This window comes from Phascolarctos cinereus, unplaced genomic scaffold, assembly GCF_003287225.1.
Source record: "Phascolarctos cinereus isolate Bilbo 61053 unplaced genomic scaffold, phaCin_HiC Scaffold_4;HRSCAF=312, whole genome shotgun sequence".
NCBI classification, from domain to species: Eukaryota; Metazoa; Chordata; class Mammalia; order Diprotodontia; family Phascolarctidae; genus Phascolarctos; species Phascolarctos cinereus.
This window is the reverse complement of record NW_027555847.1, coordinates 682,311,309-682,383,397: the sequence shown is the minus strand read 5'-3', so window position 1 is coordinate 682,383,397 and position 72,089 is coordinate 682,311,309. Positions and strand designations below refer to the sequence as shown.

The window sequence follows — 72,089 nt, the reverse complement described above, 5'->3', positions numbered from 1 at the left end:
GTCAAATAAATTTTTTTTTTTTTGCCTAGGCAATGGGGTTAAGTGACTTGCCCAGGGTCACACAGCTAGTTAAGTATTATGTGTCTGAGGCCAGATTTGAACTCAGGTCCTCCTGAATTCAGGGCCAGTGCTCTATCCACTGTGCCACCTAGCTGCCCTCTAAAAGCGTTATGAAGATCTGGAGACCCTCATCATCAATGTGCCAAAAGAGCTTATAATTCTGGGTGACTTTAATGTAAGAGTAGGCACAGATTATGAGACATGCCAGGGAGTCTTTGGGAGGAATGGAATCAGAAAGAAAAACAGCAATGGTCACTTACTACTGAAGACTTGTGCATTTCATGACCTTCTCATCATCCCAACACTGTCTTCCATTTACCTAAATGCAATAAAACTTCATGGATTCACCCTTGCAGCAAACATTGGCATTGAATAGACTATGTCATTACAAGGGGAACAAACAGACAGGATGTAAGAGTGACAAAGGCAGTGTGTGGTGCAGAGTGCTGGACTGACCATAGACTTGTCCTCTCTAAGCTGTCAAGGTATTTGGAGACACTCTGCTTCCCAGAGCTAAGGCTCAGCAAGCATACTGTGCCCTGAACTTGGCACAACAACAACCCTCTGTGCTCTGGATGATCTCACCCTCTGTCAAAGTGTATTGCTTTGCCCAGCACCAGGTGTTCAGCGAGGATTTGTGATTTTCATATTAGTCAATAATTGTTTAAATTTGTTGGAGCTCACTGTATTTCCCAGGGACCTGAGAGCCAACATGCTGCCATCCATCACATCTCTTAACATGCTCACAATCTCTCTTGTAACTGTCAAGTGAACAGAACCAGATATTTCACTCCTATTGTTGCCATGCTAACTCTGATTTTGTACCTCACTGAATAATCACAAGGCTTAATGACCTGTAAGACAATCAACTTAAGAACTGTCCTCACAGAACCCAGGAATGCCTACATTGACCACACATGAACCTGCTGTGGGAATTGCTAAGAATGATTGTGTCATGGTCCAGTCCACTTGTGGTTTTTTATGTATTTAAGATCTACCTTTGTCCTAGCTTGTTAAGCCCTCCTTCTCAGGAGGGGACCTTCTGATTGCAAGTGTTTTCCTCACTTTGAAGTTAATTAAACATCTGTTTAATCCCTGACACATCTGCCTCTGGCCTACTCTGTTTGGCTCTGGCCATTTCCAGGTTAGAGGCTGGTTCTAGTCTGGTTGTCAAAGCTAAATAGGTAAGATAACTACCAGCTGACTTAATGTCAACAGATTAGAGTGTTTCTTCAAGTTCAAACCATTCATTGCAAACTGGGAGGGAAATCTGAGTCAACACACAGTTGGCAACAGTGAGGTAGAAAAGGAGTAGACAGCTTTCAGAGATTTGGTATACAGTACTGCATTTACTCATCTGGGGCAGAACACTTGCAAACATCAAAATTAGTTTGATGAAAATGATGGGGAAATTCAGAAGCTGCTAAATGAAAAATGAGAACTCCATAGGGTTTGCCAGCAAGATACTTCTGTCTCTAAAAAGGTAGTGTTTAACTTCATCAGAAGTGAAGTGCAAACAAAGCTTAGAGATATGCAGGATTCTTGGCTCAGTAAAAAGGTAGATGAAATTCGGTTTTATGTTGATAGTCACAATCCAAAACACTTTTATAATGCCATGAAGGTTATTTAAGGGACAAAAATCTGTGGTGCATCTCAACTACTCAATGCTGATAGAGCCACATTGATTAGTGATCAGGACATGATCTTGGAGAGACAGGCTGATTACTTCCACAGGGTTCTCAACAGACTGTTCTCAACCAAAGCTGAAGCCACTGAACATATACCTCAGTTAGAAATCAATCCCTCTGTAGCGGAATTTCCAACTGAAGGAGGGATTTTGAATGCCATTAGGTTCCTCTCGTGTGGCAAAGCCCCTGGCTCTGATTTCATTCCAGCTGAGATCTGCAAGGCTGGGGATCCACTGCTCATACAAAAGGTGACAGAAATTCTCTGGGTTATGTGGCAAGAGGAAGTTATCCCTCAGGAGTTTCAAGTATGCCTCCATTGTCCATCTCTATAAAGGTAAGGGAAATAGATTTTCTGGTGACATTCTAAGCTTGTATTGGTTTGATTGAGCACAGCCAGGCACACTGTAACTTGACCTTACATGGGCAATCACTAGTATTGTTGCCTGGATACATGTGTAACTTTTATTCAGGTTCACCTGTAATATCATAGTAGCTAGCATTTACATAATGTTTTAAAGTTTGTAAAGTGCTTTATAAATACTATTTCATTTCATCTTTTTAACAACTCTGGAAGGTAGGCATTATATTCCTATTTTACAGATGAGGAAATTGAGGCAGACAGTAATTAAGTGACTTTCCTAGGGTCACATAGCTAGTAAGTGTCTGAGGAGGTATTTGCTTTTTTACATTTAATTTAATTTTGCATTTACATTTAATTTCATTTTCTCAATTACATGTAAACAAAAATTTTTTAACATTCATCTTTTTAAAAAATTTTGAGTTCTACATTCTTTCCCTCCTCTCTACTATGCTCCCCCAACTCCTTCAGAAGACAAGAAATTTTATATAGATTATACATGTTCAGCCATGCAAAAAATTTTCACATTAGCCATGTTGCAAAGGAAAATGTTGACCAAAAACCCCAAGGATAATAAAGTAAAAAAAAAAGTATGCTTCTATCTGCATTCAGACTCCATCAGTTCTTTCCTGGAGGTGGATAGCATTTTTCATCATAAGTCCTTTGGAATTGTCTTGGATCACTATATTGTTGAAAATAGCTAATTCATTTCACAGTCGATCATTGTACAATGTTGCTGTTACTGCATGCAATGTTCTCTTGGTTCTGCTTACTTCATTTTACATCAGTTCACATAAGTCTTCTCAGGTTTTTCTGAAAGCATCCTGCTCATCATTTCTTATAGTACAATAGAATACCATACCACAACTTGTTCAGCCACTCCCCAGTTGATGGGCATCCCTTCAATATCCAATTCTTTGCCACCACAAAAAGAGCTGCTGTAAATATTTTTGTACGTAAAAGCCCTTTTCCTTTTCAAAAATTTCTTTGGGAATCTAGTAGTTTTGTTGCTGAATCAAAGGGTATGCATAGTTTTATAGACCTTTGGGAATAGTTTCAAATTGTTCTTCAGAATGATTGGATAAGTTCACAACTCCATAAATCATGCATTGGTGTCCCATTTTCCTACATCCTCTCCAACATTTATCATTTTCCTTTTCTGTCATTTTAGCCAATCTGACATGTATGAGGTGGTACCTTAGAGTTGTTTCAATTCACATTTCTCTAATCAATAGTGATTTAGAGCATTTTTTTTCATATGACTATAATTTTCATTTCTTCATCTGAAAACTGCCTGTTTATATCCTTTGAACATTTATCAAATGGAGAACGACTTGTACTCATAAATTTGACAGTTCTCTACATATTTGAGAAATAAGGCCTTTATCATAGACACTTGCCATAAAATTTGCCCCCTTACCCCAGTTTCCTGCTTTTTTTCCTAATCTTAGCTACATTGGTTTTGTTTGTGCAAAACCTTTTTAATTTGATGTAATCAAAATTAACCATTTTACATCTTGTAATGCGCTCGCTCTCTCTCTCTCTCTCTCTCTCTCTCTCTCTCTCTCTCTCTCTCTCTCTTTGGTCTTACATTTCCCCCTTATTCATAGATTAGACTGCTAAAATATTCTATGCACCCTTAATCTGCTTATGATTTCATCCTTTATCTCTAAATCATGTTCCCATTTTGACCTCATCTTGGTATGTGGTACGAGATGTTGGTCTATACTTGGTTCCTGTCAAAAAGCTTTTTAGTTTTCCCAGCAATTTTTGTCACACAGTAGTTTCTTATCCCTAAATCTTGAATCTTTGGGTTGGTAAAGCTTTATTGTGGTTATTTACACTGTATCTTGTATACCTAATCTATTTCACTCATTCACCACTCTATTTCTCTGCCAGTACCAGATCGTTTTGATGATTACTGCTTTGTAATACAGTTTGAGATCTGGTAAGCCACCTTCCTTCATATTTTTTTCATTGATTCCCTTGATATTCTTGACCTTTTCTTCTTCCAGATGAATTTTGTTATTTTTTTCTAGCTTTACAATATAGTTTTTGGTAGTTTGATTGATATTACACTGAATAAGTAAATTAATTTATATACAATTGTCATTTTTATGATATTGGCTTGGCATACACATTGGCAATTGATATTTTTTCAGTTGTTTAGATCTGACTTTGTGAGAAAAATGTCTTGTAGTTGTGTTCATGTAGTTCCTGGGCTTGTCTTCATGGGCAGACTCTACTTTTATATTGCCTGCAGTTGTGTTGAATGGATTTTCTCTTTCTATCCATTCCTGCTGGATTTTGTTGGTAATATATAAAAATGATGATGATTTATGTGGGTTTATTTTATATCCTACAACTTTCCTGAAGTTGTTAATTATTTCAACTAATTATTTTAGTTCTCTAGGATTCTCTAGATATACCATTGTATCATCCACAAAAAGTTGTACTTTCATTTCCTTGTTGCCTATTCTAATTCCTTTAATTTCTTTTTCTTGTCTTATTGCTATAGCTAGCATTTCTAGTGCAGTATTGAATAATAGTGATGATAATGGGCATCCTTGCTTCACCCTTGTTCTTACTGGAGAGTCTTCTAGCTTATTCACATTACAGATTAGTTGCTGGTGGTTTTAGATAGATATTACTTATCATTTTAAGGAAAGCTCCATTTATTCTTATGTTTTCTAATGACTTTAATAGGAATGGGTGTTGTATTTTGTCAAAAGCTTTTTCTACATCTCTTGAGATAATCATATTTTTTTAACCTTTTTGTTATAGATATAGTCAGTTATGCTGATGTTTTTCTAATATTGAACTAGCCCTGCATTCCTGATATAAATGCCACCACATCATAATGTGTTATCTTCATGATATAATGTTTTTATCTCCTTGCTAGTATTTTATTTAAAATTTTAGCATCAATATTCATCAGGCAAATTGGTCTATAGTTTTTGTTCTTTGTTTTTGCTCTTCCTGGTTTAGGTATCAACAACATATTTGTGTCATAAAAGGAATTTGCTTAGACTTTCTTTGCTTATTTTCCCAAACAATTTGCATGGTATTGAAATTAATTATTCTTTAAATGTTTGGTAGAATTTACTTGTAAATCCATCTGGTCCTGGGAATTTTTTCTTAAGAAGCTCATTGATGGCTTATTCAATTTTTTTTCTAAGATAGGGTTATTTGAGTATTCTTTTTCCTTTTCTGTTAATATAGGCAGTAAATATTATTAAATATTCATCAATTTTACTTGGATTATCAGATTTATTGGCATACAGTTGGACAAAATAGCTCCCACTAAATGCTTTAAATTTCATGTTCATTGGTGGTGAATTCACTTTTTAAATTTTTGATACTGGTAATTTGGTATTCTTATTTAATTTTTTAAAAATCAAATTAACCAATGGCTTATTTCTTTTATTGTTGCCCTCCCCCAACCAGCTCCTAGTTTTATTTTATTTCAATGGTTTTTCTTACTTTCAATTTTGTTAATCTCCCCTTTGATTTTCTGGATTTCCAATCTGGTGTTTAATTGAGAATTTTTAATTTGTTCTTTTTATAGCTTTTTTTAAGCTGCATGCTCAATTTATTGATCTGCTCTTTCTCTATTCTATTGATGTAAGCATTTAAACATAAAAATTTTCTCCTAAGTACTGCTTTGGCTGTATCTCATAAATTTTGGCATGTTAGTCTAATTGTTGTTGTTCTCTTTAATGAAATTATTGATTGTTTCTGTGACTTTTTCTTTGACCTACTTATTCTTTTGGATTAGATTATTTAGTTTCCAACTAATTTTTGATGTATGTTTCCAAACTATTTTGTTGAATATAATCTTATTGCTTAATGGTTTGAAAAGGATGAATTTAATATTTCTGCTTTTCTTCATTTGGTTGTGAGGTTTTTATGTCCTAATACATAGTCAATTTTTGAGAAGGTTCTATGTACAGCTGAGAAAAAGGTATATTCTTTTCTATTCCTATTCAGTTTTCTCCAGAAAACTGTATATTCTATCTAACATTTGTAAAATTCTGTTCCTCTCCTTAGCTTCTTTCTTGTTTACTTTGTGGTTAGATTTATCTAGTTCTGAGAGGGGAAAGTTGAGGTCCCCCACTAGTATAGTTTTATTGTCTATTTCCTCCTGTAATTCATTTAAATTTTCCTTTAAGAATTTAGATGCTATGACATTTGATGCATATATATTTAGTATTGATGTTACTTTATTTTCTATGGTACCTTTTAGCGAAATGTAGATTCCCTGCTTATCATTTTTAATTAGGTCTGCTTTTGCTTTTGCTTTGTCTGAGATCATGATCTCAGATTGCTACCCCTACTTTTTCTTTTTAACTCAGCAGAAACATAATAGATTTTGCTACAGCCCCTTATTTTTACTCTGTGTGTGTCTCTCTGTTTCAAGTCTTTCTTGCAAACAACATGTTCTTGAATTCTAATTTTTAGTCTGTTATGATATCCATGTTTTATGGGTGTGTTCATCCCATTCATATTCACAGTTATGATCATTTAACTGTGTATTTCCTTCCATCCTATTTTCCCTGTTTATCCTCTCTCCTTTTTCACTCTGTCCTGAGGAGGGATTTGAACTCTCATTCTGACTGCAGGTTCAGGGATCCATCCATTGTATCACTTAGCTGCCCAAGTTAGTCTAATGCCTAATCTGGTGGGTATTGTTCTGCTGTCACTGGCCAATCTTTCAGCTTCTATAGTTATCTAGTAGATAGTGTGGATTGGCCATCAGCACCACTATAGACTGATTTCTCTACATCATGGCTAGGTCTATAAAATAGTTTTTTGGTAGTTTGATTGGTATAGTGCTGAATAAGTAAATTAATTTAGGTAGAATTGTCATTTTTATTGTGTTGGCTTGGCCTACCTATGAGCAATTGATATTTTTCCAGTTGTTTAGATCTGACTTCATTTGTGTGAAAAGTTTTCAGTAATTGTGTTCACATAATTCCTGGGTTTGTCTTGGCAGGTAGAATCCCAAGTATTTTAAATTGTCTACATTATTTTAAATGGAATTTCTCTTTCTATTTCTTGCTGCTGGGCTTTGTTGATAATATATAGTAATGCTTTATGTTGCTCTATCTTGCCATAAGGCAACAATTTCATGACATTATCCTTTCCTGGTTCTTCTCTTACCTCTCTGGCCATTCTTTTCACTCTCCTTTGTTTGATCTTCATTCAAAGAATACCCATTAACCATTGCTGTCCCCCAAGGCTCTCTTTTGGATCTTATCATTTTCCTCTCTATTCTATGTCAGTTAGTGATCTATCAGTTCCCAAGGATCCAATTTTCGCCTTTACGTAGATGATTTCTAGATCTATATATCCAACACTAATTTTTCTTGTGCTCTAGTCCCATATCTGTAACTGCCATTTGAACATCTCAAATCATGTGTCCTGTAGGCATCTCACACTCAACATACATAAAACAGAGCTTTATCTTTTCACTCAAACTTTCTTCTCTCTTCAACTTTCTTATTATTGTCAATGGTACCACTGTTTCCTAAAATACTTAGATTTACAACCTTGTTGTATTAGCATGTTGTCTCCCCCATTAGAATTCAAGCCTGAAGGCAAAGACCATAGGTTTGCCTTTGTTTTTTCCAGAAACTGGCACATAGTAAGCAATTTATTAGTGTTTGCTGACTGATTGGCCTAAACTTTATTTCTATTTCTTTGACTTTGTTTGGAGTGGAGGTCCAATGAGTAGTTTCAATATATTCTAACCAAATTTTCCTTCTGAAGAGATGATGAAATAGCCATTGTTCCAAACCATTTACAAAATGCAGGCAATGTAGTCTTTATTTAATCAGGCAAGCAGGCAAATACTTCACATCTCTCCAAATTGCCCACAGCATCTTGAAGAGCACTCTTGATTTTTTTTTTTTGTTTTCCCCCCTCCCATGCATTAGGCACAATTGGTCCCAAAAACCCCTTGTGGGGATCAAAATCCATCATTTGGCATCAACATTCCAACAACTATCTTGACATGCTCTTCATTTTGATTTGAGTGTTAATCACAATGTATACAGCAATGCAATAGATAATAGTACTTAAGCTCACAACCATAAAATTTTTTAGCTGAAAAACTCACCTGCCTGGAAAAGTCATGTTGGAAAATCCTCTTGTCTTAATATAACCTGAAAAAGACATACATAAAATGGAGCTGGCTCATCTGTCTTCCCACTTGAAGTTAGGAGCCAGAAGCATCTGAAGTCCAAAGAGACTTAGCAGTTCAAAGAAAGCTTGAAGAGAACTAAAGAATACTGAAGAACTCTCCTCTTTCCCACTCTCACTACTCCAATCCACCTAGGAATCTACAGTCCCATACCAATGGGCTTTGGGATTGGGGTTATATGCACACATATATGTACATACATATATAAGCACACACACTTATATACACATACATACAAATATACATAAAGATACATGCATACATGCGTGCATACATATACGTAAGTGATTTCTGCAATACTGAAATGTTCAAAAATAAATGTTCTGACAATCCACCAAAATATAACCTCTGGGGTACCCTTTCTCACATATGTGTATCCCAGAGGAGCTTTCTCATGTTTAGAGTTGTCTGTGGTCAGCATTCACTCAAAACCAAAACTCAAAAGCCTCCACTAAAATGCTTATTTTAAAAGCTAGACACTGTAAAGATGCATTAGTTCAAACAAAAAAAAATTAATCAAACAGTATGGAAATTGAAGTGACAAGAAAAATCCCTCCCCCATCCCCATGCACACATGTGGCATAGCCTGCTGCTATTTCCACAAGATCAGTATGGAGACACCTGTAGGGAGCATCTATTACCAGGGACCGGCATACAGAGTACACACATAAAGAGAATCAATAGCAAGGAAATGTGCACGAAGAAACACAAGTCAGGAGCTCATGTAGCCAGGGAACATGAATGGATGACATACATATGGGAGACATATGGTCAAAGAAAAAAATATGGCTGATGTAACTCTTCTGACACTGCAGAACTACTAATGCCCTCTGGTGATATTATACACTCCTTTCTGCTGCTGTCTAATGGACGTCACATCTCTGCTTTCTGCCAAGAATATTGTTCCACTCATCCTGTGGTCAATTCTGGGCATAGTTCTCCACTACTAATGTAGCTACCTAATGGCCACGTTAGTTCCTCCTGGTAAGGTGTAGTGATTCGAAAGCATTTCCTTCATAAGCTGTTCTCCCCCCCCCCCAACCTTTTCAACCTTTTGACATTTTACTCCCCCTATATACTCTGTCATGGAGTAACCCTGGCTTCCTCGCCGTTCCTCACACAGCACATTCTATTTCAGGACTGTCAGCATTTTTCACTGGCTATTCTTCATGACTAAAATTCCCTTCTTCCTCATCTTTATCTCCCATTTTCCCTGGCTTCTTTGAAGTCCCAGTAAAACTTTTCCCAATCTCACTTAATACTAGCTCCATCTCCCTCAGATTATCTCCAATTTAGCTTTCCCCCAATTTATCTTGTATATATCTTGTTTGTTCACACTTATTTGCATGTTATGTCACCTGTTAGGTTATGCACTTCTTGAGGACAGGGACTGTCTTTTGCCTTTCTTTATATTCATAGTGCTTAGCACAGTGACTGGCATACAGCAAGCATTGAATAAATGTTTACTGATTGATTGAAGACTAAAGTCTAAGTAACCCACCATCCACTCAACCCCCCCCACCAAACCTGAGGATTTACTGAGCTGATAAAGATACAAAGAGACACGATGCAAGATTGAACATAATGATAATTGATTTTACAAGATGAACTTCCCAAGCCATTCTCTTTTCTCTCAACCTGTTAGTTATTAAGCATTTATTAAGCAGGTACTATGTGCCAGGCAATGAGGTAATCCTTTGTCTCTATCTCAAAACAGCCAGTGTAAGATGAAGGTCTTATTTGGTCAGAAGAGCAATGGTTCCTCTTCTTTGGATTGCCTTTATCCCCAAATGTTAGGTGTTGTATCTACCTGAAGATTGCTTGGGAAACAGTTAAGGCAGTGTCTACAGGACTTGAAAAAAGTCTGTTACCTTTTACAACCTTGCCTTTTTTGCTCCCACCTACTTAAATACTTACTATACTCTCAGCCTTCAAAGTACATATCTCAATGGGGGTTGTGGCCACAGCTATTGTCATTCAGTGTCACCTAATGTTTGAGAGAGATGACAGCTCTCAGAAGGTCCTCTTGCTTTTCTGCCCTTTCTAGTTAGAGTAGGAAAAGGGGAATGAGGGAAGATAGGCTTTGAATTTGCTTTGCTTGAAAAGGAAGAGATTCAGTGATCTAATTACACAGTGCAAAATCCTAATCAAGGCAGATAAATCTGGCCAGCTCTTCACTTTCAGAAGGATCTGTTGCTCTCTGCTGCCATCTCTAGTTAGAGTGGGGAAAGCAGAAAGGGGCTAAAGACAGGTTTTTCATTGTATATGAAGAGATGCTGCCATCTAATTGTGCTCTGTAGAATCATGACAAGTGAAGAATTAGCCTGCAGTGCAGAATTTGAGTTATCTCCTGGAACCTGGATTTTCCTCACTCATCTGTTCCCCCGTGAGATTTCTGTAAGTGTGCCCATCCTCCCCTACCAGTACTGAATACACTGGTGGGAAGACGTGACTCAGGTTTATGTATAGATTGTGATGTATCTATTATTCCCGCGTTTGCTTTAATATATAAGTACTTGTGATATTATTATTATGATTTATTTGGCCTTATTGTTAAACACATAACATAGTTTTACATATATTTATAAATCTTTGTCAAATGGTGGTCTTTTCTAGGATGGAGTGGGGAGGGAGGGCAGGAGACAGTTCAGAACTTAAAATGTAAGAAAAAATTATAAAAAGAGAAAAAAGAAAAGAAATGGGTTGATAGGTAAGCATTCTCTCCCTGTCTCAGGAATAGAGCTAAAATAGTAGAGAAATATGAAAAGACAGTGATGAGCTTCTACTCTGTAATTCAGACTCATTAACTGACTGGGAAATCTCCAGCTCACCAGTACAACAGGATTCCCCATTCAACATAGCTGACAGTCTCAGCAACACTGCATCATTTCTTCTCAAAGCTACACTGGCTTTCTGTGTGGTTTCATCTGCTACCCAATGTTTCCTTTTTGGTGCCCAAGGTATATTGGCTCCTGGTTGCCTCACTATCATGGTGCCCCAACTTCTGCTGGAAGTGTCATTGCCTCTCTTACACTTCCTTGAGTCTATGACAGTATCAGCAGCAGTGGCAGGAGTCACAACAGCCACAGCTGCTTTTGTCATAGAGGCAGAGAGGCAAGGACACTTCTACCTGTCCTGGCCAGAAGTTGGGGCACCATGGTGTTTGTCTGTCTTTTCTAGGGGTCTGAATCACAAGAAAGCAGAACGTGGAGTGAAAAGGAGATACTGAGACACAAATTCAACTTGGTTACACTTTAGCCCATCTGGCGACTTTTGTTCTGTTTAAATAAGAGTTCACTAGTGGGTGGAGGGAAGGGATTTGCCAGAATCTTCAGAAACCTTTATCCCAGTTTCTTGATGATTCATTATCCCTGGAGGAAGTTGGAGGGAGATAGAACCAAGGTGATGAAGCTGCAAGCAACTGTGAATCTTGTTTTACTAGTGATTTGGGGAAGCTGATTGCTCTTTTAGTCCATGAGCCTATGATGGGGAGAAATCTGTCAGTCTTCCTTACATTCCCTTTTGGTCTATGATCCTCTATTGGAGTGAATGTCCCTCCCCTATTCCTTTCCCACAAGCTGCAGGTATGTGTGCTCTAGTTCCCCCTACCCAAACCAGAAGATCTAGGAGGTAAATGAGAGGATATCTAGGGAATGAGGCTGGAGAGGAAAATTTCCATATAGAATGTTCAATCTAATCTCTTTTTCACTTCATTCAAATACAACAAACTGTGATCACCACATGTTAAATCTTAGATTCTGCAAAAGTAATGGAATTTGCCTTGAAAGAGTAGAACTATGGAGTGGGGGGCTCTGGTCAAGGTAGAGAGCAGATTTCATATTTTAACATTTTGAGGAATGTTCCATTTTATCATGTAGATCAGCGGTTCTTAACTTAGCATCTAGGGATAGATTTCAGGAGCTCCATGAGCTTGGATATGAATAAAACTACAATAAATTGAGTTATTTTCATTAACCTCTAGCTGAAATTTGGAATGTCCTTCAATTATGAATGTAGGCAATAAATGTTTAGAGGAGTCCATAGGCTCCACCATAGGCTCCTGGATTTGCCCAGAAGGGCTGAGACACAAGAAAGGTAAAGAACCCTTGCCCTAGATTAAATTCAAATATGGCCAGTTGATCAAAGATATTTTTGCAGCTCAGCTTCCCTTTGACCTTGGTGGGGTGGCAAATAGGGAAGCCTGTATTTGCAGGCTGAATACCCTCTGGTGGCCTGAGTACCCTCTGGTAGGGATGTTGCAGGCTCTTTGGAAAGTGCTGTCATCCGGAGAAAGGAGCTTTCTTTCAAGGCCTGACTCAAGTAGAGTTCTACCTAATGAAGCAATTCGGATAAGGGTGGCTAACTAATTAAACTTCCTTGCTGAATAATTGATACAAAGACACATTGTCTTTCTATAACCATAAAGGTAGTTGCCCTAGAACCACACAAAAGGCTACATGGAGGTCAGTGTCACGCAAACATTTCCACACTATAATGGGGCAATGCTGATATGGGAGACAACTAATTAAACTCTTACTTCATAATTGAGAGAGACGCAATGTTTTTCTATAAGCTTAAGGTTGGCTGCCCTGAAACCACACATCCAAAAGGTCCCATATAGAACCTGTGTCACGCAAACATCCCCATCCTGTAACCTCAGTACACTATGACTTTTGACCATGTGTGAGGTCAAATGAAGATCCCTAGATAACTTTTATGTAGCACTTTAAGATTTGCAAAGAACTGTACATATATTATCTCATTGGATATTCACAAGGCTCTTTAAATTAGCTGCTATTATCCCCATTTTATTTTATTTTTTATATTTTGGTGAGGCAATCTGGGTTAAGTGATTTGCCCAGGATCACACAGCTGGTAAGTGTCAAGTATCTGAGGCCAGATTTAAACTCAGGTCCTCCTGACTTCAAGGCTGGAGCTCTATCCAACTATTATCCCAATTTTATAGATGAGGAAACAGTGTCTGAGAGAGGTTAAGTGCCCTGCCCAGGGTCATAGAGCTATTAAAGTTTGAGACCAGATATGAACCCAGGTCTTTCTTATTCCAAGTTTAGTGATCTAACTTTAGGTGCCTAGCAGCCTTATTAGCACCCTCTGCACCTCCAGTTTAGCTTCCTGTCATTGTGCTAGTGTTTCAGTAACCTGCCCATACCCAAGATGTCCTTCCTGGCAGGGGTAGCAATCATGATCTCAGACAAAGCAATTGCAAAATTGACCTGAATAAAAGAAATAAATGAGGAAATGACATTTTGCTGAAGGGTATCATAGACAATAAATTAATGTAAATACTAAATATATATGCACCAAAATGACAAAGTGCCTACATTCTTAAAAGAAATGTTCAATGAGTTACAAGGAGAAATAGTCAGTAAAACCATAATGGTGGATAACTTCAATTTATCTCTCTCTGAGTTAGATAAATCTACCCCTAACTTAGTCTTAAAAGAACGACTAATTTTTACCTGTCAGATCTATGGAGAACAGAAGAATTCATGACCAAACAGGAGATAGAGAACATTATGAAAGCAAAATTTGATAATTTTGATTACATTAAATTGAAAAGTTTTTGCACAAACAAAGCCAATGCAACTAAGATTAGAAGGAAGGTAGAAAATTGGGAAAGAATTTTTACATCCAGTCTTTCTGATAAAGGCCTCATTTCTAAAATATATAGAGAATTAAGACAAATTTATAAGAACACAAGCCATTCCCCAATTGATAAATGGTCAAAGGATATGAACAGACAGTTCTCAGGTGAAGAAATTAAAGCCATCTACAGTCATATGAAAAAAAAGCTCTAAATCATTATTGATTAGAGAAATGCAAATCAAAACAACTCTGAGGTACCACATCACACCTATCAGATTGGCCAACATGACAAAACAGGAAAATGATAAATGTTGGAGAGGATGTGGGAAAATTGGAACGCTAATACATTGTTGGTGGAGTTGTGAAATGATCCAACCATTTTGGAGAACAGTTTGGAACTATGCCCAAAGGGCTACAAAAATGTGCATACCCTTTGATCCAGCAATAGCACTTCTAGGGCTACATCCCAAAGAGATCAAACAAATGGGAAAAGGACCCACATGTACAAAAATATACATAGCAGCTCTTTTTGTGGTGGCAAAGAATTTTAAATTGAGAGGATGCCCATCAATTGGAGAATGGCTGAGCAAGTTGTGGTATATAAATGTAATGGAATACTATTGTGCTATAAGAAATGATGAACAGGCTGACTTCAGAAAAACCTGGGAAGACTTATATGGTCTGATGCTGAGTGAAGTGAGCAGAACCAAGAGGACTTTGTACACAATAGCAGCCACGTTATGCAACGACTAAGAATGTTAAACCGAACCCTTCTCAGCATTACGGGGATCTAAGACATCTCCAGATGCCTCGGGATAGAAAATGCTGTCCACATCCAAAGAAAGAACTATGGAAGTCGAATCGCTCTCACTTATTTTTACCTTCTGTTGAGTTTTGTTTCATCTTTCTGATGGTTCCTCCTATTGGTTTTAATTTTTACTTACAACTTCACTAATGTGAAAATATGTTTAATGGGTATATAAATGTAAAGCCTATGTCATATTGTGCACCGTCTTGAGGAGGGTGGGGGGGAGAAAAAGGGAGAAAAATTTTCAACTCAAAAGCATATGGAAAAAAAATTAAAAAAAAAGAATGACTAATTAAAAGGACAAATAATAGAATAAATAATTTAATTAAAGTTAGTAATAACTACAAGACAACACACCAACATTTTGAGGATGTAACCAAAGCAGTACTTAGAGGAAAATTCAAATCTCTAAATATTTTCATTAATAAAAAGAAAAAGAACAGATCAATAAAATGGACATAAAACTAAAAAAACCCCAGAAAATAAACAAATTAAAGCTACTCAATTAAACACCAAAATAGAACTCTCTACAATAAAAAAGAGAAAATTGAAAGCAAAAAACCCCAACAACTTCATAATAATAATTAGAACAAGTAGTTGAGCCTTGAAAAAACACCCACAATAAAATAGGAAAAACAATTAGCTAATAAGTTTAAAAAGAAGAAAACCAAATTACTAGCATAAAACATGAAAAAATGTTTTTCACAACTAATAAAGAAGAAATAAAGAATTGTTAACTTCTATTTCACCCAATTATATGCCAATAAATATTAATTATTCATGAATAGGTCAAGACAATATAATAAAAATAACAATACTACCTACATTAATTCACTTATTCATGCTATACCAAATTACCAAAGAAATACTTCATAGATCTAGGAAAAAATGACAAAATTCATTTGGAGGAGGAAAAAAGGTCAAGAATATCAATGACATTAATGAAAAAAAAGTAGGAAGGAAGAGAGCCTAACAATACCATATCTTAAACTATATTGCAAAGCCATAATCATCAAAATAATTTGGTACTGGATAAGAAATAAAGAGATTGATGGATGAAAAAGATGAGGTGCAGTGCACAGAAGCCAGTGATCCCTGTAGCTTAAAATTTGATAAATCCAAAGATCCCACCTATTCAGGCAAGAACTCACTAATTCAATAAAAATTATTGGGAAAATGGGAAAGCAGTTTGGTAGAAATTGAGTATAGACCAACATCTCAGGCTGTATACCAAGACAGACTCCCAATGGGTATATAATTTGGATTTAAAGGGTGACATAAATTAGGGAAGTATGGGAGACATCACCTATCAGAAGTATGTGTAAGTGAAGAGTTCATGGCCAAACAAGAGACTGAGGGGTTCCCAGGAGGTCAAATGGAAAATTTTGATTACATTGAATTAAAAAATTTGGGCATAAGCAAAACCAATACAGCTAAGATTAAAAGAGAAGAAAGAAGTTGTGGGAGGGGAGGAGACAGAAGAAATCTCTGCATTTTCTTTTTCAGTACTATAGATAGTTCAGATTAATTCTTCTGAAAACTTCCTGTTCATAGCCTTTGACCATTTATCAATTGAGAAATGGCTCTTATTTCTATAAATTTGACTCAGTTCTCTATATATTTGAGAAAGGAGGCCTTTCTCAGGGAAACTTGATGTCAATTTTTTTTCTCAGTTATAATTACGTCTTCCCTCTATCCTATTTCTCCCACATTTCTCCTACTCTCTCCTTTCACTCTGCCCATTCTCAAAGATGTTTTTCTTCTGACTTACCTCCATCCACTCTCCCTTCTATCAGCTCCCCCTATTCCCTTCCCCTCCTCTTTTACTGTAAGATAAATTTCTTTAAGTAAAGATAAGGTGAGATAGATTTCTATACCCAACTGAGTGTATATGTTATTCCCTCTTTGAGCCACTCTTGATGAGAGTAAAGTTCACTGTCTCCTTTCCCAACCTTCCCCATCTTCCCCTGCATTGTAAAAGCTCTTTTGTGCCTCTTTTATGTCAGATAATTTATCCCATTCTACTTGTTCATTCCCCCAGTGCTTTCCTCTTTCTCACCCTTTACTTTTTTTGTTCATATTTATTTATTTAGCTTTCAACATTCACTTTTATAAGATCTTGAGTTCCAAATTTTTTGCTTCCTCCATCCCCCCCCCCCCAAGAGGGCAAGCAATCTGATATAGGCTATACATGTACAATCATGTTAAGCATATTTCCACATTAACCGTGTTGTGAAAGAAGAATCAGAACAAAAGGCAAAAACCACAAGAAAGAAAAAAAAGGAGAAAATAGTATGCTTAGATCTGCATTCAGACTCCATGGTTCCTTCTCTGGATATAAATAGCATTTTCCATCATAAGTCTTTTGGAATTGTCTTAGATTTTTGTATTGCTGAGAAGAACTAAGTCTATCAAAGTTGATCATTGCACAATGTTGCTGTTACTGTGTACAATATTAATTTTGTTTTTTAAAGATAATCAATCCATCATATTTAAGTCACACCCATGCCCTCTGTCTATGTACACTTTTTATATCTGTCCTAATATATACGAAAGTATTTAGGAGTTATAAGCATCATTTTCTCACATATGAATGTAAACAATTTAATCTTATTAAATACCTTATGATTTATCTTTCCTGTTTACATTTTTATGCTTCTCTTGAGTCCTGTATTTGAAAGTTAAATTTTCTATTCAACCCCAAAACCTCTCTAAACAACTTTAAATAATGCCTCCAAAATTTTTTTGAAATGGCAGAACCCCTCCAGAAGATGGGGGAAAACAATTTTCAGCCCAAACCAACTAAGAATGTCAGCAGGAAAAGAGAGAACAAAGCATAGTCCAACACAGGCTGTGACCCAACAAACCAGCAGTAGGCCTTGGGGATAACTGAATCAGTTGTAGCAGTGGCATTTTCTGGACTTCTCAGCCTACAGGTGGTAAGAGGGTTAGACAATTGGTCAGAAGGAGATTACAGGGAGGGCAAATTGGAGAGGGTAGTCAGAAGCAAAACAGTTTTAAGGAGGACAGATGAAAGGACAGAGAGAATAGAATAAACAGGAGGGGGAATAGAATTGAAAACGGTAAGATCTTACACACTTTCAGTGTGATCACGTCTTCTACCGATTAATTGCTCTGATTATGGAAATTTGCTATGAAAGAAAAAAGCAAAGACATGATTATAACAGCATCAAAACTGGTCTTTCAGGCCTAAACCTAAGGGCACAGAATGTTTCAACACATGTATATCAGGATTCAATATCCTTAGTTCTGTCTGATTCCAGGTAAGAGTCATAATTGACAGCCAATCACACAGTAACACTTCCACCTCAGCCAAACTCAGGAATAACCAGGTGGGAAATATTCTTGTTCAATAGGAAGTAATACAATGAGGAAACTGAATTAAGAGATCCTACCTTTGGTTATGCCAAGATTATCCTCTTGGCTTTCCACCCTGATACTGACCCCCACCTGTAACAGTTCAGGATCTCATTTCCTTTAAGTGTCTTGTGGTATTTCTCTTGAATAGTGGATTACTGATTTAATGACCCATTAGACAACTATGCCTGAATTCAAAACTCAAAACAATATCAATTACAGTCCCAAGAGATTTCCTCTCACATAGCTAGTTTCACTATCACAGCTTAGGGCTGGATATAATTGTTATCACTCTCATGATGTTGCAGTAAGTAATAAAAGTTTGCCGGCACACACACACACACACACACACACACACACACACACACACACACACACACATACACACACACACACACACACACACAAGATTTCACTTAACAACTTTCACTTGTTTTTCTTTTCTTCTCCTTCTTTACTTTAAACTCATCCTGGTGTAAAGATCAATCATTGCAAATCACTTCTATATTATAAACAAACTTGTAAATTCTCAGCAACCCCATTTCATTATCTGGGAACTCCATAAGCCATAATAAGCTTTTTTCCCAGGGCTGATGACCTTGCCTGCACAGATGGTTTCAAGAAGCTTTGCAAGTTTATAGATGAAGGGAAGTCTTTTCTTTGTTCCTTTTCCCACACAGAAATTACTATTTCCCCCCCCAAATTTCTCATAATTTTCCAGTCCCTACCGATCTAATAATTCAGTAATGGAACTAATTGGCAGGATTTTTTCCCCAAGCTATTGTAGCTTCTCTATCTGGAAGTTCTAAGGAGGGCTTGGGTTTGTTCCTCCTGCTCTCTTAAGCAAGTTTTTCTTTTTGTAGGGAGAATGCAAGACAATTCTTAAAATTCAAATTGAGCATAATCTATTACAAAATGGGCATGACCCCCACATAATTTATAGCTGACTTTTCAATTTTAAGATGCACACCAATTTAAAAAGTTATTTTAAAATTGATTATTACTTAACTTTAGTTTGTAAGATTCTATAAGTATCTAACTGGATGTTCCAATCAAACTCAATTACTTTTTGTTTGTTTTCCAATTCATACAATTTTTTTCTTTTTTTTCTGTGAGCTAAGAAAAGGTTAATATTAAGCAGTTTCTAAGTGCCAGTTCTATTCCAAAGTGTAAGACTTTTTTCCCTTTCTCCTTGAAACTTTACCAGCATTACTCCTAAACCTGCCTCTTAACAATCTTAGGCCATTTCCTGCTGAAGCTTTAAATTACTGGGCTAGCTACTCTCACCCTACTGCCAGAGTTTTAAAGTGACAGTACACTTTTCCTTCAGAAGTCTCCAGACTCTTTACTCTCAAAACCCGCTATTCATACTGTTATTGCAAATAGATTATTGCTTTCTTTTGCCCATTCTCTTCTCATTCCTACTAGCTTTTATGAATTATATCACAAACAATCTACATTTCACTGAGTATTCTCTCTCTCTCTCTCTCTCTCTCTCTCTCTCTCTCTCTCTTTCTCTCTTCTGTTTGCCTTTCTGACACCACTGAAATCTGGAAGGGAGGAAGAGAGAGAAGGATAAAGAGACTATATAGGTTTTCTTAGGGTTAATTGGGTTGTTTGGAGGAGTTTGCTTATGAGACCCAGTTCTTGGCAGCAGAAGGACAGAATGGTGAAATGGGTCACTGCACCAATATTATTAGTAAGATATTACTTAGAAACAGAACAAAGAAGGCATATTGCTATGCATGGCCCAGAGTAACATGCAAATGTTCCCATGAGATCATTGGAGCTTCTTCTGCTGTTAACATTTGCTCAAGGTACTTTACTTTCTTCTGTGGAGTTATGAGTCATGTTCCACTCTGGCTACTACATCATTTCTTATAGCATAATAGTACTCCATCACAACCATATGCTACAACCTGTTCAGCCAGTCCCCAACTGATGAGCATCCCTTTGATTTCCAATTCTTTGCCACCACAAAAAGAGATATGCTGTAAATATTTTTTTTGGTATATATAGATCCTTTTCCTTTTCCTTTGATTTGTTTGGGATACAGACTTAGTAGTGGTGTTGCTGAGTCCAAAGGTATTCATGGTTTTATAGCTCTTTGGACAGAGCTCGAAATTGTTCTTCAGAATGGTTGGACCAGTTCACTACTCCACCAAGAGCTCATTAATGTACCTATTTTTCCTTATTCCCTCCAGCATTTGTCACTTCTGATAGGTGTGAGTGGTACCTCAGAGTTGTTTTAATTTGCATTTCTCTAATTAGTAATGATTTAGAACTTCTTTTCATATGACTATAGATAGCTTTGATTTCTTCTTCTGAAAACTTCCTGTTCATATCCTTTGAACATTTATCAATTGGGGAATGGCTGACTTATGTCTTGCCACTGGATTCCAATGACTCCGGAGGAGAGAGTGAGCTTGATGACTGCATAGCTCTGACTCACTTACATTCAATTCACTTGCAAGTCAAGACATCACTTTCCTAATGTCATTGGTCCTCTTTGAGAATGGAGGATGAACAACAAATAAGAAATACTAGCTGAAGCACTAGGAAAATAATTTGAAGGACTAAGCATTAGCAATGAGGAAACAAAATTATTTGCAGAGAACCCTAGATTCAACTAAAAATTAATTGAAACCATCAATAACTTCAGTAAAGTTTCAGGATGTAAAATAAACTCACATAGATCATCGACATTTCTGTATAGTACCAAGAAAACTTAACAGGAAGAGAGAAAGAGAAATTCCATTTAAAATAACTATAGAATATACAAAAATACTTGTGTGTCTCCCTGCCAAGACACATAAGAACCATATGAATACAGCAACAAATAAAGGTTGATCTAAATATTTAGAGAAATATTAATTTCTCATGAGTAAGATAACGAAAGTGAAAATGCTACTTAAATTAATTTACTTATTCAGTGTCATACCAAGAAAATTACTAAAAGATTACTAGAGAAATTCATGACAAAGTTCATCTGGAGAGAGAAAAGCTCAAGCATCTTAAGGAAGATAATAAAAAGAAATGGGAAAGAAAGGGGTCTAGCATGCTGTATCAGATCTCAGACTATATTATAAAACAATAATCATTGAACCAATTTGGTACCCGAAAAGAAGCAGAGAAGTCAATTAGCGGAACAAATTAGGTACACAATATACAGAAACTAATGAATACAGTAGCTTAGTGTTTGGTAAACCCAAAGATCCCAGGTATTTGGCATAAAAATTCATTATCCAATAAAAACTCAGGAAAATTGGAAAGTAATCTGGAAGAAACAAGGTATGGTCCAATATACTTATCTCACACTGCATACCAAGAGAAGCTCCACATGGATTCACAACATTGGTGTAAATGGTGACATTATAAATAAATTAGAGGAGCAAGCAAGAAAATACTTTTTAGAATTATGGATAAGGGAAAAGTTCGTGATGAAAGAAATGATAGGACTACAGATAATAATAGCTAGCATAGCATTTATATAGAGCTTTAAGGTTTGCAAAGTACTTTACATGTGTTATATTATTTGGACCTCACATTATTTTATGAGTTAGCTAGTATTATTATCCCCATTTCACATATGAGAAAACTGAAACAATAAAAGGTTGTGTGATTTGCTCAGTCACACAACCAGTAAATGTATGATTTGAACTAATAGGATTTAATCTCAGTTCTTCCTAACTCAAAGTGCAACACTTCATGCATTGCTCTGATTTTGATTATACAAAATTAAAACATTTTGTACAAACAAAGCCAATTCAGGTAACATTAGAAGGTAAACTAGTAACTGGTCAAAAATTTTTTTCCATCAAGTTACTCTGATAAAGGTCTCATTTCCAAGATATAACTAGTTCAAATGTATAATAAAAGAGTCATTTCCTAACTGATAAATAGTCTAATGATTTGAACAAGCAGTTTTCAGAGGAAGAAATCAAACAATATCTTTACCTATATGAAAAAAAAATTCCCAAATCACTAATAATTAGAGAAATACAAATTAAGGTAACTCTGAGGTTTCAATGCACATTTATCAAATTTGCAAAGTTGAAAAAAATGAAAGTATAAAATTCTGGAGGGCTGTGGGAAACCCAGTACATAAAATCTATGTTGATAGAGGTAAGAATTTCTCTAGCCATTTTGAAAACAATTTGGAACTATGCTGAGAAACTTAAAAGGCTGTTCATACCTTTTGACCTAGAGATATTATAACTAGGTATATAGGTATATAACTAGGTATATAGCTCAAGAGATCAAATATTTATAATGGCTTTTTTTTTTGTGGTGGCAGAGAACTGGAAACTAAAGTGAGTGCCCATCAATTGGGAAAAGGTTGAACAAGTTATTGTACATAAGTATAATGGAATATTATTGTGCTGTAAGAAAAATGTGTCATAAAAACCTAGGAAGACATAGAACTCATATAATGAAGTGAACAGAACCAAGAGAATAATTTATACACTGACAACAACGTTGTAAAGATAGATAACTTTGAAAGATCAACACAACAACTAACCACAATTTCAGAGGACTCATGATGAAACATGTTACTTATCTCTTGACAAACAGATGATGAACTCAGAGTGTAGACTGAGACATTTATTTTTGGAAACATAGCCAACGTGGTAATTTGTTTTATCCATTATTATTGTTTTATTTATTTACAATAAATTTGAATAATTGTAAGAGATCTCTTTTTCTTTCTTTTTCAGGGTGGGAGAAGGGAAGGTAGAGTGAGTGAGAGGGAGAAAAAATAGATCTGTAATTAAGAAAGAAATTACATTTAAAAGATAAAAAATTTTAAAATATATTTAAAAATTGAAATATACAGAGAAAGAGTCAAGGAGGTGAGAGGTATTCTTTTAGCCTTGTTGCTTTTGACTTTTATCCTGGAAAATTTTAATCCCTTTCCATATTTTTGTATTTAAAATCTATTAATGTGGTTTTTTTGCTTGTTTAAAGGGATTCTCCATAGTGGATTCAGTACCTTTTCCTACTCCAATAATTTGTCTTTTAAATATTCTGTATTGAGAGCTTTTATTACTGATACAACAATTATTCTTAATTTCTTCTTTTCTGAATTTTATTTCCCTTTTGAACCATTCTGGAGTTTCTTGTTCTTTTTGCAGAATCTAGCTCATTTTACATGTGAGGAAACTGAGGTAAACAAGGTTAAGTGACTTGCACAGGGTCACACAGCTAGTAAGTGTCTGAGATCAGATTTGAAATCAGGAAGATAAGTCTTCCTGATTCCAAGCCCAGTGCTCTATCCACTGCACTACCTAGCTGTTCCTAAGTTTGGCTTATTGGTTGCAAAAGAATAATCATACAAATCCTGGATGTTTGCCTGGATGCCTACCAGAGATATCCCTTCCCCCAAGGACAAAAGGGGATGTGCACATATCCAGTAGTTGGTCCAGTTAAAAGCACAGCTGGCATGTTGGATCAGATGCATGAAAGTGTTGGGCTCGCTTGTTCTCTCTCTGAGTCCGTAGACTTTGACAATTTAAGAAACTCAATCTGCAGGTTGATCAGGGGTTGCATCCTTTTGGGGCAGGCTTCACAGGGGAGTGATGCAACCAGGTCCTCCACTTGGCAACCTTGGTGTCACAGAATCTGGAAAAGCTTCTACCTAACGGTCTACGCACACCAAAACATCTCTTCATCCATAGACTTCAGCAGTTCAATAAAGTCAATCTGCAGGTATTCAAAGGGCCACTCTCTTCCTTCCCCCTTTTTGTCACAGTTTTCTTCCTTGAGGAGTTAAAGTGTCGACAAGAAAGGCAGCTAGAGAACACATGATGGGCCTCTGCATAAACTCCATAGGCAAACCATGACCAGCAAACCTGCAGTACAAGGATCTTAGCTCCCATATTAGCATCAGTCCAAGCAGAAATGATAAGCAGTTTGCACAATAGGCAACAGCTCCACAACACACATAGAACTAATAAAACAAGCAAAATTGCAACCAGGTGAATAAAGAAACCCAATAAAGCTGCAGCCTTAGGAGTTTCAAGTACTTTGGCAGTGTCTACGACCTTCAGGAGTCTAGTAAGTATCTTTTGGGCATCTCTTAAACAGCTGTGCATAGTTCAGGGCAGGTTTGTGGAAGTATTTCCTTGACCGTCTCTAGGTTTCAGGTCACTTGTGGAGATTCTCTAGATAATGCTAGTGAAAAGACTTAGTATAATTTAATAGCATGTGATAAAATCTAATCATATTGGCCTGCCAGTAATTAGCTCATGTGGTAAAAACCTGTTCAGACCTTATGGACCCAATTCTACTACAATAGAGCTATAAGAACACCATTTTAGGAACATATAATTCACCTAAAATTTCAGAGAACTTCAGTTTTTACACAGCACTTTCTCTTTTTATCTTTACCCTGTATCTGATATGGACAACATCATCCACAGGCTGAAAGAAGGCCTGATGTGTAAAATGAGCCCTCCTGTCCCTTCATATTATGAAGCAGAGGGAGGAGAAAGTGAGGCTGGTGGCCTTGCACAGCCTTCCCTCACTCAAATCAAAGTCAATTGCAAGTCATGTCATCATCTCCCTGATGTCATGGTCCTCTTTGAGAATGAAGGACAAACAGCCTGTGAGTAGTCTGAGCTGCCTGAATAGGGACCCAGCTGGCCAGTTCCAGTTGGGTAACTCAGCTCATTGTCTCCCTTTCCCTCTGCCTCTTCCTCTCTCTCTCCTTCTTCATCTCCTGGATTTACTGGCTAGATTTCTTTCTCAAAGACCAAGCCTTAAACCCAATTCACTCTGGAGCTCATAGATTGGACAACAATAGGTCCCTGCCCAAGCAGCACTTCATGATTATTTTTTGGGCCCTCCTGCCTCAGAGTGAATATAAATAGTAACTGTTTCTCTTTTGGCCAGCGAACCTGAGGGTCTTCCCCTCCCTGTTTGATTGTTTATTTATTTATTTATCATTTCATTTATTTATTTAAGGGACCATCCCTTGACTCACTTCCTAAAGAGGCCTATTCACTGAATGGGCATTACTTCACTCAAAGTGAGAACCTGAAAAGACCTTGGCTTAAAAGGGCCAGGGTCTCCCATTGCATCCTGGGCCATATCTAGTCATTCTGATGAATATCTGGCCACTGGACCCAGATAGCTCTGGAGGAGAAAGTGAAGCTGGTGACCTTGCACAGCCCTCCCTCTCTCAAATCAAAGTCAATTGCAAGTCATGTCATCGTCTCCCTGATGTCATGGTCCTCTTCAAGAATGAAAGACAAACGCAACAACCAACAAAACAATCAAACAGAAAATTCCAAATAAGGGTAAAAGATTAATTTAAAATCTCTTTACAATTGTTAATGCAATTTTATGTGTAAAATTCTTAATCCAGTTTTAGAACTTATTACCAGAACATGTGCAAAGCCAATATTTCCATTAGAAACATTTTAAAGCCAATTGTGTGTGTATCTCCTAGTCCTTAAATTTCTAACAGTTTGATATTGTTGCCTTTCCAAAGTTTAGTACTCCAGTAAATTTATAAACACTTTTATACCTTTATCCTATCCTTCATTTTGAGGACACACACACACACACACACACATGTCTCTGTGTGTGTGTGTATAATTTCCCATAACATCCTGAAAGAACAAGATACTCAAGAGCCTAATCTTATACACAAATATATAACTATTAGTAAGGGGATGGCAAGCCTAAGAACTCATTTACTTAGTTGCTCAGGATATGGAGGTAGCCACAAATTCAGATTGAAAATGATAGGACCTTTTATACTTGCATCCTATTATAGTAACTCAGGTGTTTTTAGTATTAATATATTAATTAATATATTTAGTATTGCAATGACAAAACTTCTACTCTTTACCTGCCCTGATAATATAAATTTGCTATGGAAAGAAAAGGGAAGGTCATGGTTATGACTATATCAAGACTGTCCCTTTAAGGGACTGATCTGACTGATCTGACATAAGTCTTAACAGGGGGAAAACTCCTTTATTTCTATTTGTTTCCAGGTAAAAGTCATAGTTGCTAGTGAATCATACACTAAAGCCCCACATTATTCACAGGATATCAAAGCCAGGCTCAGAATTAACCAGGTGGGAAAATTTTCCATTCACAAAGAAAATAATACAGTGGAGGAACTGGTTTACGAGGATCCTACCTTTGCCTATGCAAGGTCATCCTTTCAATTTTCTTATGCATAGACATTCACCTGTAGCAGTTCTCAGACTTCATTCCATTTGACTAGTACATAGCATTCTTCTTGAATGGTGTACTTAATGACAATTAATTGATGGGCTTAATGGTGGAATTAATGGCTTAATGACAATTCAGACAATCACACCAGAAATCAAAACTCAAAATGATATCAAATTATAGTCCGAAAAGATTTTGCTTCAAGTAACAAAATTTCACTAAGGGCAGCTTAGGGCTAGTATATTATCTTCTTCATGTTGTAATTTAACAATGATTACACCGAAGGACATTTAATTTACCCTTTATTTATAGATTAAGGATAATAACACTCCAGAGTTTCACACATACTCCAAATATGTCTCAGTTGACTCAAAACCCCAGAAAAATGCAGATTACAGTAAGCCTCCAATCTGTGTTACCTCTTTACCCCTCATGTAAAATGAAGTCGTTGAATCTAATCTATTGTTACTAAGTTGGTTCAAAGATGTAACTTCAATACATACTATCCATTAATAGAGACAGTTTCATAATTTTCATAATTTGGTCAAATAATTTCAAATGAAACTCTCTCTTTACTATAAATAAACTTCTAAGTCCCCCTACTTGAACTTGAAGTGGTCCTGGTATCTCAGACTTCATTATTTTAGCATTTTACAACATTTTGTCAGCAAGGCTGAGAGGATTTTATGACCCTACCTGAATAGAAAGTCTTAAAAACTTCACAGATAAGGACAACTTAACAGGCTTTTGCTACTTCTCCCCTCCCTCCCCAAACAACAAGTTAGTATTATTATACCCAAACTATATTATATAAGGTAAAATATACCCAATGAAATATTTAACAGCTTTCAAACATTGTGACCACATTCTTTGATAGCTCAATTCATAAGGTAACAGTAACCAGATGAAAAAGGAAGTAGCTTTCCTAATGATAGGATTGCAACACTTTCTGGGTATCATCACTATATCTCACACAATGGTTTCCCAAATTCCAAAATACAAGAAAAATTAGAAGCCCAACAATGACATGAACAATATCATGGATTTTAAAAATGTAACACAAAACTTTTTCCCCCAGTTAAATAATATCAATTCTTCTAAATGAAGTTCAAATCTTTACAAATAGAAAATTGCCATCTATCGATTTGTCATTCCATATCAATCCTATTCAAAACACAGCAGAGTACTTATATTTAATAAAATAATAAATAGCTAACATTTATATAGAATACCATGTGCCAGCAACTGTGTTAAGTACTTTACAATTATTATATCATTTGATCCTCACAACAACCCTAAGAAGTGGGTGCTATTATTATCCCATTTTACAGATGAGGAAAAGGAGGCAAACAGAGGTGAAGCGACCTGCTTAAGGTAAGACAGCTAATAGGTTTCTGAGACTGGATTTGAAATAGGTTCACCTGATCCATGTATTTTCCAATATATTGCCTTAATATCAAATGTGTTTTCCACTAAGTTCAAATTTATTACAACAATCCTAATAGAACATGTCCCAATGTAAATGAGACCACAATATAATTTAGTTTCAGAACAAACTTCAACCAAATAAGTATGGATTTACACTTACAAAGAGTAACATTCAAAATCTCAATTTTCCCAAGGGTCATATGCTCAAATTTTAGAGCCCACTGCTTTCAATTAGCTCATTTTCAAAAGACATTTGGTGGCAGTCTGACATTCCCACCCCACTCTTTTGGAACTCATGGGACTGTAAGGATTAGGATATAACCTTCAAATGGTCCTTCAAGGATAGAGTTTTTGTATGCTATACTGAAATAATTTCATGCTACAAATTTGTTTCTATGTTTTCCATTTGATGAATGTTATAGCTTGATAGAATGTTGTCTAAAAATTGCTAACAGGCATTTCCCTAATTCACAATTCTACAAACCAGGAAAAAGATTTCTGTCCTTTTCTTGTCTGTCTTTATCTCTGTAATCTCTAGCCTGGCCTAGATTGTGAAGGCAGAAAGAAAGAATCACACAGTTTTCCTGAGGACCTCAGCAGCCAAGTTCAAGGACAAGAGTTCAGAGGGAAAGGCTATTCAAAAGAACATCACTAAATTTACTATAAAATCCTCAGCATCCTTCCACCTGCACCTTGAAGTCCAGTAAAGGTGGAGACACAGACAGACACAGAGACAGAAGTGGAGGGCTCCCGTCCAGCACAGCTCTAATTACACGGAGTCCATGTTCAATCAGAATCTGAGACATTTCTCAGGGTGATTTGATCTTCAAGAAGTCAAGAGACCAGTCATCCAGGGCCTCCCACTGAACTAGACTAGGTTATGCCACTGGGACAATCAAGGGCAAGCTAGCCAGGTTCCTCAGACCCCACTGTCCTGCAGGCCTGAATGTCTATGACACCATTGGACTAGATTCTCCCCTTGCTCTGCTGTCTCATTGCTGACTCTTCATCACTCAGGTCCAGCTCCTCTAAGTCACTCCTCACATCATTCTTTGCCTGAAAACCAGAGGGACAATCAATCAGTAAACATCTATTAAGCCCCTACTATGCACCCATCACTATGTAAATCAATGGAGAAACCAAGACAAAAATACAGGGCCTTGCCCTCAAGGAATTTCCATTCTATCAGGAGAACCAGCATGCCCTTATAAAATTATATGCAGAATATATGCAAAATAAATAAACAGGTAAATTTTGAGATGAGTGGCAGTAGAAATTGGAGGTGGGGAGGAAATTAGGAAATGTTTAATTTAGGTAATGCTTGAGTTGAGTCTTAGAGGAAATAAGGAATTCTAAGAAGTGGAAGTGGGGATTACATTTCAGGCATGGGGGAACAGCATGTGCATAGATGCAGAGATGGAGATCGATACTGAGTGAGGGACAGCAGGAAGGCTGGTTTGGCCAGACAGCATTGTGGATGAAACAATGGGAGCAATGTATAGTGAGGCTGGAAATGTAGACTGGGGCTGAGTGGTACAAACTTTTAATGACAAACACAGTCTATACTTTCTTTTGGTGTTAATAGGGAGCTAGGGATGGACACTGTTATCTTTCCATTGATCCTGCCTGCTGTTTCACCCTCTGGACCTTGTATTTGTCCTGGCACTGTATGGGCCCTCGAGACCCCTTTACCTTATTTCCAGCTTTGAAACATGCATCAATATTCCATTGTTCCAGGAAAGGGCATGTTCATCGATTGTGACTCCATTCACAATCTCAACAGCTTCCCAAATGAGATAATGTTTATAAAGTGCTGTGCAAACCTGAAATCACTACATAAATGCTTGCTATTATTCTCAAAACAAAACAAACCTCTCTAGCTACCACTGCCCTCTATGTGTTGCCTCCCCTTTCTTAAGGGTACAGTCTCAATTTTTTATTGGTATCTCTGGAGCTTAGTACAATGTTTAGGCTTTTAATGAGTGGTTTTTTTTTTATTCATTCATTCACTGGGGAGGAGAGTTTACTCTTTATTCAGTGAATGAATTTATCACCAAATCTGGGCCCTGGTGACTATTACCAATCAGCAACCAGATGATTCTTCTTTCTTCAACCCTGAATAAGTTCAGTGTCTACTCACCCTGAACCCACCACCAAACTCTTACCTTCATACTAGGGGACTTTGATATATCTGCTGAGACTCTCTTAAATAGCCTAACTTTCCAACTCAATTTCCAACTCCTCTCCACCTAAGTCATACATAGAAATAAATGGTCATCCCCTTGAGCTTGCCATCATCCAGAAATATTCCACTTCTGTGTCCACAAATTTTGAGATTCACTTATCCAATCGTCTTTTATTATTCTATCTTTCCCTCTGCTTTACAATGCTCAAATGTTCTTCTTCACTGTGACCTCCAATTTCCCTCACCCTCAGTTCCTTATCAGGTTATCACCCTTGCACTGGCCACACTCTCCTTTTTCTATTTTGACCCCTTGGTAAATCAGTCCAGCTGGATGGTATCCTCTCCATTTGAATCCCTTGCCTCCTTGTCCTATTAGCTATCATACTTTACACAACCTTAGCCTTGGATTACTCCCACCATCCATCTCCTTTGTTCCTATTCACATGCTACTGAATGGAGATTGAGAAAATCACAAGATCATAATAATTGAGATTTCCTGCAAATGTGTTATACATCCTCAACTGAGGACTCACTGAAGAAGAGAATCTTTTTATACTTTCCTAACTGATATGCTAGAACCCTCACTATGATGGAAATTTAAAACCTTTTCATCCCTCCTCAAGACTCCCACAGCATTCTTCCCTTTACTCTGTCAGCTGAGGACCTCACCTCCTTCTTCATTGAAACAAGTGAAGTCATGCAATGAGAACTCTCTCCTCTCCCCTCTTTCTCTTCTCATATCACTCAGGCATCTTCTCCCATCATCTCCTCCTTCAACATTCTCTCACATAAAAATGGTGGCCCTTCTCCCTGCCAAGGCAAATCCCTTGATATGCACCCTTGATCCCATCTCTTCCTATCTTCTTTGGCATACTGTCCTCTCTACCATCTCCTTTCTCCCTGGCCTAACCTGTGCTTTGGGAAAACCACTTTTCAGCTGTGTGAAGGATGAATTAGATCATTTAGGTGAAAGGTGAAGAGGACCTGCACTAAGATGATGGGTGTGCTAGTTGAGAAGAAGCACTTAGAAGGGTGAGATATTGTAGAGGTAGAAGTGACAAGATTCAGCACCTGATTGAATGTGTAGGGTGAAATAGAGTAGAAAAGAAGGATGGAAAGATATGGGGTGAAAGAAATGAGAAAGAGAGCGTGAGGAGGAGGGAAGGAAAGTAGAGGAAGGAGAGAAAGAGAGAGGGGGAAGAGAGAGGACAGGGGGGAGAGAGAGAGGAGAGAGAGAGAGAGAGAGAGAGAGAGAGAGAGAGAGAGAGAGAGAGAGAGAGAGAGAGAGAAGAGAGAGAGAGAGAGAGAGAGAGAGAGATTGGGAAAGACAAAAATCAAGGACAAGGACAAGGGGTAAGATATGTTATTGGCACTGCTTGGGTGCCTATTGGCACTAGGTTGCCTGCCTTGAGTCCCCATGCTCTTCTACCTCTAGTACTTTTTCCCTTTCCCCCCATTCTCCCCTGCTGATGGTCATGGATTGGGGGGATGGTCCATGGTCCAGGGCCGGTTTTGTACTTACCTGGCCTTCTGATAAAAACCTGTAGAACATTTTGAGGATGAGGAAAGACCAGTAGACATTGAGACCCTGCAGGGCCATCAGAAGGGTAGTTGCAAAATAGTATCCAAAGAAGAACTTAGACTTCTTCTGGGCAACATAGTAGGTGGTATAGAGGACTCTGCAAGAGAAAGAGAGAGAGAGAGAGAGAGAGAGAGAGAGAGAGAGAGAGAGAGAGAAATTGAGGGTCACAATGTGGGAAGGGGAAGAAGTGGGCTGCCAGAGCTTAAACCCCTTGGTCATCAGAAATATCCCCACCCAACCCCAAAGAGATGGGAGGGGCAGAATGAAAAACCCCTGGGGGACGAATATCCTAAAAGGACCCCTAGATGCCCCTGGTCTGACTTTATCCCATCTTTCTCATACACAGAAGGATTTTTCAGGCAGGAGATTCACTCCTCTTTCTCAGCAGCAGAAGGTCCCCAGGACTCAGACCTTTTCCCCCCTTCCTGCCCTTCTCCCACTCCACCTCTTAGGCCCAGGCTCACTTTTTTGGGAAGAGAATGAGTCTGGTAACCAAGAACACCAGGGTAAAGAAGATGAATATGTCATCCCGAGCTTGCTTCCACTGTGCATAACTTAGCATCTTATAAGCCTGGGAAGAGACAACAGAGGGAATTTTAGTAACACATAAACCCCGAGTTGGGAGAGGCCTCAGAGGATACCTAGTGCAACCCATAGTTGTTCAAGAGTCCCCCTAGATAAGTAATCGTTTCACCTGGAGGCCTACAATGATGGGGAACTCATATCATACATTCTACTTTCAGAGAGCTTTGTGCCTTAGGAAGCTTTTTCTTTTTTTTTTGGCTAGGCAATGGGGTTAAGTGACTTGCCCAGGGTCACACAGCTAGTCAATATTATGTGTCTGAGGCCAGATTTGAACTCCAGTCCTCCTGAATGCAGGGCTGGTACTCTATCCACTGTGCCACCTAGCTGCCCCTGGAAGCTTTTTCTTATATGCAGCCTAAAGATTCCCCTTGGAGGGTGGGCTTTCAGGGCCTTGACCAGTGAGAAAAAGCCTACTTCATTTTTAAAAATTTTGGATAGGCCAGAACTAGTCACAGAATAAATAGACATGCATGGTTTGTGACATTCATTGTAGATCTTGTCCCCCTCAAATCTTCCGCTTCCCAGGTTTTCTCCATTTCTTTTGAAGGCACCACATCACTTGTCACTCAGATTTGAAACCTCACTGTCATTCTTGACTCTTCCCTTTTGTCACACCCCCACCCAACACACACATATCCAAGCAGTTGCCACAACATCTCTCAACTACACCCTCTTATCTCTAGTTAACGCTGCTAACAGAATTAGGTTTAGCTCCTCTTGCCTGGATCACTGTAAGCCCCCTCTTCATTGGACTCCCTGCCTCAAGTCTCTCCCCACTCCATTCCCTTCTCCACTGAACTGCAAAAGTAATCTCCCTAACGTACAGGTCTGACCATATCACTACCTTATCAAAAACTCTAATGGCTCCCTGCCACTTCTGGGATCAAATATAAATCCATGTGTGCTGCATTCAAAGCCCTTCATGACTTAGCCCCAACCTACTTTTCAACTCTTATTTCTCACATTCCTGCATTCTGCTCTCTAACCAAGCTGGTCTATTTCCTGTTCCTCAGACGCATACAAAAACACTATTGAAATATAGAAACAATAATAGCTCAAACATATTTAACATGGAACAAATATCATTTCATTTTATCTTCACAACCACCCTGGGAAGAAGGTGCTATTTTTATCCCTATTTTACATATGAAGAAGCTGAGGCAAAGAGAGGTTAAGTGACTTGCCCAGAGTCACACAATTAGAAGCTTCTGAGGATTTGAACTCGGATCTTTCCGACTCCAGATTGAGTAAACTAGCTAGTGGTCCACCTAATTTAACAAAGGAAGCCATCATAAATAAAGAGGAATAGATACATGCTGAGTACTCTTTGTAGTGTTGAAATCACAGACAATTCACTTTTGCTTGTTATTTTTGCATCAAAATGGCTTTATTCCCTGACAGTCATGACTTATTGTTGTATTTTGGATATCTTGGTAAAGCATTATCTTTTTTTTTTTAAAGGAATTACACCTGCTTGACTAGCTATATTGATCTAAGTAACTGATTAATAACTAATTAATGTATATTATATATCATATATTAATATATAATAACTAATTAATAACTAAGTAACAAGGACAGGGCCTAGATCTGTGATTTCATTGGCCTAGAAAACTCTGGGATGAAGAAATTCCCCTGCCCCACCATCCACTTGGGTTGGCACCTTTGCCGAGGGCAGTGGTGTCAAACTCAAAGAAGACAACAGGAGTCACTAAACCTGACATCAGGATTTCTCAGCTGCATATTGAATTAGAAAACCACATATTAACATTGTCTATGTTCTATTGTATTTTTAGTTACTTTGTTAAATATTTCTCAGTCACATTTGATCTGGTTCTCACTGCACTTTGGAGTGTTGCTGGCTGCTGCCTCTGGTTCAGTACACTGAAAGATTCAGAGATTTGTCCAGGGTTACAGAGCCAGTATGTGTCAGAGGTGAGACCTGAACCCAGGCCCACCTGGATTTCAGTTCAGCTTTTTTTTTTTACTAACCAACAAGGCATACATACGATTAAAAAATAATGAATCATATTAAATCACATTGTTCTCATAAAGTTTTTGGTGTATTGATAATTTTAAAAATTTTATTTGTTTTATTTTTCTCTTCCTTTTGAAATTTATATTTGTGTTTTATTATGCATTAATATGAGTAAAAGGGAAATGCCAATAATTTATAAATAAAGGCACACGTGGAAGAGATGGGAGCTCAGAAAATGTTTTACCCAAAAGGATGTGAACTCACAAGAGATTGGTGACTTCTGTGCTCGATGTTCTCAAGTTTGTCAGTTCCTAAAATTCCTGCCCAACTACTGACAGTTCTCTGTGGAAAAGTATCTTTCTTCCTTCAAGGGGAAGGGGGCAGCATTAGCAGTTTGGAGCTAGGAACAGCTTTCTACACAAGGTGATGCTTGAAATGAGTTTTGAAGGAAGCCACGGATTCTACAAGGCAGAGGTGAGGAGGGATGGTACATTCCAGGTCAGAGAGACAGGGCAAAAGTGAAGAGGCAGGAGATGAGTATTGTGTGTGAGGAACTATAAGTAAGCCAGCATGTCTAGACCTTACAGTTCATGATGGGGAATACAGCTTAATTAAACTGGAAAGACAGGAAAAGGTCAAGTTCTGAAGATCTCTAAATACCAAATAAAGGTTGTTTTATTTGATCCTAGAGGTACTAGGGAGCCACTGGAGTTTGCTGAGTAGGGAGAGGGGGTGACATGGCCAAAATTATACTTTACCACTCACCTTGACAGTTTCGTGGAGGATGAATTGGAGTGGGGAGAGATGAGTCAGGGGGACCAGTTATAAGACTATTGCAGTAATCTAAGTGATTAGTGATGAGGATAGCAGCTGTGTGAGAGAAAGGGAGGTATGTGTGAAAGATACAGTGGAGATAATGAGTGGAGTGAGGCTGAGGAATCAAGAATTTCAACCAATCAATAATATTTATTAAGTGCCGACTTTGTGCCAGGCACTCTGCTAAATGCTGGGGATACAAACAGAAGCCAAGGAAGTTCCTCAAGGAGCTTACAATGTAATGGGAGAGACAACATGTCAACATACCATCATACCAACATACCAATATGCCAACAAACATACAAAGCAAGCTATGTACAGGGTACATAGGAAATTCAAGATTCTGAGCCTAGGTGACTGGGATGCCCCAGGCAATAAAAGGTAAGTTGGAAGAGAGGAGATTTTGGAGGAAACATAATTGACTTCTACTTTAAAAATGTTCAGTTGATATTTGAATTTGATGTTCAATTCAAAATGTCCAATAGGCAGTTAATGACTTAGGACTGAACCTCAGAAGAGACCCTAAGGCTGGGTGTATAGCTTCCAGAAGTTTCCCCCAACAGAGATATTCATTGAATCTATGGGAGCTGATGAAATCTCTAAGTGTGAAAGTACAGAGAAGATTACAGAAAAGAGCCCAGGATAGAGCCTGGGGGCATACCCACAGTGAATGAGTATGACATAGAGGAATGGTCAGCCAAATAGAAGGAAAGTCAAGAGAGCAGAATTACACAAATCCAGAGGGAAGAGGATATTCGGGAGAACTGAACACAGTATTCTAGATACTGTCTGACCAAGACAACCCATAGCAAGACTGTATTTTCCATATACTCACATGGCTACTTATTGTCTTCCCTGATAGAAAGTAAACTCCTCGAAGGTAGAAGTGTTTCTCTTTTGTCTTTGTATTCCTCATTCCTTGCACAGCCCCTGGCATTTAAGGCACTTAATAGATGTCTGTTGATTGATGGATGGATGTATGGATAACTGTTACCTCCCCTGTTTCGGTCACTGTCTCTTTTTGAATGCAGACCAAATTGCATTAACTTCTGTGGTGGCCAGTGTCATCTCCTGAACCCCCACTGAACTTTCTATCTGACTAACCCTGCAGGGCTTTTCCAAAGAAAACATTGTCCAGACACACCTCACTGTCTTGTGCTTGCAAAACTGATTTCCCCACTTGCATTTACAACCCTTTGCTCTGTGTATTCTGTGCCCTGGAGCTGGATCTTTTGGGACCCTGGTGGACCTCCAGTCTTCCAGGTTCTAGGCTCCCTCACTTTCTGCCATGAGCACATTAGCAAAGCCATCACTGATTCATTTAGCCAAATTTATTCAGTCACTCTGTGGTCTGGCTAGATCTACAGAATTATGTCCACCCTTACCCAACTTTCCTCCTCTTTCAGTTCTACCCCCTGCCCAGACTTATATATCTTCCTCTTTAACCCTGCCTCACCCATGACTCCTGCTAAGTCCTGATTATAGAGGGAAGAACTGGAGGATGCTGGGCTGCAACAGGTCTTAAAACACGGAGGCCCCCACAAGAAGGCTAAGCAGGCACCCTGACGACTGCACTGCTGCATGAACCCCCACTGGTGTTTGACAATTATTTTGGCCTTTTAGGGAGGGGTATAGACTATTGTAGAATGATACAACAACTGATTAGTGCTCATGACTGAGGTATTGACTGTCCACAGAAAATCAGAAAGACAGACTTGGGATGGAACCTTGTTTCCTGAAGTGGGCCAGGAGATTTATGGAAACATCCTTGTCAACTCTCCTTTGGGACCCTTCACTTTTGCTCCCTTGAACTTCCAGCAAGGTTAGGAAAGGGATTTCTCTACCATCCATGCCTCTGCAAGGCAGGTAATAGATCAGTGAGCCTGAGAAATGGTTATTTCCACCCTTGGTGGTAGCCTTATAGGAAGAGTTCCAGTGCTCTGAATTCGGACATCAGAAGAGAAGAGTTTCTCAGAGAAGATAGTCATTCCTATAATAGTCCTGCAGCTGAGGGACCAAAGTAATCCATGCCCTGTCTGGTTAGGAGATCTAGATCTTGACAATGAAAGCCTGAGGTCAATGTGAAATATCTGTGCCATTGTTATACAAAGGGCCTGTGCCTTTCAGGAGGAGTAAAATGAATATAGAGAGTTAATGGCTATGTTTCTGTATGGTCAGTGCTGCTGTAATGTCTTTTGAAAAAATGTGAATTTGTTCCAATGTGACTGATTTATTAGGGAATACTTCAAGCAGGATAGGAATTTCAAGTTTGCTTCTACTCAATTTCTTCTGTAAGAGACAGTGAGAGAACCCAAAAAATATCACCACTTCAGAGTCACTGAGAAGTTGCTACCTTTCTTGACAACCACCTCCACAACTGACCTTCAGGTCTTTGTTAAGGTAAATTGTGTCATCTTCCACGGTACAGTAGGAACTGAGAACAGAGAAAGGCTGGTTTATACCACCCCCACCTTTGATTCTACTCCCTTTTGCCATGCCCTTATGCCAACTTGTTTGTGCACCTAGGGCCCAGGTGGAGCCACAACCCAAAGCCAATGGCACAACCTCCATTTTTTGTACTATTTATATATTTCTTAATTATTTAATATGCATAATTATGTGTATCATTTATTAGGTTTCTTTTTTTGTGTGTCACTGATTTTTTGAGTTCTGTGCCTTTAACTTTATTATCCTCCTATTGGGCAATTTTGGGTGGCATGGTATTTCTTGGGAATGCTTATGTCACATTATAGCAGAACTAACTATATTTGCTGATGCATACTTGGGAGTCTTGCATCAGACATTATTGTGGTGAGGGAAATAAACAGCTTACCTATACCTAATACTCATATTGTATAATGAGGTACCCAGTTAATGTGCTTCCTCCCCTATTTTGGGGAGACCTTAGTTAAATCTTGTTTTTAGAGATTTCCCTGGACTTTTACTCTCTGGTAAGGATATATAGCCAGAGAGAAAAAAGTCTTACCTCTTTGCTGTCATTCCCTTCCTCTCCAGGGCTGGAGTCAGGTACCTGTGGTCCTTAAGTCTCTCTTTCAGTTAGGGGCCCTTGGGCCACAATAGACTATAACAATGTGGAGGAATTTAGGGACAGCTCTATTCCCTTCTCTGGGGCTGTGGCCCCTGCACACATGAGGCTCCCAGGGATTCAGGCTCATCCTAGCTGTACTCTTCCATGCTGGACTCACCTCCAGAAAGACATCTGACACATCATGTAGCAGCAGCACCAGGGCACCGACCTTCACATAGTTGGCAGAATAGGCGAAGAAGATCAAAGTGATTGTAATAAAATGGTGGATGACCTGCCCAATGAAGTCCTGGGAAGAAGAGGGCAGTTATGAGGCCAGGACCCCACAGACTTCCAAAGGCAGTAGCTGATTTCATGCATGCTCAGTGTTAGTCTCTGACCTAGAGTCAAAGAATACCATTCCTCCCACCACTTCTGCCTCACTATATGAGAATCCTTTGGGGGAAGGTCCAAGTCTACTCAGGGGAGGCAGAGATTGAGGTACAAGGTGGGAGAGAAGGTACCAGGAGGAGATGAAGGAGCAGGTTCAAGTGACTGATAACATATTGGAGAGAAAGCTGGAAATTGGGTTGGATATGGATCCAGTGGTAGGAACTCCAGAGAGAGAACTTTGGCCATTGAATTGAATAGAATAGCATTTGCCCCTGAGCTTCTGGCCCCTTTACCCAGTCTCCTACAGAGTACACCAAACTCAGGTCTGCCCTTACTGCTTCCATGGGACTAGGCCCTGTACTCAGCCTTAGGCATTGGTCTTCAGGGCCAGGATCAAGCATGACAGTTTATTTTTTTAATTGGGGCAGACACTAGAAGCCAGGCTCTTCTTCCCTCTACTCTTCTCCCTTCTGATTGCAAAGATAAGGTTTTTTCCCCAAACCTGGGCTCCCTCCAGACTCACCTTCCTCTTCACATCAAGGGTCAGAGTGATCAGCAAGGAGAGGTAGAAACTGAGCTCCAGAAGGTACCACCAGTATATGGCAGGCTGCAGAGGCTGAGGGTCAAAGCAGTCACTTGGTCATTGGTGTTGTCCATAGATAGATCCAACGTTCAACAGAGAAATGGCTGTTCAGGAGCTCCAGTACTGTGGACCAAACACTCTGCCTTTCCCCATTCTCCAGTCATGCTAGGCTATGGGCTGTGGTTAGGATACACCTGGGACCAGTCCTCCATAAATCAGGTCATGCCCGGCAATCAAGCAGTCAACAAGCATCTGTTAAACTTGCCTGTTATGTGCCAGGCACTGGGGATACAAAGATACAAATGAAATTGCTCCTGCATCAAGAAGCTTATGAGGGGAAACAGGACATACATGCATGCACATATATATATATATGCTCACACACATATATGAATGTATTTGTAAACACATATGTATATTCACAAGACACACATATATACATATACATTGAAAACTGAGAAAATCAAATTGATTCTATTCTGTAATCGATTTCATTTTGTATCTGTACTGACATTTTGTGTAATTACCTAAGTCATGTTTCATTTATCTCTGAATTAAGGAAGTTCAGCTTTCCTGTAAACCACTTATTGTTTCTGAATTAAGTTCAGAAGTTCAGCTTTCCTGCTAGTCACTGTTTTGTTCCTATGTCAAGGAAATCTGTCATCCTTGACCATTGCAGGTGGATGCTAGAGAGTCTGGTCTGTTATCTCTGCAACTCTGGCTGTTCTTCAAGAAAGATTGGTCTGTTATTGCTGTGACACTAACTAGCCATGTAGGGTGTGTGAAGTGTTCAAGGACTAGCACCTCTGATGTGAGGGCTTGCCAAGCCCTTTTGAGGGCTACTCGTCTACTTTTGGTGTCCACCTTTTCACCTAACTCTCAGCTGTGGCTACAATGGCCACATTCCAGTAAAACCACCTTGGCAGATAAGTTAGCTAGGTTGAGGGTAACCAAGAGGTCTCAAACCCACCAGTAAGTTAGGGGAATATCTGCCCCAAGCACATGAAGATGTTCCCTGGTGAAATGGGCAGATGAGAACATTTGTTCCAACAGCCATAGAGGTGGCTGAAGCAGGCTCTGTGGAGTGCTAAGAGATTGGTCAGGCATTGAAGATGTCAAGGTCATCTACTGCATCCCTGGCCATTGTAAGTCATTCTGACTTTTGTCTTGCCACTGGATAGCTCATGAAGAGAGAGTGAGGCTGATGACTTTGTGCAACTCTACCTCGCTTAAATTCAACTGACTCATCAAGTCATTACCCGTGATGTCACGGGTCCCCTTTCAAAATGAAGGATGACAACGATGACAACGACAACAACAACAACTAGCAATGCAGGTGAATGCCACCAATGAGCTTTCCACAGTGATAAAGTGGAAGAGAGGTTGTTTGCCCTACATTCCAAATTTCCAGCTAGTCATCTTGTCCTAGGCATCTATAATACTTCTGACGATGTAATCAGTTGTATTGTTTCCCCACCTATGATGCTGCCTTCTAGTTTGTGCTTATTTTGTCCTTAAAAATAATCTGTCATGGGGCAGCTAGTTGGCACAATGATAGCACACTAGCCCTGGAGTCAAGAGGACCTGAGTTCAAATGTGACTTCAGACACTTGACACTTACTGGCTGTGTGACCTTGGGCAAGTCACTTAACTCCAATTGCCTCACCAAAACCAAAACAAAACAAAATCTGTCAGCCCTCATCCAGGGACATATGGCTTATTGAGGAGCTAAAGACTCCTTTTATTGGCAACTGCTACCCTTATCAATAAATTGAACATGCTCAGAACTTTGTTGCCACCATTTACCTTAATTGAAATTGCTGCCATTGGTGAATCAAATAGGAGTCAAGAAGGTGATCATGAATGTCCAACTCCTCCTTGGTCTTGAATGCATCTGAGCTAAGGTAAGCCTCACCCTTGGTGGGGCAGGATATCCCTGAGAAATCCCTTTAAGTAAATAAGTAAGCCTCCATGTTGTTGGGGAAGTATCTGGCTAAGGTTATTTTCCACTCTGGTTGGATAACTGATAATTAGCCAACTTGATAACAACTAAGATCCAAAGAATCTTGGCAGTCTAGGAGGATGTCTAGATAAAACTAATAAGGTGAAATTTATGAGGGGCAAATATAAAATCTCAAAAGTAAAAACATAAGTTTAAAAAATCAGTTTCATAAGTACAATATGGGGTGCAGGTTGTTCAGTATTAATTGGTCTGAAAATATCTGGGGGTTTTGGTGGACTGCATGCTCAATATAAGTTAGCAATGTAATGAGGCAATCAAAAGAATTCATCTAATATTAGTCTAAATGAGAGGAATAATATTCAGCACTAAGGAAATCCTTTGGCACATAATTATGGAGCAACATATTGAAGGAGACAAAAGGTCATGAAATCAAAGGAATCTGTAGAGGGGTTGGTCTTGGTGTGAAGAGTCATCTCTTCATCAGAGACATATAGAAGAGAAAAGGAGGATGATGTCTAGGAATTTTGAAATGTGGAACAAGGAAAAAGAGGGAAGTTGTGGCAAATGGTCTCTTTTTTCAGTAAAAGTATGGGATAAGGTCCTCAGCTGAGTCAGGGTATGTGGAGGTGTTGGTATGGGCAGCTCAAGGAGAGAAGAAAGGAATTAGGACAACTTCTATATGCAATGCCCAAGGCAATCAATTGCCAGAAGGGAAGGAATTACATACAGTGTGATTTGTCCACAGTTGGATTTGAACACAATGCTTATGTTCTGGGTGCTGTATTTTAGTAAAGACATTGACAAACTTGAAGTCACTCCCTAATTAAGATTTATTAAAAGAATTTAATATGGCTAGCTTGCAGAAAAGAAAATGAAAGGAGGACATGGTTAATGTCTTCAAATACTTGAAGGGCCCTCATGTGGAAGATGATCCCAGAGAGAAGAACTAGACTGAATGGAAGGAAGCTACAGAGGGCCAGATTTAGGTTCAGTATAAGAGCAAACTTCCAACCAAAGACAGCTGTCCTAAAGTAGACTGGTCTGCCTTGGAAAGGAGGAAGTTTGCCTTCTCTGGAAAAGTTCAAGTAGAGAACTACATTCATTTCTGGCCATTATGGGGTGGGGCACAGTAGACCCTATATTGGACTTGACTGGAATGGAATCAGGAAGAGGAGTTCAAATCCAGCCTCAGACACTTACCAGCTGTGTGACCTTGGGCAAGTCATTGAACCTGTGTCCGCCTCAGGTTCCTCATTTGTAAAACGAGGAGAATCACAGCATCTCCCTCACATAATTGTTGTGAGGATCAAATGAGATATTATTTGTAAAGTGCTTTGCAAACCTCAAAGTGATTTATAAATGCTAGCTTTCATTGTCATTATCATCATTATTCCTAGGGTTTCTTTTAGTGGACAAATCTAGCACCAGCCTTTGTCCAGGGACTGCTCACCTGCTTAGGGTATCCATCCCACACTGTCTCTGGCTGGCCAAACCAGGTTTCCTGGAAGAAACAAGGGATACATGCTAGATACTGCTCTCAGGATCACTAGACCTCACAGGTAATGGCTCTTCTCCATAGCTTTGAGTCTTTCTCCGGGGAACTCCAGGGAACACTCAAGAGGAATGATTACATTGCCACTTTACATTATCTCCTATTATGTATCCTGGCCTCTACTTTCTTCCTCCTCCCTAGGTTCAGAACAAGTCAGAATCAAACTTATGAGGTATAACTCCTGGTTAGATGAGAGGCTTGACTTTTTGTTCCTTTCTACATCCCCCCAGGCCATTAGCATCCAGTCCCTCTATTAGCTCTGGAATAGCTAGGGCTGGGTTTAGAGAGGTCTGTCAAAGTGGGAAACTACTATATGAGTAGAGCATTTAACCAGTCTTCCCCTCCCCACTTCTCTAGTGTGCATGTGTGTGTGTGTGTGTGTGTGTGTGTGTATACATATATATGTATGTATTTGTGTGTATGTATGTATGTGTTTTACTGGTGTAATATGGCAGCCCAAAGAGCTAATTGGACACAGGGCATAGTTTCCAGGAATCGGAAGGAGTAGTATTGATGCATTCTTTTCTCATTAGACCTTATGTGGAGGATTGGGTACAGTTCTTTGCACCATAGTTTAAGAAGAACATGGATAAGACTGGGCAATGTTAAGAGGAGGACAACCAGTAAGAGGTAAGTGAATTTGCCTAGAATATGCATCTATGTGGGGACTTACATGTGATAAGCCTCAGAAGACAGATGAAAGCCAAACTGTGAAGGGCTTAACAGGTCAAAGAGAACAGTTTGAATTTTATCTTAGAGGCAATAGGGAATCATTCAAGTTTCTTGACCAGGGAAGTGACATGGTCAGACAGGAATTTTAGGAATGTCTGTGTGGAGGATGGATGATTAGTAGGGAGACAGTGGAGGCTATAGAACCAATTGGGAGGTTATTGCATTAGTGGGGAGCAGGGGTGATGAGGGCCAGAATTAGGGAGGCTGTGATGGGAGAGATGATTCCAGGACATCTTGCAGAAATAGAATCAGCAACACTTGGCAACTGATTGGATGGGAAATGGATTTAAATTCATGTCATAAGAGGATTTACTAGAGAAACTGGACATGTTTAGCTTGGAGAAGACTTAAGGGGAGCATGATGACTGTCTTCAAGTCAGTTGTCAGGAAGAGGAGGAGAGATTGGCCTTGTTTTGTTCTTATGGGGAAATTCCTTTCCTGCATGGATTAGACAAGATGGTTGCTGAGGTCCCTTCCAATTCTCAGTTCCTGTGATTCTGTGATCCACTCTTTCCTCCTGTGTTTCCCCACCAAGCCTGGCCTTGCTCCCTCCTTATTTCTGTGATTGAGTGGCACTATTTGTGTTTCAATTCATATCTGACTCAGAGTTTCTAATCCACCCTGTTTATTGGTCAGACTGGCCAATTTAGCTACATCACCCCTAGAGAGTCTGTGACCCTGACTCCCCCATCCCCAACACCACAGGGTTTGAAAAATGGGATGGTAAAAGAAGAAGGAGGACAATCCAAGGTTAACAGGAGGAAAAGGGGTTGGGAGCAATTAGGGATAGGGTAATGATGAAATAGATGAGAAGAGAAGGAAACAGTGAGAGAGAAAGACAGTGGGGATAAAGTGTGTGTGGGGAACCTAAGAGGACTGAGGGCTGATTGAGAACAGAGGAGCAGAATCCAGAAAAGAAGAATCAAGGGAATGGGAGTGGAAAGGACTGGGGGCCAGAGAGACAACAAAAATGACATGAGATGGAGGGGGCAGAAAGATGAAGAGAATGAAACATGGAAAGGACAAAGAATCACAAAGGGTAAAGGGAGAGGGATGATGAGTATGGAGACATGAGAAGGGACACAAAGGATGGGCAAAGAGAGAAGGGACAGTGTGAACAGTGTGGGAACAGAACAAAGAGGACAAGTAGAAAGTTGAGAGGACAAAGAGATGGGAGTAATATGAAAGAGGATGAATGGGCTGAAAAAGGCAGAAAGACAAAGATAATGGGAATGGAAAGAATGAGGAGTCAAATGAGGAAGAATAGTCATGCGGTGGGGATGGGATAGGAAATACTTACATTGCAGAAGATGAGCAAACCTCCAAAGAAAGAACAGGAGTAAAATAAAAATCTTGAACTGAAAATACAGAACAGTGAGAGAGATGAATGGATAAGGTCATATTGTTGGGGGTGAGAGGGAGTGGGTAGGGAGATGACCAACTTGTGGGGCACCTGCTTTCCAAGTCAGGCCTTGTCCCTTGGTCCACTGACCCAAGTCTAAATATCTTGGAGCGAGACTTCCATCAGGTCCCCCCAACTCACCAGCATTGAGAAAATTTGTTGCTCAGTAATGGTCGCTCTTGGTTTCTCCTGTGTCGAAACCAGCGCTCTGTTTGCCTTAAAGAGAGGCCACACTGGCTGGCCAGGTGACTCAGCTCATACTGCGACAATAGGAGAAGATTAGGGTTAGGCTGGACAAAGGGAGGACCTTAGCTTCAGGGGGACCTTAGCTCTCCCCTAAGCTCGTACACTCTCCCTAATCAGGCAATGCCTACTCAGCCCCGCAGGGACCTAGAGGCTTCTGAGACCATGGCATGGGACAGTCCAAAGGGCTTGAGCCTGGTCTCAAGGGGCAAGTTGCAAAGAGTTGCCTTCTCCCCTTAAGCCCTAGCCCCAGAGTTGGGGGGCATGTCCCCCAATCAAAGAATTCCCCAACCCAAACCCTGGTCCCTGCCATAGCCTTGTTGCCCTTTGGGGAAGAGTAGTTACACATTGCAGGGGGGGCATCTCTGCAACCAACTTGTCAGGCACTATGGAAAGATGAAAACTAAACATTCCCTCCCTCCACTGAGTTTACCTTCTATTAGAAGGAGACAACATATATACAGGTAAAATATTCATATACAATATAAAATAGAAGTAAAAAATCATGAAGTAATTTCAAGAGAATATTAATGATTTTTGGGAAAATTGGGAAAAGTTTTTTGAGGGAGCTGGAAGCCTCGAAGGGAGCTGGGGTTTCCAAAATGAAGAAGTGAGAGCATTTCTGGAGAAGAAGAGCATTCCAGGGGGACAGCTCACACAATGGCATGGGGGTGGGGGATGGAATATCAAATAAAAATAACAACAAATAGATGAATTTGGGTAGAACAGTGTGTGTGTGTAGGTAATGATATGCAATAAATCTTGAAAGGTAGATTGGAGTCCAATTGCAAAGGGCTTTACATGTCAAAGAGAACCATTTGAATTTTATCTTAGGGTCAATAGAGTCACTCAGGGAGGCATACTTGGCATAGCCAGACATGAGCTTTAGGAATGCCTGATTGGTGGCAGTGTGGAGCATGGATTGTAGAGGGGAGGAAGGCAATGGAACAAATTAGGGGGCCATTGCAATAGTGGGGATGGGGGGCAGAGGTGGTGAAGGCCTGGAGGAGTAGAGAGAACAGGATGGTTTCAGGAGATGTTATAGAAACATAATCAACAAGAATTGGTGACTGACTGATTGAATATGGAGATGAGATATTGGGGATGACTCTTATGGAGAAAACTCATGTGTACAGAACATAGAATGTGGAAGCTGGAAATGATATTAGAGATCATGCTTTCATTTTATAGATGAGAAAACTAAGGCTCCAAAAGAAAGTCAAGTGACTTGACTAAGGTCACAAGGCAAATAAGGGGCAGAAGTGGGATTAGAATCCAGGTCTTGTGAGCTCTTAATCCCCTCTGAGGTTAGAGGTTGGTAGAACTTGATGCTCAGAGTAAGTATCACCCCCTCTAGAGGAAACAGTAACAAAAAGAGTGGGTGTCTGAGTGCGGCCTGGGCACATAGTACCTCCCATCTCCTCTACTTCTTATTGAAGGACCACTGAATAGCAGGGACTGTCCTGTCAACGGGAATGGAGGCTTAAACCTTCCAGAATCCTTGATAGCATCCAAACCTGGAGCCTGCTCACCTTTTCAGGATTTTTTCTCTGTTTCCGGAAAAATGACTCCAGGATGGGGTTGGGAGCAGCGCTGATTCTGATGGGATCACGTATACCCAGGGCTCTGCTCAAAGGTAGCCCTATGGCCCTGTGAGAAGAGATAAGAGGAGTTGAGTACATAGTAACTCTCCGGTTTATGGCTCTTTGGAAGCTCTCTGTCAAATCTTGCCCATCAACTGACCTACCATAGCTGGATTGTCATAGCTTGAGGGAGCACTGTCTTCCAATTTAGCTGGAACTGAATACATGAGGCAGAGAAATGTTAAGGCATCACCCTATTTCTTATGGCCCAATTATATCCTATCATATTTCTGTGACAGATTCACTGCATGGAGACGTGCATCTGGATCTGAAAGGTCCAGGAATGGAGCTAAGAAAGAAGCAGAGACAAGCATATGCCTTTGGGCATAGCTTGCCTCTGTATTTTTTTCAACTCACTCATTTACATGGGGATAATTGGAGAAATTCAGGATCTAAAAGAGAGGTCCCCTGATGCCCAGAGGTATTCAATAATCATTAGGCAAGTAAATATCCTGATTTATACCCAAGCCTTCAAATAGATGAAAATTGTTGTCAACAGAATTCTCACTCCAAGTAGCATGAGGTTTCTGATGTAAGAGACTGACTCAGGTACCATAAGTTGTTTAAGGAGAAGACCTGGTCTAAGCATGGTCAAGGGCATAAAGAGTATATTTTTTGTTCTAAAGAACTTGGCACTTAGGGCTGAAAATTTCCTGCTGGGGAAGCAAAAGCTTCAGTAGAGAATAAAGCAGCAGATAAGTTGCCCTTCCACACAAATAACCTACATATGTAACCTCCCATGTATCTTCCATATATGTGTCCATTCTTTCCACTGACACGGTATATTTAGGGGAAACTAGGCCCCAGATATGTGGGGTTACTTTTCTCACCCTGACATTTTATTACATGCTTTTGATTTGAAGTATTTATGCATTCTGGCTGACTATTAAAGGTGAACACATCAGTGGGGACTCACAAACTATATAGAGACATGGACCTAGAGAGTTCCTTGAACCTGTGGCAGCCATCCACTGGAGGACCTGCCAACCCTCAGAGCTGAGGGGTTTTATACAGGCATTAAATATTCAAATACCATAATCTCACAAAATTTGGGAGGAAAACACTTTTTAAACCTACTTTGAATCATGTGATATGGTGAAAAGAACAATGGGTTTAGAGCTAGAGCATGTGGTTGGAATCTCTGTCCTATTATCCATTCTGCAATGCTGGGTAAAACACCTTATCTCTCTGGGCCTCAGTTTTCTGTTCTGTAAAACAAGATGGCTGGAATAAAAGGAAAGTATATTGGTGATCCAAGGGAGATCTCACTTAAATGAATGAATGAAATAAGTGTAAGCAAAACTAAGCTTAAGGACACATCACTGACTTACAAAAAGGGCATAAAAATTAATGGTACAGAAATAAATGTAAGAAAATGCAAACCTAACAATTATAACCTGAACTATGAAAAAAAAATCTTTCAATCGAAAAGTACTATATACAAGATATATAGAGAACTAACACAGATAAAGGAAACTGAAATAGTTTTCCAATAGATTAGTCATCAAAAGATATGACAGACTGTTCTCAAAAGATTTATAAACTGTCGATAGCAAATAGAATATTTTCTCTTTGTCACTAATGATAAGAGAAATGCAGAGTAAAATAATTCAGGTGTCTCACTTTATACCCATCAAATGACAAAATGACAAAAGATGGAAATCGTCATTACTGGAGGCGGGGCTGTGGGAAGACAGGCATAATAATATAATGCTGGTGGAACTCTGGATTGGTCTGACTGTTCCAGGAAGAAATTTAGATTAATGCTATAAAAGTCACTAAACTGTTGACACCATTTGACTCAGACATCTCATTGCTAGGCATTTATAGTGCCCTAAGCATATCAATGACATAAAAAAGGTCTCACATATAATAATCTTAATAATAGCAATTTTTTGGTAACAAACAAAACAAAAAAAAACTGGAAACACAGGAGGTTCCCATTGACTAGGGAATAGCCAAATAAACTGTGGTACATGGATTTAATGGAATATTATTTGCTAAACAAAATGATGAACATGAGGAATTTAGAGAAACTGGAAAAAACTTGACTGAACTGATGCAGAGTAAAGAAAAACTCCTAAGAACAGCATGCACATTGACTACAATAATGTAACTGGACCTGAACGCTAGGTAATTCTATGACGAACCTTGCCTCTTTTCTCCCTTGAGGAAATGAAGAAATTGACTGGTTCCTGTCTTCCTTATAGATGTGGGGGCCTATGGATGTAGAATGTTGCATACACTGTTATATGTGGTTGCTGCATTAGTTGGGCTTGATTAGCTTTTTTCCCTCCTTGTTACAAAGGAAGGTGTACACTGAATGAGTTGGGAAGAGGGGAAGGGTATAGCCTGAAAGAACTGTAAAAATAAAAGGGATCAACACAATCTTAACATTGTTTGTACAAAAGGGAGTAAAGAGACCCTCCACAGCTGACTCACCTCTCAGTGCCATATCTAATGACTATTAAGACAAATGTCAGGGGAATGGCTGCCAGCAGGTCTTTGGGATGGGGGTATGTGATGCCATCGGAATCTTCCAAGTCAGCCCAAGTGTATCCGGAGGGGAGCCAGTACTCAGTGTTCCAAAATGACTCGTACAGGGTTTCCAGCATCCTGGGGTTAAGGCATCAAATGTCTCCAGAGGGACTGGAAGGGAAAAGCATGTGTTGATTATTCAAAAAACTGTCCAACAGAGTCAGTGCACCCAGATCATCAATTTTAGAAACAGAGAATGTCATAACTGTAAGAGACCTTAAGGAAGTCTAACCTTTTCATCTTACAGATGGAGAACGTGAGGCCCTGAAGTAGGAGGAGACTTACCCAAGGTCACGTGGTGAGTCAATGGCAGAGCTGAGCCTAGAACTCAGGTTTTCTGATTCCCTGTCCAGGGCTACTTCTAGTGCATTTGCCACCCAAAAGACTTGTGAGTTGGGGGGTTAGGGGGTGGGTGAGAACCTATTGGCCCAGTAGTTCTTATCTAATATGCTTGGCTGCTGCCTGAATCTTCCTTGGCATAAGAGACCCAGGTGTCCCAGTCTGTCTAGCACCTGCTTTAAACAGCTTAACTCAGGGCAAAAGTGCTTCTGAGGTGACCATGGATTGTCAAGGTGGCAGAGGTTAGGAAAGGTATCTTCCCAAGGAAGGAAAACAGATCCTAGAACCAAAGAACTGGCAGGGTCCATAAAACTCAGAATGCTAGAGGTGGAAGGCTCTTAGTGAATGTCAGCGCTAAGAGGGTTCTTTAGAACAAAAAAGAGAATGACAGAACTAGGCAACCATTGATTTCAAGCAAGAAGAGTCATCTCCTATCACTGAAAATATTCAGGGAGAAAAGATGATGACCCCTGTTGGTGACAATGTAGGAGAGGATTCTTGCTTTAGGTGAGAGTTGTATTAGACCCTGTCCCAGGGCCTCTCCAGCTCTGTCACTCTGAGCTTCCTCTAGAGCTTCACTTGGCCCCTTCCCTTATGCCTCATCTTTGCCAAAGACTCCTCTACAGGCTGCTACTGAGGAGTGCTTGGGACATAGGCTCTGTGACCTCAGCTCCCTGAGTTCAGGAAGACCTCAAAGGTACCTCCTTTCCCTGAATGTCTTTCTGTCCTCAAATGGCAGTGGTTGGTGAGATCAAGGAAGGCTTTTGTGGCTGCCCACTGAGAGGACAGGCCATCATCCATTTCCAGAGAAAGACCTTGACTCTCCTTACCCAAGGATGTAACATGTCCCTTGTCTACCCTGTGCCAGAAGCATCACCCAAAATAGAATGTAAATTCTTTGTGGGGTCAGAGCTGGGGTATTTTTCCCTGTTTTGTCCATATGTCACTAATTCCTAGGATAGTAGCTGGTAACTCATTCTCACTTACTGAGAATCTTAGACCTGAAATGATTGGATATGAGGGATGAGGAAGACTGAGGAATTGATGATAATGCTAAGGTTTCAAAACTGGGTGACTTGAGGGCAGGGGAATGGTTTTGCTGTTTTGGTTTCCCTGGTGCTTAGCCCTGGTCCATAATTAAGAGTTTAATAAATGCTTGTTGATTTGACTTGTTAAAGGAAAGGATGTCTGTGCCCTTTATTGGGCTTTGATCTCTTTGATAAATTCTGAAATCTATTCTCATCATATCCTCTGTCTCCCCCGCCCTCACCCCCAGTTTTTTGGCCTTTCTTTGTTTCCCCAGAACTTAGCATGGCCTAGCACAAAGCTTTTAATATATGCTTGTTCAGTGACTGACTATGCAGAACACGTGCCAGGTATTTCCATCTTTACTCTCTTCACGTCTCATGAACTCAAGGATGAAACTACTTGTTTACCAGAGAAATCTCCAGCTTCACTTCCCCTGTCTGAGTTAAAGTTGTCCTCAAGCCTGGCCAGGCATATGTGTCACCTTCCTTACTTTGAGGGGAAGGAGGCTTCCCCAAGATGGTGCCAGTCACGCAGGTTTGGTGAGGAAGGCATCCAGCAGCCACATCAATCAGTACAATGTTGGCTGCCTAGAGCATCAAGCAGGGGCATCAGACAGGGCATTCTTCTAATTCTCCTGGGCTTTGGACAAATGGGAAATAGATACTAGGCACAGCATTGGCAACCTAAATAGGAATGGGTGTGTGAGCAGTGATGAGCTCATTCCAGTAGATGAGCTATATTCCATTAGTACTTGGTAGCTGTGTGGGCAGTCAGGGTACAAACCCCTCCTGTCTGGTCCCTTTTAATACACAGGCCCCATCTATGCCCCTGATATTCATTCCTCTAGGTCCTAGGGTATACAGATGTGAAGAGAGTGATAAACCATTTTACCTTCTCCGGACAGAGGTAATTTTCAGAGGTCTGGCTTGCAATGAATGGAAAGAAGCCAGACTACACCACCTTTTCCTAACCTAGAAGCCTTTGTGGGCTAGTGCTGATGTCAGGTGACCCAGCTCCAGCCCCCAGAGGCTTCCAAGAAACCTCCACTTGCAGCTGATTTTCCCCCGTCCCTTCCTATAGAGATATCCCATGAGCTCCCTGAGGAGCTGGGAAAGGAAGGGTTGGATGACTAAACAGGAAAACATGGGGGAAGGGAGCCTAGTAAAGCCCCAATTAGAACCCACTCACCAGCCACCAACCATCCACAGACTGATAGAAGGTCAGAGCTGGGAGGACCCTTAGAATCCAGAATGTCAGAGCTGGGACAGCCCTTAGAACACAGACTATAAAAGCTAGGAGGGCCCTTAGAACAGAGAATGTCAGAGCTGAGAGAGCCCTTAGAACCCAGAATGTCAGAGCTGAAGACCTTTATTAGATTAGTCCAAATTTTTTGTTTTGTAGATGGGAAGATTGAGTCCTGGAGAGGGGAAGGTTGCCTGGGAGGAATTTGTCTTCACTAGCTGGTGCCTTACTCTGACCACTGCCACTCCTCTTATGGTTCAACAAGCTAATGATGTATGAAATTCTACATCCAGAAGTGGTAGCAAATGACAGATCAAGCTTGTTATTATCATTACTTATTGTTATTTTTTATTCTTATTCAATAAGAAATTGCTACTGTGAAATCTACTGAAACTGCACATGCAGCTCTCACTATGGGAGGCAATTAGGCAGAAGAAACTTTTGCATTAAGTATCATTTCTTATAATCCATTTTGCTTGTATGTCAAAAGCTAATAGTTTCCTTTAAACCATGGGGCTTGGAGCTTCATAAATTCACATGTCGAAAGGGTAACACATTTTTCTTTTCTTTTCTCCTACTCATTTCAAAAGTTTTCCCTGCTCTACACACTCCCTCCACCCTCCCACCTTCAACTAAGGTAACAATAGGCCCAAAAGAATGGGTCTTTCATCTGGAAGCATCTCAGGGAGCCAGCCAAGAGCAGCATTTGCACTCCCTGCTCTCAATATCTGTTTAAGATCTGAGGGCTACAACTTATTTCTGCGAAGACTCCTTCAGTAAATCTTACTGGTACATGAACAAGAATTCTTGTCTAATTTCCTCTATAAGTGTCAATCCATCATTTTCTTGAAGGCGAACCCATGATCTCCCAAGGTAGCCCATTCCACTTTGGCTCAAACTGTTGAAATAGATTTTCTAAAATCAAGTTAGGAATAGAGAGACAAGAATGGAAAAAGCATGGGAGGAACGCCTGGTTTGATTTTGGAGTAAAGATCTCATAGAACCAAAAGATATAAGGGAGTGCCAGATTGTGGACACCTGACAACAAAGGCTGAGGGAGCCCAGAGGAGAGCAGAGCAGTCATGGGAGTCACACAGGTAGGTTACCCTATACCCTGACTAACTTTATTACTATCCAATTCCCCTTCCAATTCTACTTTTGACTTTCTGGATTTTGCCACCATGCCTCAGTCTTACCCTGGAATTTCTCCCAGTTTTTGAGACCTCCTTACCCTGGCATATCCATGCCACCTGTGGCCTTCTCAACCTGGACCATCCCTCTGCCATTTTAGACTTCTTTTCCCCCAGTAATGAGCTCTTCCTGGAGCCTCTGTTTTGAGAAGGGGCCCAGGACAAGCTTCTTTCATCTTCTTCTTGGCTATTCTGATATTCTATACTTAGGACACCATGCACTGCTACCTTTTGAGGTCCCTTTTGTGTGCTGTAAACCCATTAGTATGTAAACTCCTTTAGGACTGAAAGGAAGAGAAGGGAACAAGCATTTTTTTTTTCAGCCAAAGACAAGGTTTATTAGAATACTGCTTGGGAGAATCCGCCATATTGGTCAGACTCTTAAGGAATCTATGCATTTGTATCGCTACTGCAAGCAGACTAGATGTTAAGAATCTGAGCCTGGGGAACAAGAATTTTTAAGCTTTATTATGTGCCAGGCACTGTGTTAAGCACATGACAAATATTTTCTCATTTAATCCTCACAACAATCTTGGCAGACAGGTGCTGTTATTATCCCCACTTTACAATTGAGGAAACTGAGGTAAAAAAGATGATTTGCCCTGGCTTACATATCTAGTAAATATCCAAGGCATAATTTGAACTCTGGTCTTCCTGACTCAAGGCCTAGGCCTCTATCCATTCATTGCACCACTTAGCTGCAGGGACTATTTTTTGGCCTTCTTTTGTGTTCCCAGGAATTAGCACAGTATAAGGGTAAGCACATAATATTTCATAAATGCTTCTTGCCTTGCCTGTTTTGCAGGTGAAGAAAATAAGGCTTAAGAAAAGGCAGTGACTTGCATAAGATCACACAGCCCACTAATGCTCCAGCAGGAGTTAGGCCCAGTCTTGACTCCAAGGCCAGGATCAGCTGGAAACCACATTGTCCTGCCATCAAGGCTTCCTAACTTTGCTTCCAATCCTTCAAGACTACTTCCCACATACCTCCAGACTCAGTCCTCCCCAAAGTACACAGAGAACCTAATGGGAAGTGAAAAGACCTAGGTGAAATTGTACACTTTGCTACTTCTTAGTCCTTAGCCCTTGAGCAGATCACTTCCACTCTTTGAGACCCAATTTCCTACTCAGTCAAAGGATTGGATAATAACTAAGGTCCCTGTCAGCTTTCAATTCTGTGACCTATGATTCATGTTCTACTCATACACTACTCATACAATGGGAAGTCAATGGGAAAGTCTCAGAGGGAAAGAATTACCCTGATTGCCTCCGAGTGGAAGCAAAAGTTGGAATTTGAGCTGAGCCTGGAGGGAAGACAGTGGGCTGAGATGAGCAGGCAGAGCATTCCAGGCTCATTTCCAGTCCACCATTGTTTTCAAGTCAGATTCTCATCAGGGGCCAGGGGTGGGGGTGGGGTGGGAGGGGATGAGGCTCCACCCCTTGATGGGTGGGATCCCAATGGGTCTCAGCTATTCAACACTTCATTTCCATTAATCTCACTGAACAGCAACTCTCCCTCTCTGGAGACCTGAGTACCTGGGAGTAGCCCCAAGCTGAATAGCCCCAAGCCTCCTGGAGGACTTTCTCCAGTATTTCTTTCTGGCTATCTTCCAGGAGACGGAGGTGTTATTTTTCACCTTGGAGCCAAGTGGAATCAACAAACGTCTTGGAATTTTCTAGTGGAGGGTGAGCTTACCCAGACTGAATTAGACCAGTGAACGGGGAAGTGAGCTCTCAGCTGTCCTCACTGAATTCAAAATGACTCCACCTGGGCCCTCAGTGCACAAACAAGTTGGCGTGAGGCCACGGTAGAACGAAGTAGAATCAAAGGTGGGGGTGTATAGACCAGCCTTTCTCTGCTCTCAGTTCCTACTGTACTGTGGAAGATACACAATGACAATTTACCTTGACAAAGACCTGAAGGTCAGTTGTGGAGGTGGTTGTCAAGAAAGATTTCAGCTTCTCAGTGACTGTGAAGTGGTGACATTTTTTGGGTTCTCTCACTGTTTCTTACAGAAGAAATTGAATAGAAGAAAACTTGAAATTTCTGTTCTGCTCAAAGTATTCCCTAATATATCAATCATGTTGGAACAAATTCACATTTTCAAAAGACACATTATAGCTGGAGTAGAGGTGTGAAACATAAAGGAGACAGCGTGACAAAGGGATTAAATGTGTAACCTGAGAGTAACAGAACTTTTGAGGAACTGGGTGTAACCCGAGCGACAGAGATGTGTGACACAAGTATGTATGTATATATATATATGTGTGTGTGTGTGTGTGTTTGACATGGGTATGTTTCTGTGATATAGATGCATGGCACTTGGGATGTATGTGTCTGTGTGTATAAAATAGGGGCATCATAGGGATGTGAGTGACACAGAGGAGGAGGCTTGTGTCATGGGGAGCTGGGGTCATTTGGGAACTACAAGGGGAGGATAAAGAGAAGAGGACAAAGTAGGAAGGGTGTGTATGTATGTGTAGAACCACGAAGCCTCCCTTGAAGTTTGGAAGATGCATGTGGTAGATAAGTTAATCAGCAAGCATTTTTTTTTTTAGGCAATTGGGGTTAAGTGACTTGCCCAGGGTCACACAGCTAGTAAGTGTCAAGTGTTTGGTCTAAGGTCAGATTTGAACTCAGGTCCTCCTGACTTCAGGGCCGGTGCTCTATCCACTGCCCACCTAGCTGCCCCAACCTTTTTTTTTTTAAAGACCAACTGTGTGTCAGTCACTGTGAAAAGTACTCAAGATGCAAAGGCGAAAGTGAAATACTTCATACCTTTTGCTGCTGTTGTTCAGTTGATTAGTGGTGTCTGACTCTTCAAGACCCTCCCTTGACTATAGCACAGTAGGTCCTTCTATCCTCCACTATCTCTGGAAGTCTAAATTCATGTTCATTGTTTCCATGACGCTATCCACCCATCTCATCCTCCGCTGCCCTTCTCCTTTTGCCTTCAATCTTTTCCAACATCCAGGACTTTTCCAATGAGTCCTGTCTTCCCATTATGTGGCCAAAGTATTTAAGCTTCAGTTTCAGTATTTGACCTTCCAGTGAATGGCCTGAATTAATTTCTTTAAGTATTGACTGATTTGATCTTCTTCCTATCCAAGGGACTCTCAAAAGTCTTCTCCAGCACCACCAATGGAGAGCATTGTATCGGTGTAGACATTACATGTACATATGTGTATATGTACATGTATATGTCAATAGATACAAGATAATGGTGTGGGGGCAGGAGAGGCACTGGCACCGCGATGGATGCAGGAGGAGCAGGAAATATCTCAGGCAGGAATTAGTGCTTGATAGGATCCTTAAGGGAGTTTGGTGAGTTGTTTCCTACAATTCTTTATAATTCCTCTTTGGAGGTTTTGTTTTGTTTTGTTTTGTTTTTTGGGCAGAGATGCTGGAGTGGTTTGCCATTTGCTTCTCCAGCTCATTTTACAGATGAGGAAACCGAGGCAAACAGAGTGAAGTGACTTGTCCAGCATCACATAGCTAGTAAGAATCTGAGGCCAGATTTGAACTCCAGAAGGTTCCCGATTCCAAACCCAGTGCTCTCTATCCACTGGGCCACCTAGCTGCCTAAAACGTAACAGAGGATAAATGCTTTTTTGAGTAAAGAGGAGCTGAGGAGGAAGTGTGCTCCAGGCATGGCGGACAGAGAGTGTCATCGGGAGGACAGACTTATAGGAGCCCCAGAGCCCCCGTAGTTGAGCAGCAGGGGTAGGTGGGACCCTGTGCACGGGGTGTGGGTTCAGTGAGCACTAGCTGTGTAGATGTGAGTTGGGGTAACCCCTTAAGGATGGGGGATGGTCATCGGGGAGGACAGAAGATAGAGGGGATGGGGAGGAAGCGCTTACCTGCTGCTGAGCTGCAGTGAGGTGGAAAAGAGTTGGGACCGACTATCCCCTCCGCTCGGGCAGCTCAGGGGGCACGGCCTGTATCTGTGTCCCTGCTGCCCAGGCAAAAGGATGCTTCCTCACAGTAATGTGGCATTAGCCTCAAAGAAACTTCTCCTCTCTCACCCAAAGGCTGCTTCCAGGAGGAGAAGGGAGGACTCTGGCAGAAGGAGGTGTCCCAGTGCTTCAGGGAAAGGGAGGCGCAAGGACTGAGGATCCGAGATGAAGGTGGGGGCTCGAGCACACAACGGAGTCCTGGAAGCTGGGCGGACTACGAGGCTCAGGAGGAGAAGAGGACCCAGATGAAAGTTAGGGGAAAGGAGGGACCTTAGGGAGGAGACGGTCTCTCGGGGGGCTGCAGGGTCCCTGGAGAGTGGACAGTGGAGGGTAGAGAAAAGCTCAGAGTGAGGTGGCGCCCGAGCCTGGGAATTGGAGTGGGCGGAACGAAGGGAGTTTGGGAATGAGAGAATCTTGGGCGGGTTCTGGAAGGTGGTTTTGGAGGGAGGAGGGTGTCGTTGGCCAGCGGCCAGAGGCTTGGGGTAGAAAGAGGTGTCAGCAGTAGGCGATGCCTAGGGCGGGGAGGAAAGTGAGGAGGCAGGTGGGGGAGTGGAAAAAGCAGCTAGTGGAGCCTGACAGGTTCCAAAGAGCACCAGAAGCCCTGAAACCTGTACCTGTCTCCTCTTTACATCTCTGGCCTGGCTCCAGGCGCTCCTCCAGCTCAATACTGGAAGAAAGGATAGACTGCACTTTCCAGTCACCGCCCCTGAGCCTCCAGGGACTTAGCCAATCTCCAACCCAGCATGTATTCCTCCGTGCAAGCTCACCTCCACCCATCCCCACAGGATTACCACCCTGTCTCACATTGGGGCACTCAGCCCAACTCAAGAAATAGGAGTATATTCTCCCTCCAGACACTTCTGGTGCTTCCAGGCTCATGACACCACCCCCTCCAGATACTGAACACAAGGACACATAGCCCCTTCCTACCTTTCCTGCATTCGAACACTGTTCTTCCGACACCGAGACACCTTCCCTCTCCATATACTCTTATGATGCAGCTACACTGGCCTCCTTGCTGCTCTTAACACCTGACACACCATGTTTCGACTCCATGCCTTTTCTCTGGCTGTCCCTTATGCCTGCAGTGACTTCCTCACCTTACTTCAAGTCTTGACTTCCTTTAGGACTCAACTCCAATTTCCCACCTGCAAGAGGCCTTTTCCTCTCCTGCTTCTCTTCTTTTTTCCCTTCCCTCTCAGTTGCCTCCCACTTAACACTATAAATATCTTGTATATCCATTCTTAGAATGGGAGTTTCTTGAACTCAGGACTCCTGTTTTTATCTTTATATTCCCAAAGCTTAGAATAGTGTCTGGTAGTAAGTGCTTAACAAATGTTGACTCACTCCCACTGGTCCACAGTTCCCTCAAGACACAGATTCATGGCTTCCAAGGAACACTCCCACCCACTAACAGCTCCCCACAGGTTTAGGGGTTCCCCACCACAAGATATAAGTGCCCTCTCAGACCCAGCTGCCCTAACACCAAGTACCACTCTAGAGTATTCAGACACAGTCTCCCCTCCTCCCTCAATTTTCTCCCCTTCTTTCCAGTCCCAGCTAAATTCCCACCTTCTTCAGGAAGTTTTTCCCAGTCTCTCCCTATCGCTAGTGCCTTCCCTCTGTCGAATGTCTCCAATTTATTCCTGTATATAATTTATTTGAACATAATTGTTTGCATTTTGTCTTCCCTATTAAATTGTGAGCTCCTCAGAGCAAGAACTATTTTTTAACCTTTCTTTTTTTTTATCCCCAGTGATTAGCACAGTGCCTAGCACATAGTAGGCACTTAATAAATGTATGTTGACTAACTTCTCCCTGACCCCAAAAGCAGGATGATTATGGGAGCGTGTGCACAAATTGTTCTCAGGCACCAAGCTGGGGACAAGACCTTTCCTGGCTCAGACCTGGTCGGTAAGAATGATCAGTTGTTCACATGTATTTGGTAACTTACCGGCTCTGCCCATTGTGGACTCTATGAGTTGAACCTGTGAGAGGAGGAAGACTTCCCTTCCCTTCCTCTCTTCCTTTTACTTGAGAATTTGGCCTGTCCAGGACTGGAGCTATGGGTGGAAGTGGAGTGTTATTTGTTTTATCTTGTTTGTCTTCAGTTTCAGGTCTGGGAGGTGATCCTCGTGGGGCAGGGAGTTCAAACTATGGTTTGGACCTTGGAGCCAAGATCAGAGGCAGGGAGGTAAATCAAGCCAACATGGAATAGAGGCTTTGTGAAATCAGGGTGCCTGGGATGCAAGCCCCCCAAGGGGGGTACAGGGGATGGGGTGGGAGAAGGATTTGGGGGAACAGAATGGGGGGGAAGGATTATGCTTCTCACACTTGGGGGGAATAAGTTTGTATGTTTGCAATTATATATATTTTTTAACATTCAAGTTCAAACTTTATTTAAAACTCCATTTTAAGTTTAAAGTTACTAAACAAATCACAATGAAAAATAAAGAACAGTACAGCAAACCTTGAATCTAAGGAGACTCCAGTCTCTGACTTGTGACCTGCCAGAGCAGAAGTATTCTAAAAAGCAATGGGTCAAAAACTAATTTACATTTTTATATAGATGGAAACAAGTTTATTTAGTGCCTGAGGAAGATATGCATTGCTGGAGGGGCAGGGGAAGGCAGGTAACTGGAGATCTCTCACAGGCTTCAGGCTGCAACAGTCTCAGGTTCTTTCAGGGTCTGAGGGTTCCCAGTCAATTCTTCAGTGTGAGTCATGGCTAATATTTCCTCAGATAAACAGTTACTCTGTTCATTTGCTGACATTTTTCTTCATTAGGTCTGCATCAGAATAAATGGTCAGCTTAAGGGGAAAGTCTTCACTTTCACAAAATCCTTTTCATCAGACTTTTGGCTTAAATGACCAGATCTTGCTTCTTAACTGTTCACTGGCACAGCCATTCAGTGCCAGGACTTCTCACAACAGAGCTCCCAGGAGTTTTTGAAGCAGATTTTTCCTGGGTGCTTCTGGGCATGGAGACTTCCACCTCAGCAATGGGTAAAGAAGGCTTTGGCTCTTCTGGGGGCCCTCCAATAGCCATTGATGACCCCGGGGTGAGGGACATTTAGGGACTCTTCACTGTCTGTGACATTAAGGTAGCAAGGCATCACAGGAGAGTCTTCATGATCACCTTTATAACTGCTTTGACTATTAGGAGGGCTATCTTCTTTTTCCATGGGCTTCTCAAATGCATTTTGTAGAACCCGGTCTTGTTCATTTTCCTCTTTTGCTTCATTGTTAGTCTGAAGGGATGTCTGGACATCCACGGGACATTCTTCAAACTCTTCAGTCTCCTCATCCTCATTTTTGTCTTCTTCACTTCTGTAATTTGTTAGTTAATATCTTGAAGGAATATTTCTGTGTAAAAGCTAATCTGACTGTTATGGTTAATGAAACTTGGAGTCACTCACTACAGTCGGGGGGAAATACCACCATCAGTGGGAACTGGAACCATTTGCAAAAAGCCTAGACACCCTGCAAATCCTCTGTAAGGGTACCAGAGAACCCTGGGGCAGGAGTGAAAAAATAACTTACCTAGTCTTCAGGTGGCAGGGGACAGGGTGGTGGTGTCTGTTACACATATAAATCATCTTTGTGGTGCTGGGGATATTAGAGCTGGAAGGACTCTGAGAACACAAATCTCAAAGCTAGGAGGGCCCTTAGCACACAGAATGTCAGAACTGGGAGGGCTCTGAAGACACAGAATGTCAGAGTTGGGAGGGACCTGAAGTTGCTGAATGTCAGAGCTGGGAGGGACCTGAAGATGCTGAATGTCAGAGCTGGGAGGGACCTTAGGAAACAGACTGGCAGAGCTACAGCACCATAGTCACTATGAATGCATATGATCTCACCTACCCCTCCCATTTCTTACATAACAGAGATGAAAATTGAGTCCTTGGGAAAGGAAGGCTTCTAGACTGGGGCTCTTTTCTATTATTAAATTTAAATATTTTATTTTTTCCAATTACATGTAATAAAAATTTTTAACTTTCATTTTTTAAAATTTTAAGGTCCAAATTCTCTCTCTCCTCTTCCTTCTTCACCCTCCTTGAGAACGCAAGCAATTTGATGTAAATCCAAAAGACCAAAATCCACCCAACCCCCCAAACCAAGAAAAATAAGGTTTAAAGAGTGTGCTTCAAAATGGTTTCAAATTTTGTCAGTTCTTTCTCTGGTGGTGGATAACATTTTCATCATTAGTCCATTGGAATTGTTTTGGATCATTGTATTGCTCAGAGGAGCTAAGTCATTCATAGTTGATCATCATTAGAATATTTCTGTTACTATATACAAGTTTCTCCTGGTTCTGCTCATTTCACTTTGCATCAGTTCCTATAAATTTTTCCAGGTTGTTCTGAGAACATTCTACTCATCATTTCTCATAGCACAACTTGTTCAGCCATTCCCCAGTTGATGGGCATCCATCCCTCAATTTCCAATTCTTTACTACCACAAAAAGAGTTACTGTAAGTATTTTTGACATATAGGTCCTTTTTTTTCCCTGTTCTTTTTGGCATAGAGACCTAATAGTTTTATTTCTGGGTCGAAGGGTATGCATGGTTTTATAGCCCTTTGGGTATAGTTCCAAATTGTTCTCCAGAATGGTTGGATCAGCTCACAATTCTACCAACAGTGCATTAGTGTTCTAATTTTCCACATCCCCTCCAACATTCAAAGTTTCCCTTTTCTGTTATGTTAGCCAATTGGATAGGTATGAGGTGGTACTTCAGAGCTGTTTTAATTTGAATTCCTCTAATCAAAAGTAAGTTAGAGCATTTTTATATGCCAATGAATAGCTTTGATTTCTTCTTCTGAAAACTGCCTTTTCATATCCTTTGACCATTTATCAATTGGTGAATGACTCATATTTTTATAAATTTGACTTAGTTCTCTGTACATTTGAGAAATGGTGCCTTTAGCAGAGAAACTTGCTGAAAAATTCCCCCCCCCCCCCCAGTTTTCTGCATTCCCTCTAATCTTGGCTGCACTGGATTTGTTTGTGCAAAACCTTTTTAATTAAAGTAATCAAAATTATCCATTTTTACTTCCCATAATGTTCTCTATCTCTTGTTCTGTCATAAATTCTTCTTTTGTCCATAGAACTGACAGGAAAGATATTTCATGCTTCCCTAATTTGCTTATGATATCACCCTTTAAGTCTAAATCACGTATCGATGTTGCTTTTATCTTGGAATACTGTGTGAGATGTTGGTCTATACCTAGTTTCTGCCAAACTGCTTTCCAGTTTTCCCTAGTAATTTTTGTCAAATGGTGAATTTTTGTCCCTAAGGCTTGAATTTTTTCATTTATCAAACACCAGATTAGTGTGGTCATTTACTACTGTGTATTGTGTACCTAATCTATTCCACTGGTCCACCACTCCATTTCGTAGCTTGTACCAGACTGTTTTGATGATTACTGCTTTATAATTCAGTTTGAGATCTGGTACTGCTACCTGCCTTTACATTGTTTTTCATTGATTCCCTTGATATTTTTTATCTTTTGTTTCTCCAGATGAACTTCATTATTTTTTTTCTCTATAAAATAATTATTTGGTAATTTGATTGATGTGGCACTGACTAGGTAAATTAATTTAGGTAGAATTATAATTTTTATTATATTGGCTTGGCCTACCCATGAGCAATTAATTTTTCGCAAATTGTTTAGATCTGACTTTATTTGTGTTTTGTAACTATCTGGAAAGTTCCTAGGTTTGTCTTGGCAGGTGGACTCCCAAACATTTTATATTGTGTACAGGTATTTTAAATGGATTTTTAAAAATTTCTTGCTGCTTAGACTTTGTTGGTAACATGTAGAAATGCTGATGATTTATATGGGTTTATTTTATATCCTGCAACTTGCTAAAGTTGTTAATTATTTCAACTAGATGTTTTTTTCACTTGATTCTCTAAGTATACTACCTCATCATCTGCAAAGAGTGATAGCTTTGTTCTTTATTGCCAATTCTAATTCCTTCAATTTCTTTTTTCATCTCTAATTGCTATAGCTAGCATTTCTAGTCCAATATTGAATAATAGTGGTGATAATGGACATCCTTGCTGCACTCCTAATCTTATTGGAAGGGCTTCTAACATCCCCATTACAAATACTACTTGCCAATGGGTTTAAATGGATACTGCTAATAATTTTAAGGAAAGCTCCAATTATTCCTATGATTTCCCCTATGTACTTAATAGGAATGAATACTATATTTTGTCAGTAGCCTTTTCTATATCTATTGAGATAATCATATGATTTTTGTTGTTTTTGTAACTGATATAGTCAATTATGCTGGTAGCTTTCCTAATGTTGAACCAGCCCCGCATTCCTGGTATAAATCCCACCTGCACATACTTTATAATGTTTGTGATATATTGTTGTAATCTTGTTGCTAGTATTTTATTTTAAATGTTTGTATTAACATTCATTCATTGGTCTATAGCTTTCTTTCTTTGTTTTTGTTCTTTTGGTTTAGGTATCAGCACCGTATTTGTATCATAAAATGAATCTGGTAGGACTCTTTCTTTGCCTACTTTTCCAAGTGGTTCATATAATATTAGAATTAATTCTCCCTTAAATGTTTGGTAGATTTCACTTGTGAATCCATCTGGTGCTGGGGATTTTTTTCTTAAGGAGCTCCTTGATAGCTTGTTCAATTTTTTCTGTAAGATAGGGTTATTTAAGTATTTTATTCCCTTTTTTATTAATCTGGACAATTTGTGTTTTTGTAAATGTTCATCCATTTCACTTAGATTGTCAGGTTTATTGGCATATAATTTAACAAAATACCTCCTTTTAATTACTTTAATTTTATGTTCATTGGTGGTAAATTTACCCTCTTCATTTTTGATGTTGGTAATTTGGTTTTCCTCTTTCTTTTTTTTCATTTTTAAAATTTTGTTTTATTGATTCTTGATGTCTCATAGAGTCATTAGCTTCCAACTGCCCAATTCTAATTTTTAATGAATTGTTTTCTTCAGTTAGTTTTTGTACCTCCTTTTCCATTTGGCCCATTTTACTTTTTATGGAGTTGTTTTCTTCAGTGTACTTTTTTCTATTTTTAAAAATGAATTGTTCAATTTTTCTTCTACTTCCCTTATTTGACTTTTGAAATCCTTCTTGAGCTCTTCCAAGAAGGCTTCTTGGGCTTGAGACCAATTCATATCCACCTTTGAGTTTTCAGATGTGAGTATACTGACAATGTTATCCTCCCCTGAATTTTCTTTTTGACCTTCGCTCTCACTCAGATACTTTTCTATGGTCATTGTTTTTCTTAGTTGCTTTTTGATCATGTTGTTTGCCTTTTTTCTGGCTTTTAAAGTTGATCTCTGCTTCTGAGGCATGGGGGGCACTGTCCCAGGCTTCTTGTGCTGGGGGCTAGGAGTCTGGTTACTGGTTTGCTGGGGTTCTTCTTTCTTTTAAAAAAATCAAATTAATCAATGGTTTAATGTATTTTATTGTTTTTGTCATAAAACCATCTCCTACTTTCATTTAGTAGTTCAAAGGTTTTTCTTGCTTTCAAATTTATTAACCTCTCCTTTGATTTTCAAGATTTCCAGTCTGGTGTTTGAGACTTTTTGATTTGTTTTTTTTTTTTTTAGATGCAAGTCCAATGGATTGATCTGTTCTTTCTATATTTTATTGATGGAAGCACTTCGACATAAAAACTTTCCTCTAAATACTGCTTTGGCTGCGTTTCATGAATTTTGGTTGTTGTTGTTTAGTCATTTCCAACTCTTTGTGACCCCCTTTGAGGTTTCTTGGCAAGGATATCAAAGGGTTTTGAAATTTTTTTTCTCAAACTTATTTTATAGATGAGAAACGGAGGCAAACAAGATTAAATGACTTGCCCAGGGTCAAAAGCTAAAAAGTGTCTGAGGCTGGATTTGAACTCATGTAGATGAGTTTTCCTGATTCCAAGCCTAGTGCTCTATCCACTGTGCTACCTACCTACAAATAAATTTTGGCATGTTGTCTCATTGTTTTCATTCTCTTTAATGAAACTGTTGATTTATTTCCATGATTTATTCTTCAACCCACTCATTCTTTTGGATTAGATTATTTAATTTCTAATTAATTTTTATCTATGTTTCCATGGCCCTTTACTGAATGTAATTTTTATTGCATTATGATCTGAAAAGGATGCATTTAACATTTTTGCTTTTCAGCATTTAGTTATGAGGTTTTTATGGCCTAATACATGGTCAATTTTTATGTAGGTGCCATGTACCACTGAGAAAAAAGGTATATTTATTTCTATTCCCATTTAGTTTTCTCCAGAGCTCTATCAAATCTAACTTTTCTAAAATTCTATCCATCTCCTTAACTTCTTTCTTGCTTATTTTTAATTAAAAAATTAATTTATGGAATAAAACAAGCATTTCTGTAACACAGTATAATAAAAAAGATAATTGCACATGAAACCGCAACTTCATTATGTACAACTTGCTATTTCTCTTAAATATATAATAAAGCTATCATGTAAGTCTCTTTTTTATTTTTTTCTCCCTCCTTTCCACCCCACTGTAGAGATGGCCACCATTAGACACAAATAGGTATATACATATATACATACACACTCATATATTCTATACATACCTGTATTTATCAGTTCTTTCTTTGGATGCAGATAGCATCTTTCTTCATATGTCCTTTATTTTTAATTTGTGTATAATAGTCAAAATGACTTAGTCACTCAAAGTCATTCTTAAAATAATATTGCTGTTATTGTATGCAGTGTCCTCTTGGTTCTGCTCACTTCACTCTCCAGCATTTTCTTCAGATTTTTCCATGCCTTTCTATGATCATTGAGCTCATCATTTCTTATAGCACAGTAGTATTCCATCACAACTGAACACCACAACATGTTCAGCCATTCCTCAATTGATGGGGATCTCTGCAATTTCCAGTTCTTTGTTACCACAAACAGAGCTGCTATAAACATCTCATTCACATTTAAAGTTGTGAATTTCCCTCTATCTTATTTTTCCTCACTATTTTCTTAATCAGCCTCTCTTCTTATTCTATAACTGTTACCTTATCTTCTCCTCCCACCCTTTCACTCTCCATCTCACCCCATCCCTCCAAAAGTCTCCTCCCACCCCTCTCCCCATCCTTTTAATCCCAATCCATACATCTCTCCAAAAGTCCCTCCTCCATGCTCTTCCTCCAGTCCCCCAAATCCCAATCTACACACTCCTCTAAAAGCCACTCTCCCACCCCTCCCCCAGTTTTCTCACCTCTCTACATGTTCAGAAGACTTCTAAACCCTTCCAGATGTACATGGTGTTTCCTCTTTGACCTAGATGAGAGTAAACTTCTAACGTTACCACCAGCCCTTCTTATTTGTTTCCTCTATATTAGTTCTTCCTTTCATGCCCCATTTTGTAATATAATTGCTTCCTTTTACCCAATTTTTCCTACCCAATTTTGTTTTTTAGAATCACTCTATCACAACTCAGCCCCAACCTTTCTTTCAAACTACCTTAGTAATAATAACAGTTTTAAGAGTACTGATAGAGGCGGAGCCAAGATGGCGAAGTGAAAGCAGTGACTTGCTTGAGCTCTCCTCCAAACCCCTCCAAATACTCATAAAAAATGGCTCTAAACAAATTCTGAAGTAGCAGAACCCACAAAAAGACAGAGTGAAACAAATTTCCAGCCCAAGACAACCTGGATGATTGATCAGAAAGGTGTATCATGCCGGGCTGGGGCAGTGCAGCGCAGCGCGGCGTGGTGCACAGGCCGCAGCGTGGGCGCGCACGCTGCAGCAAACCTGGAGCAGGCCTCAGAGGACTGAATCTCGGGCAGCTGTGGAGGTTTCCAGACTCCTCAATCCACCAATGCCAAAGACAAATTAGAAGGTCAGTGGGAAAAGTCAGTTTGTGTTGGTGCCTAAGAAAGGAAGGCGGGGTTTCAGCTCCATTTCCCAAGAGTGTGGCCCTGTGGAGGGGCAGCTGCTTCCCGAGCTTCCGGCCCACAGACTGAGGGGGAATCCAGTGGCTGATCAGAGAGGGATTGCAGGGATCTCTTTGCCAGTGCTGAGGCAGGAATCTCTTGCTTTGCCCGTGTTTGGATCTGGGCCACAGTTCTGGGCAGCGGTGCTGGGGTGAGGAGCAGCGCTGGCTTGGTGGAGCTGGTAGTGGTTGTGGAGAGAAGCCCCTCGTCACAGTTACAGGACAGAAAGCAGTACTTGTAGTCGCAGGCCAGGAAAGGAGTAAACACCTTGCCCCTTATCATACCACCTTGGAAGAACTGAAAATTTACAGGTCTCTACAAGTATCTCTGAAAACAGCTGTACAAACCCCGAAGCTTGGGACAGTACATTCTCCACATTGGAAGCAGATTCGTACCTTAACAAAGAGTTTAAAACTCAAGTAATTGGCCAGGATCATGAGCAAGCAGCGCAAAAAGAGTCAGACTATATTATCTTACTTTGGTGAAAAAGAAGACCAAAATATACAACCAGAAGAAAACAAAGACAAAGCCCCTACATCCAAAGCCTCCAAGAAAAAATATGAATTGGTCCCAGGCCATGGAAGAGCTCAAAAATGATTTTGAGAAGCAAGTTAGAGAAGTAGAGGAAAAACTGAGAGTGATGCTAAAGGAGACCCAAAAAAATACTGAAGAAAATAACACCTTAAAAAATAGCCTAACCCAAATGGCAAAAGAGGTCCAAAAAGCCAATGAGGAGAAAAATGCCCTAAAAAGCAAAATTGGCCAGATGGAAAAGGAAGTCCAAAAGCTTACTGAAGAAAATACTTCCTTAAAAATTAGAATAGAGCAATTGGAAGATAGTGACTTTATGAGAAATCACAACACAGTAGAACAAATCCAAAAGAATGAAAAATTAGAAAACAATGTGAAATATCTCATTGGAAAAACAACTGACCTGGAAAATAGATCCAGGAGAGAGAATTTAAAAATTATTGGACTATCTGAAAGCCATGATCAAAAAAGAGCCTAGACATCATCTTTCAAGAAATTATCAAGGAAAACTGCCCTGATATAGTAGAACCAGAGGGCAAAATAGAAATTGAAAGAATCCACAGATCTCCTCCTGAAAGAGATCCCCAAAGGAAAACTCCTAGGAATATTGTAGCCAAATTCCAGAGTTCCCAGGTCAAGGAGAAAATATTACAAGCTGCCAGAAGGAAACAGTTCAAGTACTGTGGGAACACAATCAGGATAACACAAGATTTAGCAGCTTCTACATTAAAGGACGCAGGGCATGGAATATAATATTCCGGAGGGCAAAGGAGATAGGATTACAACCAAGAATCACCTACCCAGCAAAACTGAGTATAATCCTTCAGGGGAAAAAAATGGTCATTCAGTGAAATAGAGGACTTTCAAGCATTCTTGATGAAAAGACCAGAGCTGAATAGAAAATTTGACTTTCAAATACAGGACTCAAGTGGAACATGAAGAGGTAAACAGGAAAGAGAAATCATAAGAGACTTATTAAGATTGAACTGTTTACATTCCTGCATGGAAAGATGATATTTATAACTCATGAGACCTTTGTCAGTATCAGGGTAGTTGGAGGAAAAAAATTATATGTATGTATATGTGGATAGATAGATAGAGGGCACAGGGTGAGCTGAAGATTAAGGGGTCATATCTGGAGAATAAAATTAAGGGATGAGAGAGGATTATACTCGGAGAAGAAGAAAGGGAGAGGTAGAATGGGGTAAATTATCTCACAAAAAAAAAAACAGAAAAGTCTCTTACAGTGGAAGGGGAAACAGGGGAAGGTGAGAGGGAATGAGTGAATCTTATTCTCATAGGATTTGGCTTAAGGAGGGAATAACATACACATTCAATTGGGTATGGAAATCTGTCTTACCCTACAGGAAAATAGGGGGAAAGGGGACAAGAGAGCAGGGGGATGATAGAGAGGAGGGCAGATTGGGAAAGGGGTTAATCAGAAGTAAATACTTCTGAGGAGAGACAGGGTCAAAAGAAAGAATAGAATAAATGGGAGGGCAGGATAGGATTAAGGGAAATAGAGTTAGTTTTTCACAACATGTCTACTATGGATGTGTTTTGCATAACTGCACATGTACAACTTATATTGAGTTGCTTGCCTTTTCAATGAGGGTGGGTGGGGAGAGAGGAAGAGAGAAAATTTGAAACCTAAAGTTTTAAAAACATGTGTTTAAAAAAAAAAGATGTTTTCATATGCTACTGGGAAATAAATATAGGAAATGGGGTGCAGAAGTCTATCCTGCCCTACAGGAAAATAGAAGGGGAAGGGGATAAGAGAAGGGGAGAGAGATAGAAGAGAGGACAGAGTAGGGGAAGGGATATTCAGAATGCATGACATCTTGGGGTGGGGGGAGGGGGGAGATGGGGTGAAAATTTGGAACTCCAAAACTTGTGGAAGGGAGTGTTGAAAGCTAAAAATAAATAAATTTATATTAAAAAAATAAATTAAAAAAAAGAGTACTGACACCATTTTCATATATATGATAAGCAACCAGTTTGATCTTAATAAGTGCATTATGATTAATCTTTAATGTTTTCATTATTTTTTTCTGGATCTATTATATTGAATTTTCCATTGAGTTCTGGTCTTTTCATTGCAAATATCCAAAAGTCTTTCAGTGTATCAAATGTCCATTTTCTTCATTCAGGATTATATTCAACTTTGCTGGTTAAATTATTCTTGATCACAACCCCAGCTCTTTTGTTCTTTGAAATATAATGTCCCAAGACCTCTGTTTTTTTAAAGTAGAAGATGCTAGGTTTTGTGAAATCCTGACTGTATTTCTCCAGTATTTAAATTGTTTCCCCCCCCCCTTGTTGCCTGCAACATTTTCTCCTTAACATGGAAGTTTTGATACTTGGCTATGACATTCCTATAAGTTTTCCTCCTGGGTTCTCTTTCAGATAGTGAATGGTAGATTTTTTCCATTTCTACTTTACCCTCTTATTCCAAAACTTTAGGGCAATTTTCCTCAGTAATTTCTTGTAATATTGTATTAAGATTCTTTTTTTTTTTAAAAATCATAACTTTCAGGTAGACTGACAATTCTTATCTCTCTTCAATCTGTTCTACAGTTATTTTTCTAATGAGATATTTCAGATTCTCTTCTATTTTTTCTAGTTTTATTATTTCTTTATGTCTTATAATAATTTGATTCTTCTGGCCTAATTCTAGTTTTCAAGGAGTTATTTTCTTAACATTTTGTATTTCTTTTCCAATTGGTTAACTTTCTTTTCATGCTATTTTTGCTTTGCTTTTATTTTCCCCCCTAATTTTTCCTTGATGTTTTTTATTTGATTTTTGAATTCCTTTTTAAGTTCTCCCAAGAACTCTTTTTGGATTTGTGACCATTTGGTGTCACTTCTTGAGGCAGGAGTGGCTTTTTTTTTTTAACCTTACTATCTTCCTCTGAATATGAATCCAGATCTTTATATCAAAGTAGCTGTCTATGGTCTGTTTTTTTTTTCTTTGCTAACTCATTTTTATCTTGTTTTATTTTTAGCAGATTATTATTATTATTATTTTTGGTGAGGCAATAGGGGTTAAGTGACTTGCCCAGGGTCACACAGCTAGTAAGTGTCAAGTGTCTGAAATAGGATTTGAACTCAGGTCCTCCTGACTCCAAGGCTGGAGCTCTATCCACTGCACCACCTAGCTGCCCTACAGTTTATTATTGAAATTGGATTTTAATCCCAAGTAGTAGGTAATATTGCCCTAGGCCTCAGGTACTCCTCACTGTTACTTTTGGAATTCTGTCTGGGAGCTCAAACTCAGGACTACTCTCCTCCCCTAAGCCACAATTAAGGCCCCCCAACCAAGCTGTCCCCAAAATGTTCTTACTCCCTGTGGGTACTGTGTTCACTGGGTATGTGCTTGCTCCTCCCTGCCCACAGCCATAGGCCTGGATCACTACTGCTAGGCAGGTGATCATTTAATCCTCCCTCATTCCACTGTCTGCTGTTAGATGAAAGTTTAATTTCTTGAGGCCATGAGTGAGGTGAAAGTTGAGGTAAAGTTTCTTGAGGCCTACTCAGCTTCCTCAGATTGCTGCCCTTACAGCCTCCTATTTGCTAATTCAGTGGAGTTGGCCCCAAGGTATCTATACTTTACTCTGGTTAAACCTCAGCCCCTGGAGGGCCTGTATTTTCTGAGGGCTTCTCAAGTTATCTTAGGAGGACAACTGTTTTATCCCTTTATTTTTGCTACTGTATGTTATTTTCGTGGCAATTTTCTCTTTGTGGAGGATATTTGGAGAGCCTGGAAATTTCTGACTTGCTCTGCCATCTTTCCAGAATGCCCCCACCCCTAAAATTCTATTCATATTCTTAACTTCTCATTTATTTTTAAATTAAAAAAAATTATGGAATAAAACACACATGTCCATAACGTAGTATAATAAAACATGATTGCACGTGGGGATCTATTATGTACAACTTGCTATTCCTTTTAAACATATAAAAAATTATCACATAAATTTCTTTTTTCCTCCTTTTCTTCTTCCTTCCTCCTCCCTAGAGATGGCTACCATTAGACACAAATATGTATATATATGTAAAGTCATTCTATACATACTTCTATTTATCATTTTTTTTCTCTGGATGCACATAGCCTCTTCCTTCACATGTCCTTTTTAGTTAATTGCGTATTTATAATAGTTAAAATAACTTATTTGCTCAAAGTTGTTATTAAAACAATATTGCTGTTACTGAATACAATGTTGCCTTGGTTCTGCTCCTTCTAATCTTCATTATTTCACACAACTCTATCCATTTTTTTTTCTAATCAGATTGGCAAAGATGATTGAAAAAAAGAAAAATGACAAATGCTGGAGGGGCTGTGGGAAAAAAACCCAAGAACATGTTTCTGGAGCTGTGAACTGGTCCAGCTATTCTGGAAAGCAATTTGGAACTTTCTTTCTGTATATGTATGTATATATGTATCTATACATACACATACATACATATTATTATGTGTAATATTGAATGCATAATAAATATTTGGAAGTATATATAATATGTTTATATAATATATCCACACACATATATAAAATGTACATGTCTGTACACACATATATTTAAAGAAAAGACAGTGTAGCAATGGCAGAGTAGGATGGTGAGCAAGTTGCTTAGACCCTAGCATTTACCCTCATTGTCTAGATGGGTTTCCCAATACAAACATTCTCTTTTTGCTTTGGGAATCTGTGACAAAATAGTCTATAATACTCAGAGTTTGTATGTACCTCAGCAGCCTTGTACTCCAACCCATATGCAAAAATGAAGACTTATGGGGATATTATTCTTGACACAAAGTAGGGTACTTAATAAATGCTTCTTTTTTAATATTTTATTTTTTTTCCGATTACATGTAAAAAACAATTTTAACATTCTTTT

At 39.6% G+C, this 72,089-nt stretch overlaps 1 protein-coding gene across 2 annotated transcripts; it reads right to left on the bottom strand.

Annotated features, from left to right (window-relative positions):
• Positions 1 to 26,579: 26,579 nt before the first annotated feature.
• On the bottom strand, positions 26,580 to 57,062 carry LOC110202150 (ceramide synthase 4-like). Of its 2 annotated transcripts, XM_020978200.2 has the most exons (12): positions 56,604 to 57,062; positions 54,648 to 54,751; positions 48,847 to 49,053; positions 46,294 to 46,411; positions 44,660 to 44,778; positions 44,417 to 44,474; positions 42,283 to 42,333; positions 38,810 to 38,902; positions 38,075 to 38,203; positions 31,954 to 32,060; positions 31,430 to 31,586; positions 26,580 to 28,778 (listed from the first exon to the last, which is right to left on the bottom strand). In XM_020978200.2, exons 3-12 carry the CDS (start codon positions 49,017 to 49,019, stop codon positions 28,689 to 28,691), a joined length of 1,095 nt encoding a protein of 364 aa, XP_020833859.1. In that variant the 5' UTR covers positions 49,020 to 49,053; positions 54,648 to 54,751; positions 56,604 to 57,062; the 3' UTR covers positions 26,580 to 28,688. The 2 variants fall into 2 exon arrangements, with proteins under 2 accessions (XP_020833859.1, XP_020833861.1); XM_020978202.2 differs by lacking the exon at positions 54,648 to 54,751.
• Between the last annotated feature and the right edge of the window lie 15,027 nt (positions 57,063 to 72,089).

Coding starts and splice junctions, on each gene's coding strand:
- LOC110202150 (XM_020978200.2), bottom strand. CDS start 49,019: ATGCTGGAAACCCTGTACGAGTCATTTTGGAACACTGAGTACTGGCTC. Junction 38,903..42,282: donor GGGATGGATACCCTAAGCAG/GTGAGCAGTCCC, acceptor TTTGACCCTCAG/CCTCTGCAGCCTGCCATATA. Junction 38,204..38,809: donor CCCTTGATGTGAAGAGGAAG/GTGAGTCTGGAG, acceptor TCTTCTTCCCAG/GACTTCATTGGGCAGGTCAT.